At 40.9% G+C, this 72089-nt stretch overlaps 1 protein-coding gene and 1 non-coding gene across 2 annotated transcripts; one reads left to right on the top strand and one right to left on the bottom strand.

Moving 5' to 3' along the window:
- Positions 1–36902: 36902 nt before the first annotated feature.
- Trnaa-ggc (transfer RNA alanine (anticodon GGC)) lies at positions 36903–36975 on the bottom strand. The gene has a single exon. It is a non-coding gene; the product is annotated as a tRNA-Ala (tRNA).
- Positions 36976–50728: 13753 nt separating this feature from the next.
- Alkal1 (ALK and LTK ligand 1) lies at positions 50729–69409 on the top strand. The gene is made up of 5 exons (XM_020188495.2): positions 50729–51012; positions 63552–63605; positions 65413–65493; positions 66541–66621; positions 69089–69409. Exons 1-4 carry the CDS (start codon positions 50829–50831, stop codon positions 66603–66605), a joined length of 384 nt encoding a protein of 127 aa, XP_020044084.1. The 5' UTR covers positions 50729–50828; the 3' UTR covers positions 66606–66621; positions 69089–69409.
- Positions 69410–72089: the final 2680 nt, after the last annotated feature.

Here is a 72089-nt window from a genome sequence, read left to right as displayed (position 1 = left end):
GATGGGGGTCTCTCAAACTATTTGCCTGGACTGACCTCCAACTGTAATCCTCCTGATCTCAGCCTCCCTAGTAGCTAGGATTTACAAGCATGAGATTTTTAAAATTTATTGCCTGCATTTGCATGTGTTTATCTGGCATTATCTTCCTGTCTTCCTGTCAAGTTAGGCATAGAGTTACAGAAAGGCAAGAACAACGATCAGCAGAGATGCTCAAACCAAATTTATTTAACTCTGAAGAAGTTCTTTGTGTCTAGCCTAAATTCGTCCAGACACAGCTACAGACAACAGAGCTTAAAGTCCATGTTGGCTCACAGAACAAGTAAGGTAGAAAAGGGGAATTCAGGGGAAGAACGTGGGGGGAAATCGGGCAGTTTTAAAGGGTGTGTCTCACTGCCATGGTAAGCCATGTCCTCCCCAAAGGATCCTGTGCTCTGAAGAAACCAGCAGCTCTTTTAAAATGTTTCAGTAGCCTCAACTACTCAATGTGCAACTCCTACCTCCCCTTGCCAGGCCTATACGTTTTACTACTCTGCCTCACCTATTGTCTGACGTCTCTATTGGGATGCAAGAACCGAGAGAGCTCTGCTGACCTGCTGATAGCAGTGTCAGTGTTGAGGTGGTGAAACAGTTAGAAGTTATAATTTATTATAACATTTTCATGACTACAGACATCTTAGGATAAGATAGGCAGATAAGAAAATAGCAAACACCATCCCCCCAACCACCATTTATGCAGGTTGACTTAATTCATTAACGTGTGTTGACGGCTGGCAACAGTGAATCTTTGTAATTATTTTTTTCTTCCAGAGCCACTCCAAGCATTCTAATTCCTGATCTGTGCCGCACTCTCTGAAATGGTATTCACATCAATGTTCTCGAAGCCTTCGTATCTTAATCAGACACCTTCTGTTAAGGCAGGGAACTGTTTTTTAAATTTATTTTTTAATTTTAATTTATGTTTTTAAAATTGTTGTTGTACTGGGGTTACATTGTGACATTTACAGAAGTTCTTACAATATGCCTTAGTTTAATTCATCCCCTCAATCGTTCTCCTTTATCCCTCCTTCCCCATTTCTGAAATAGTTTCAGCAGGTCTCATTTTTTCATCTTCCTGTGTGATACATCATATTTCCACTGCATTCACCCTCTACACCCTTTCATATGTTCTCCCCCAACCCCACTGGTACCAACCCTCCAGGTAGGACCTGTTTCGCTTTCCTGTTCTCCGTTTTTGAAAAAAAAAAAAAACCCAACAATGTATGTATTATATCCTGAATTGGTTCATCCCCTCTATTTTTTCTCTTTCTACCTTAGGCCCCTTCTTATGGTGATTTCAACAAGGTTAAAAATTCCATATTCATCCTTGTATAGAAAGTACATCAGCCATATTCACCTTCTTAAATTCCTTGTTTTACCCTGCCTCTCTCCCACATGTGACCTCCCCTTAGTGTGACCTATTTTTCATATTATTTGTGTTTGTATTGGGACTACATTCCACATATGAGAGAAAACATGTGGTCTTTGACTTTCTGAACCTGGCTAACTTCGCTTAAGATGATGTTCCCCAGTTCTGTCCATTTACTTGCGAATGATAAGATTTCATTCTTCTTCATGGCTGAATAAAACTCCATTGTGTATAAATACCACATTTTCTTAATCCATTCATTAGTAGTGGGGCATCTTGGTTATTGTGAATAACGCTGCAATAAACCTGGGAGTACAGGTGTCTTTATGGTAATCTGATTTACATTCCTTCGGTTGTATCCCCAGGAAAGGTATTGCTGGATCATATGGCAAATCTATTTTTAGGTTTTTGAGAAGCCTCCATACTGTTTTCCATAGTGGTTGCACTAGCTTGCATTCCCACCAGCAGTGTATGAGGGTTCCTTTTCCCCCACAATCTCACCATATTTATTGTTGGTGGTGTTCTTGATGATGGCCATTCTAACAGGAGAGAGGTGGAATCTTTTTTTGGTGGTAATGGGGCTTGAACTCAGGACCTACACTTTGAGTCACTCACTCCATTAGCCCTTTTTTGTGATGGGGTTTTTCAAGATAGGGTCTCGAAAACTATTTGCCTGGCTGGCTTCAAAGCTAAGACAAAAATGACATGATTAGCTCTACAGATGCTGAAAAAACCTTTGACAAAATTTAACTTCATGATAAAAGTGGTGATGAGCTGAGAACCAGTGGCTTATGCCTGTCATCCTGGCTAGTCAGGAGTCAAAGATCAGCAGGATCAAGATTCAAAGTCAGGCCCAGCAAATAGTTCCCTAGACCTTATCTGGAAAATATGAACACAAAATAGGGCTGGTGGAATAGCTCAACTGGTACAGCACCTGTCTAGCAAACGTGAGGCCCTGAGTTCAAATCCCAGTACCACAAAAAAACTCTGATGAAACTATGACTAGAAGGAATGTCCCTTAACATAATAAAGACTATATATTACAAGCCTATAGCCAACATCATGCTAATGAGGAAAAACTGAAACCATTTCCTCTAACATCAGAAATGAGACAAGGATGTCCACTCTCTCCACTCTTATTCAATGTAGTACTGGAATTCCAAGCCAGAGCAATAAGACAAGAAAAAGAAATAAAAGAATTCAAATAGGAAAGGAAGAATTCAAAGTATCCCTATTAACAAATGACATGATCATAACCTAAAAGATCCAGAAAACACCACCAAAAAAACTCCCAGACATCATAAATATTTTCAGCAGAGTTGCAGGATACAAAATCGATTTACAAAAATCAGCAGCCTTTCTGTGCACCAGCAATGAACAGACTGAGAGAGAATAGGGGGAAAGGGGAAAGGAAGTGCAGTGGAGGGGGTTACATTGACTTAAGTACAACCCATGCACAGGTATAACACCAAGGCGAAAATCCCACTGAATAAGGAACAGACACCTAAACAAGGAAGGGCAAGAATGAAAAATGGATCACACCATGGGAAGGTCACTAACAGGAGAGGGAGGGAAAAGAAGGAAGTAAAGAAGGTGAATATGGGTGATGTACTCTCTATACAAGATTGAATATAGAATTTTTTGAAATCACCATTAAGAAGGCAGCTAAGGTAGAAAGGAGAAAAATGGCAGGCATGAACCAATTTGAGTTAATATATATATAGTCTCAAGAAATTCTGAGTGTAGCTTTCAAGCAAAAATGTCTCTTTTTCAAAACTAGAGGACAGGAAGGTAAAATAATTCCAGTCTGTGTGTTGGTATCAGTGGGAGGGGAAGGATATAAGGAAAGAGTGTAGGAAAGTGAATATAGTAGAAATATCATGTACTCATGTATGAAAATGGAAAAATAAGACCAGTTGAAAGTATTCCAGGAATAAGGGGAGAACGATAAAGGAGAATGATGGAGGGGGTGAATCTAAAATATAAGCACTATTGTAAATGTCACAATGCACCTCCAGTACAACAGCAGTATGACAATTAAAAAACAAACAGTAAAAATACTTGAGAAAAAAGAAGAAAATAATAAAAATTGAGCCAGGCACTAGTGGTTCATGCCCATAATCCTAGCTACTCAGGGGGCAGAGATCAGGAGGATCTTGGTGTGAAGACAGCCAGGGCAGATCGTTAGAGAGACCCTATCTTGAAAACACCAATCACAACAAAGGAATGATGGAGTGGCTTAAGGTGTAGGAAACCACAGAATTGTTAAAAAACAAACAAACAAACAAACAAAAATCACTTGGGCAGGAGTGGCTCCATCTGTAATCCTAGCTATTTAGGAAGCTGAGATTGGGGAGATCGAGGTTTGACCCTCCTATTTGCCAGCCCTGGCAAACAGTTCTTGGAGACCACTTCCCAAAATAAGTATATCAAAATGGACTGGAGATGTGGCTCAAGTGCCACTTTGCAAGTGTGAAGCCCTGAGTTCAAACTCCAGTCCCACACAAAAAAACAGATTGTAATTTTGTTTTTTGAGACAGCTCTTGCTATGAAGCCCAGTCTGGCATTTTTTGTTTGTTTTGTTTTATTTTGTGGTGGTACTGGGGTTTGAACTCAGGGTTCACATATGCTAAGCAGGCCCCTAGGCTGGTCTCAGACTCCTCGATTCTCAGTATCCAGGCTGCTAGCATTATAGTCACACGCCACAATGAGCACGTTTTTAAACTAATTTAATTAAAAGAATTTCAACCATATTCTGGAGTGGTGATACATTCAACACAACTTCTTATTTTTGTGTTTCTTATTTCAGGTGCAGCAAGGCAGTGTAGACACAGAACGTACATTGGGATTATGGCTGGAGCCAGGCAAAGCACTCAATTGTCCAAGAAGGAGAGTTTATTTTCATTAGTGTACTTAATCAGCTAAAGGGAATAATCATTATTTAACAAACAATTTGTGTTAAAAATTGTTTACCACAGCAATTAAAAATTAGGGGTTTAGAATGTAGGCTCATTTCACCAGAAACTTAAACATTTGTTTCACAAAATATTTTTCATAGTCATCTTGTTACCACAGCTAGACAACATCAACTAATTCCCTCTTCCATGACAAAAATGTTCCAGTGGAACACTCACAAAAAGCCAGGCATGGTGGCTCAAGTCTGTAATCCTAGCTGATGTGGAGGTGGAAAGAGGGAGGATCGCAGTTTGGAGGCTGGCCTCAAACTCTTGACCCTTCTGCCTCAGCCTCCTGAGTGCTGAGATTATAGGCATTCACCACCACACCCAGCATGAGTAGTGGCTTATTTTTTTAACTTGGGTGCTATAATGCACCCAAGGTCACACAGTAAGTGATAGAGTAGGGATTCTGGACCATAGTCTTAACTGGCATGTTCAATTCCCTGTTATGTTAATTTCTGTGTTTAATTCCTAAATTATACATACATATGTGTATGTGTGTACAATCATCCCTCCATATTCTCAGGGGATTGGTTCAAGGCCATCCTGCAGCTACCAAAATCTGCAGATAATCAGGTCTCTTATGTAAATGGCATGTTACTTACACATAACCTATGGGTATGCTCTTGTACACTTTCAAATATTTTTTAAATCTGGGGATGTGGAACCCAAGGATAGGGAGGTGGACGGTGTGTGTGCGTGTGTGTGTATGTATATGTGTGCATGTGTGTGACTATATGTGTGCATAGTAGCTAAATGAGTTCAGAGATCACTCATAAGACATGGATGCTCAAAGGAGTTTTGTCCCCATTGGCTTTTCTGCATTCTGTCACCCAAGGAGAGAATAAGCAAGCACTGATGCCATGATCTTAGACTTTCCAGCCTCCAGAATTATAAGAAATAAATATCTGGTTGTTCTACTGTATACGACACAGACCAAGGTCATCTGGGCTTTCCTTTCAAACTGAATTTGTGTTTATTGTCTGTGATTAGCAGGACAGCCTGTATTCTAGGTCATTTGACTAGAGTGACTGGCAGGTTGTAATCCATTACCACATTCCTCAGCCTAAAGTGGCCTGCATTTCATGACGATCATTTGAAAACAAAATTCTGAGGATGAAGCCTGGCTGCATGGTAGCATACACCTGCAAGTCCAGCACTTGGAAGACTGAGGCACAGGGGTTGTGACTTTCAGGCCAGCCAGAGATCCATAGCAAGACCTTGTCTGGAAATACAAAAATTGAGGATTGAGCCTCAGAGCACAGAATCACAAGGATATTCTCTTTTTCTAGGAGTCTTTTGTGTGTTGATTCACCAATTTTTATTCACTTAAAGCAATGCGTTAGATGTATTTTCCATTGTTTAGGAAGTGAGAAATGGAATGGTAACTTCCATAAAGTCTCATGAGATGATGGAAATCCATGTTCCGCTGATGTGACCATCCAGGGAAGCAGGGTGGTGTCCTGTGAAGGGCCCAGGTACTGGACTGCCTGAATTAAAAGCTAGCCCACCATGTACTAACAGTGGGAAGGTGTCAGCTGCTGGCCTCCTGTACTTCAATTCCTTCAGCTTGAAAATAGGGAAAGCAGTCTTACCTTCTCAGTTTTATGGGGAGCTAATGCACAACTCCTGGCACATATATGTGTTCAGTCACATATATGTGTTCAGCTTTTGTCATTAGCATCTCTGACCCACATTGGGTCAGAGAAGCCTCTGTGGTCACCAGAGAGAGAGAGGAGAACTCTTGAGATCACCTTTTACACCATTCTCTCCATTTCTCTGCAAGAGGAAGGTGATTAGTTACAAAGCAGGTACAAATACCCAGATTTCTCAGCATCCCTCACAGCATCTGCTACACAGTAGGGATCCTGAGAAGTTTGTTGAATGAATGTCAATACCCTGGCTGAAAATTGCTTCTTGTTCCCAAGACATCAATAGCTGGCTGAATAGTTTATACATCTTAATAGCATCAGCCTAGTGTCCTATGAAATGGATTTCTATTAGCAGAGACTATCATTAAATATGCATAATTCTGTTAAAAGAGGTTTCTGATACATCTTCTGGTCTCCATGAAGATTACCATATTAACATACCATATTAAACAGATATGAAGATTCTAAGATCCTCTGTCAGGAAGGGTGTGGGAAACCTAGGGGCATCTCAACAATATGCATCTTTTGAGAAGATTCTCCCTCACAGCTAAGCCAGTCCCTGACAATAAAGTCATGTGTTTTCCATTTTTGTCACAAAGGATGAAACAGCTGTAGAAATGCTTAATATTCTCCTGAACGTTATGTCTGCATGGGATAAATGAGTGTCTGTGATATGTAGCACTCTGTGCCATATAAGGTGATGTCAACCTTGACTTTCAGCTTCTTGCTGCCTTCCTTGATTTGCAAATTCCTCTGTGGGTGTTTCTTTTTCAGGTCCATTTTAACTGTGATATGGAACTGAAATGTTACACAACCTGGAAAATGACTTTGCTTTTTAGTTTTTAGATTTGTTTTGCATTTTCCACCCCCATTTAAGACAATTAACCTGTTTGCGAAGGCAGATGCTTCTCACCTATCCTGCAAGGAGTCAGGAAAGGGACAATAAAGGGACTGTAAAGTAATGCACTGTCCCTTGCTGAATATTGCCAACCACCTCCTGAGACCTGAGGTCCGAGGACCCCTGGTCAGGGGTCTGCAGTGTAGGATGGTCCAAGGCAGTGACCAGAAAGTGCCCTCTTAGGTCCCCCAGGTAACTAGAACTCTGTGAAGGAGCCCATGAACCATTGCCTTGAAAGCTGCACATAAGCGCCCAGGGAGAGCTGCCCCACCCCCACCCTCAGTGGGTGGGTGAGGTTGGGGCAGGGGCTGCACCTGCTCTCATTGTGACGTTGCGCATCCCTCACAAGACTTTCTCCTTCATCTTACTCACCCACCAATGGCATGGGATCATTAAAGTCACACTCACCTTCCACATTTCCTGCTGCCATCATCCCCCTTCATCTGCTTCTTCTGGCTCACACTGCGAGCATTTGAAGTAGGAGGTCATGGTGCTGGGTAGATGTCAAGGAGATGGTGTGGTGAGTGGTGTGATGAGTGTTGGATATTGCAGTGATTGTGGTGTGTGTTAGAGGAAGGTTGTAGTGTGTGTTGGAGGAAGACTGTGGTGTGTGTTAGAGAAAAATTGTGTTGTGTGTTGGAGGAGAATGATCATCATGTTGGAGAAAGACTGTACTGAGTGTTGGAAGAGGAAGATTGTAGCATGTGTTGGACAAAGATCTTGGTGAGTGTTGGAGGTGAAAGAGTCAGTTGATTGCTGGATCATGTGCACCCCCCACCTTCCTCGTCCCAGCCCTGAGATGGGGAAGAAATCAGACTTTAAAAACTGACTGAAGAAAATGCTGAGAGCATTCCAGCATAGGAACAGCCCTGGTATTTCTGCAGGGGCAAAAAACCAGAAAATGATTAAACATGGTGGTAATCCTGAGTCAGCCACCATTACTGATGCTGGACCCAACACCGCAATGCTCCTGCACCAACTGGTTGTGAAGCTGTGTTACCTTCCAGTGTCTCTTCAGCAGACACTGGCATCCATAGTATCAAAAGCCTTAAATATGAGGATTTTCCCTTTATGAACTGGGACGCGATAACATCCAACAGGAAGGATCTGGAGAGAGATGTTCTTAACCTATGCAAGAAGACGGAAGACCTGAAAGAGAAGAACTTGCAGCTGGAGGAGAAGGTTCAAGTCCTTCTGGCTGAGAAAGAAGCCATGCAGCTCAGCATGGAGGAGCTGCAGAGGAAGCTGGAGATAACCGAGGCCCAGATGCTGCAGTCCTCCAGCCAGATGCGGCAGACCTTGGCATGATGCACATCCTCAGAAAGGATAAGGAGCGCAGCGCCCAAGAAGTTCGCCAGCTGAAGACCACCCTGGAGGGGCTGAGAACCAGCTGGAAGAGCTGTCAGCGCCACATCCACATGCTGGGCCAACGGAGGCAGAACAGCGGCTGGAGGAGGCCCAGCAACTGAGGTTGCAGCTGCAGAGCCTGGCAGGACAGCTACAGGCCCAGGTGCTGGAGAACAAGAGGGTGAGTCGCCTCAAAGGGGAGCTGGAGGAGTTCAAACACCAGTCCCACCAAAAAAGAAAAAAAAAAAAAAAAGAATGTATAACAAAGGGGAGCTGGAGGAGCGGCTGCTGGCACTGGGACAGGCAGCCAGAATCCCGGGGAGCAGGCGAAGAATGACAAAGAGGTGAAGAGCACAAAGGACCATACAGTAAGCCAGGAGACCCTGAGGAACCTGACCCAGTGCTCAAGGGGCAGCTGACCCAGCTGCAGGATGACAACATGAAACTGCAGGCAGAGCAGAATGTTAAGTGGCAGCTGGACAACAAGCTGGGCCAGCTGCAGGAAAACCTGGCTGAGCTCAAGACTTTCATGCTGCTGAATAGCCAGGAGGCTCCCGGCCTGCAGGAGGAGGGAGACCAGGCCTGTCCTACCAACAGGAGGCCGCAGGCTCCCAGAGCCAGACAGCAGTGTGTCTGCTGAGAGCTGCTCCCTGGAGGTCATGGCAGAAGATCGGGAGCCTGAAGGAGGCCTACACCTCTACACACAGCTCTCCAGAAGGATGGGCGCCATTGAAGAGTGCATTGCTCTCCATGAATCCCAGATGGCAGTGCTGAAGGAGATTGAAGAGGAGAAGGTGGAGACCATCAGCAGGCTGGCCAGAGACAAGATGGAGGTAATGTGGGATCTTCAGGATCTGAAACTCCATCTTGAGGATCAGTGCAGAAAGTGGCAAGGCAAGTTCCTGGTAGCCACCTACAGCTGTGCTGCTGAGCCCACCTCAGCCCCAGGGCCCCCAGGAGGAACGGTTTCTTGTTTTGAAATGGTATATTATATATATATATATATATATATAAAATTGGTGTGTCCTGGGCACTCATTGTGACATTTACAAAAGTTCTTACAAAAGTTAAATTCACCCCCTCCATCATTATCCTTACCCCCCCACCATTTCCCATTTGTGGAATAGTTTCAACAGGTCTCATTTTTCCATTTTCATGTGAGTACATACTATTTCCACCATATTTACTCTCATACACCCTCCTTATTACCTCCCCCTCCCACTGGTACCAACCCCCCAGACAAGACCTGTTTTACCTTCCTGTTCTCTGTGTTTGAAAAATGACATTTTTGTTTGTTTAAGATATCTATACAGGGAGTTTCATTGTCACATTTCTGTGTATATGTGTATTATAACACAAACTGGTTCATCCCCTCTATTTTTCTCTTTCTACTTTAGTCCCTTTCTTATGGGGACTTCAGCAGGTTTAAAAATTCTATATTCACTCTTGCATAGAAAGTACATTATTCACCTTAACTTCCTTCTTGTAGCCTCCCTCTCCTGCTAGTGACCTTGCTCCTAGGCGTGACCTGTTTTTCATAATATTGCTTGTATTTGTCTTGGGTCTATTTTCCACATATGAGAGAAAACATGAGGCCTTTGGCTTTCTGAACCTGGCTAATTTCACTTACAATAATGTCCTCCAGTTCCCCCAGATGAACGTAAAGATGCTTGTGCTGAATGGAAGTTTGAAGATGTCAGCCTCACTGGTCAAGTGCAGCATGGAACAGGTGGAGCGGCTTCACTGCTCCAAATGCAGCAGAACCTGTACCTGAGTTGTAGCATCCAGAACCAGCAAGATGGTGCAGAATTGACGAAAATGGTGAAGTGACCATCATCTTTGCTTAAAGTGGGGCTGGGACTCTGCCCCACCCCAGTCCCTACCACCACTGTCCCTGCCACTCCTTCCCAGTCACCCTTTTATCTTTAGTAAGATTTGACCCATCTTTTAATAGGGTCGCAAAAACATGCAGAGACTTTGCAGTCTTGGCAAGGGCAGATCAGAAGGTAGAAGAGAGAACCAAATGTAAGAAATAGGAATATTTTATTAAAGCTGAAAACTTGATAAATTCAATGTACTCTTCTTTCCACCAATGTTCCAAAATGCTAGAGCTGACCACCATGGTGATAAAGAGGGTATAAGGAGATGTATATGTGATGTGAATCTACAAGAAAGAACATTTCTGTCTGCAAGACACAAATTAGCCTATATGTAGGATGCCTACACGATTGATCATTTACCAAGCTTATATTTTTACATAAACTGCAAGTATTATTTGAGTAGCCAGTATAAATTGAACTTTTCTTCCTAGCAATATTTAAGAGGACAGCCTAATGTGTAGAAGAGATATTAATAGATTAGAGTTTTAAATACATCTAACTTTTTTTTAATTATAGTTGTATCGGGGTACATTGACATTTACACAACTTCTTACAATATATCATAGTTTGATTCACCCCCTCTATCAATCTCCTCTATCCCTCTTCCTCCATTCCTGGAACAGTTTCAGCACGTCTCATTTTTCCACTTTCTTACACGAGTACACAATATTTCACCATGTTGACTCTCACACACCCTTTCCTTATATTCTTCCTCTCCCACAGATACCAACCCCCCAGACACAACCTGTTTTGCCTTCCTGTTCTTCATTTTTGTAAAAACAAACAGACATTTTTCTTTGTTTAAGATAGCTATGCAGGGTGTTTCATTGTGACATTTTCATGTATGTGTGTATTATAATCTGAATTGGTTCATCCCCTCTTTTTTTCTCTTTCTACCTTTGTCCCCTTCTTATGGCAATTTCAACAGTTTTAAAATTCTATATTCATTCTTGTTATATCTGTTTTTTTCTAAGCATAAAAGATACCTTTGATGTGGAAGACCCTGTGTTCAACCCCAAGCGTCCTAAAATCAAACCAAAGGGAGATAGGCCAGGACTGAGCCCTGCAGCTGGATACTTTCTAGTGTCCCAGGCTGTCTTTGAAAACCCCATGAGGTGCATCTGTCAGTGAATTCTTCCCAGTGCTGCCACACTCACCTCTGTCATCCAACTTGCTGGAAGGCTGAGGGGGCTGCTTCTGAGTTGAAATTCCTAAGCCTGAGTTTATGGAAAGGGCAATTTAAAAGCTAAGAAATGGCTTTCAGGCTGATTGGGAATCAAGTCAGGCTATTCCAATCTTTTTTTCTAGTCTATTGAATCAAAGTGATCTTCTAGACAAATTAAGACTCTGGAAATTGAAAGACGTTTTGAAGATAAAAGGACACATTCTATTTGAAAAACACATTTAAATGTCCTAAGTTTTTCATGTCATACTGTAATGGGCAAATATGAAAAGATCTTGTCCTCAGCAATCAGTAACTAGATATTTAAACATGGCTGAAAATATCAAAGGACTAGATAGACAATCTATTAAACTATTTTATATTTAGGTTGAAGCACTGTCCCCCAGAAGATGGTACATATCCATCTAGACACCCATTATTTTATTCCAAAAGCATTTATTAAGCCTCTTTGCTGTGCCAGATTCCAGGATTTCTCTGGAGGGGAAATGATGATCCAAAGACTGAGAATGGCTCAGGGAGAGCCCAGGGAGAGCCCAGAGAGAAACGTGGAATGTCAGGGGACAGGAGGTAGATGTATGAGTGACAAGACGAAGTGAAGGAACGTTCTTAGTGGAACTGACTAGGCAGATTCCAGTAAGTTCTTGAAACTAGAAGGCATTTTAGAACTAGGGCTGTGGTGTGAAGGCATTGGATTTTGAACAGGCTAGCATTAAGACTGGTTGGTCAAATGGTAGATCGATGTCTAGCTTTTTAAGTAGCCTCCAGATTTTTTTCCAGAGTGGTTGTACTAGTTTACATTCCCACCAACAGTGTAAGAGGGTTCCACTGACGAATGGATTAAGAAAATGTGGTATCTATACACAATGGAATTTTATGCAGTCATGTTGAAGAACGAAATGTTATCATTTGCTGGTAAATGGATGGAATTGGAGAACATCATTCTGAGTGAGGTTAGCCTGGCCCAAAAGACCAAAAATCGTATGTTCTCCCTCATATGTGGACGTTAGATCAAGGGCAAACACAACAATGGGATTGGACTATGAGCACATGATAAAAGCGAGAGCACACAAGGGAGGGGTGAGGATAGGTAAGACACCTAAAAAACTAGCTAGTATTTGTTGCCCTTAATGCAGAGAAACTAAAGCAGATACCTTAAAGGCAACTGAGGCCAATAGGGAAAGGGGAACAGGTACTAGAGAAAAGGTGAGATCAAAAAGAATTAACCTAGAAGGTAACACACACGCACAGGAAATCAATGTGAGTCAATGCCCTGTATAGCTATCCTTATCTCAACCAGCAAAAACCCTTGTTCCTTCCTATTATTGCTTATACTCTCTCTACAACAAAATTAGAAATAAGGGCAAAATAATTTCTGCTGGGTATTGAGGGGGTGGGGGGGAGAGGGAGGGGGTGGAGTGGGTGGTAAGGGAGGGGGTGGGGGCAGGGGGGAGAAATGACCCAAGCCTTGTATGCACATATGAATAATAAAAGAAAAAAAAAGACTGCTTGGTACCTGGATGAATTTAAGATTTTTCTTTATGCATATGCTGAATATTGAACCCTCTGCCTCCCATATGCTATGTGTGCACTGTGCCTCTGAACTACACCCTAGCTCCTTGGAAGAATTTAAGGGGAAGCAGACAGGAGGCAGAAAGTCCATTAGAAACTATTATAATTATTCGGAATATATTTGCTGAGGTTTGAACTATGGTAGTGAAGAAGGAATTGAGAAGAGAGGATAGAATTGAGAAAGAGTACAGTGGTAAAGTCAGCAGCACAGGTAATTGATCAGACCTGATGAGTTGAAAAGATGCTGGAATATGGAGGGAAGAAGGGTACATGTGACCGCAATTCATCGCGATGTCCACAGGATGGCAGTCCACCACTGAGTGACAAAGAGACACTAATGAGGTCCCAGGTGACTTTTCACCTGACTTTACCAAGTGCTCCTCTAATTTTAAATCATTTGGCAATAGTTTCCCTGGAAGATAGGGAGAAGTATTACATTTAGAGATGATCAGCTTTGATTCACAAAAGATGTCAACTTTTCCAAAACTACCCAACTAAGAGCAGAGAGAGGAGAAACAAAGATCCAGAATATCCTTCTAGAGCCATCCCTCCTTCCATACAACAGGCCTAGCTCTTGGTCAGGGAGGAGCTATCTTTGTTCCAGGACACAGACATACACTATTTCCTCCATGGTGATGGTGGTTCCTGGCTCCTTACTCAGACGACTGTCACCAACGTAGGCAGTGCTGATCCTGATTAGGATGCACATTCTTGCTACAGGATGTCATTTGAGGGCTCCACTGAGAAGTGTTAAGCCTTCTTTTGCCTTTTGCCACATAAAGTCCACAAATGAACAGGAATCACCAGCCCCAGGAGCAAATGAACCCCTGTAACTTGCCCAGGATCGGTCACATCATATGCAATGGCAAACATTTTCCGAAGGAAATCTGTAAGGTTTGTTTGTCAGGGTTCCCTGATGAGAAAAATACCTGAGAGTAACAACTTATAAGGAGGAAAGGTTTATTGTGGTTCCTGGTTTCAGAGATTTCAGTCCATGCTTGCTTTGGGCTGTGGTGGAGCAGTCCATTGTGACCGGGGTGCGTGGTGGAGGAGGCAGGTCCACCTCATCATAGAAGGGAAGCAAAGAGAAAGAGGAAGGATTTGGGGTCTCCATAGCCCCCTCAAGAGCATGCTCCCATTGACCTTACTTCCTCCCAATAGGCCTACCTCCTAAATGTTCCACCATCTCTGATAGAACCACAGGTTGGTGATTAAACCTTCAACACAGAGGCCATTGGGATGCTTTCCAGATGCAAAGTATAGCAGCCTGCTAGGGTCACTCTAAATTACCCAATTAATCTATGGCTTCAATGAGAACCTGTAAACCGCTAAGTTCATTGCATTCCTAGGTGACATAGCTAAAGGAATCCTCAAAAAGAGAATGCAGGGGAACAGGGAAGGAGGAAAGAGAAAGTCAGTGTGGGTCTTTGGAAAACAGAAGGGTGGAGCAGGAGTGGAGAAGGAGAGGGCAGCCTTCAGGGGAAGAGAAGATAAAGTCTCCTGGTGTGTAATTTCCACTGAATTCAATCAGATGTCAATAGATGGCATCTATATAACATAGAAACATAATGGTAAAGAAAAATAGCTTTAAATGCTGCCCCACCCTAACATGTGAGGCCAAAGCACATCTCAACTAGTCTAACTTAGTAAGGAAAGCCTGGCATTTCCTCTGAGAAGCTTGATGCCAGCTAGACCTGCTGGTGTCACTGGAGCATTGTGAAAGGTCATGTGACTTTATCTGTGCCTTTACTCAGCAAACTGAAGCAGCAGACAGTAGTAAGGGAACTAAATTTCACTTCTCTTTCAACTTGTTTACACTAACATGCAATTTCAGACTTGCCATTATATATTTCCTCCCATGAACAAAGGGAGAAATAGACTTGGCCCTAGCGAGGGAATATAGGACATTGTTTTCAGTCAGATGTAAAGACTACCTCATGTGAAGAAAGAGGACAGGAAAGCAGAAAGGAAAGATAACCACTTCTAACAGTTGCATTCTTAAAGCAAGCACATTATCCTTGAACATGTGTTTGAAAGCACAGACTTTTTGTTTAGCAGGCTGTCACAGAGCCCCGAAGTTCTTAGAGTGGGAACAACTTATAAAGAATGTTTTCTTCTCCCTATTTGTTAGGGAGCACATTTGCTGAAGCCTGTGCAGCGTGAGCATATGCATGTGCGTACCAGTGATGATGCTTGTGTTTCACAGCAGAGGACACAGGATTTACTTCTTAATTGGGTACAAAGAATAGAGATGGAAATATTTTAAGGTCAGATCTGTGGGTCTGCCATTTTGTAGATCACCAAAACATCTGATGAAAATGAGATGTTTTTACTGAATCCTTCTGAGTCCAAGTCAGTGATGAGGAGAAGATGAGGGAGTAAGAGTATGAGGAAGGGGTGTCTGTCCCTAAGTGAGGATGGTGGGACCCGGAATTGCACAGCTTCTTTGCGTGTAGCCATTCATTTGATGGTCAGGGGACAGGCAGGTTCTCTGACACTTTTGTCCCAGAGCTGATGACATGCAGTGGTGTCCTTTCCATCCTCACCTCCCTTCTTCATGGCATAACTTTTCCTGGGAGCCACTACTTTCAAACACTGGGAGTTCTGCATGCTTCCAAGAATGTTACAGAAGGTTTCACAAAGTTAAGTTATGTGTGTGTGGTGGGGTCACAGACATTCCTTCACAGCACAAATGCAGCTTGCACATTTGAATGAGCCCCTTAACTGGGACAGAACCTGGCTGCAGTGAAAATATTCATAGATAGAGGGAGAGGCTTTGCATCAAGTGTAATATGTATCCCCGGTTTGCACATGGTGGAGAGTTCTGTGGTGTGGCAGAAATGCACGGGGCGAGGGGCTGGGGTGTGGCTCACTGGTAGAGTTCATGCTTAGCATTGTGGCACCCCGGGTTCAATCCTTAGCACTGAAAAATGGAAAGTACACGATGGAAGATTCTTTCTCCATTTTGAGGAGCAGTGACCTGGAGTCAGGCATTTAGCCTTCCTGAATCTGGTTTAGCCCCAAAAGAAATGGAAATACCAAAATCTGCCAGAGGGTTGCCAGGAGACTCAAATTAGTCTTTGCACAGTGTACTTGCTACAAATGGTGTTACTGACACTCAAAGCTCAACTTCCTCAATTTTTTTTGGCAGTACTGGGATTTGAACTCTGGCCTCATGCTTGGTAGGTAGGCACTCTACGACTTGAGTCATTCTGGCAACCCTGTCTTGTGTTTGGTATTTTCAGAATAGGGTCTGTGAACTATTTGAATGGGCTGGTTTCAAACCACAATCCTCCTGATCTCTAGGATTACAGGCATGAGCCACTGGCACCGGAGTAAAATCCATTCTTGATTCCAACCTCGATGAATCCATGGTTCCATGAGGGAGACATTTAAGTGATTGTTCTTATTGCCCAAATCAGACCATTTCTGCTTTTTTTTAAATTACTATAAAAATACCACTATCTACAGTAGGCACTTACAAATACAGGAATTAGACCCTTGTTTTTTTAAATCTTCTATTTTCAATACCTTTCCATAATATTTGTAAATAATAGCCACATCACTTAGAAATCATCATTGCCATTTATCTCTCCACCACAGCACCCGAGCTGTCACTCTGGTGAAATGCTCCACACATAGCCTGCAGAGGTGTCAAGAGATCCACCTCCCGTGCCTCAGAGAGCTGGGCAGGGCTAGGATGCCAGAGTCCCTGCTCATCCCAGTGTGCGGTGTATCATCACTGTTCATTTCTCTGTGTTCCATGACACCCAACATTAGAGAACCATGGGCTAGACTGATCAGTTACCAAATGCTTTCCATTCATGGTGGCTACACATCAGTCACATTGAATAAAATATTTGACTTGTGGATTCAGATGTTTTCCTTTGAAACTGCTCTAGTTTATCAGTGATCACTTTGGATTTTAGTAATTGCTGCAGAATCAGTTTCACAAGTTAAGAATAGTATGTTGGTTGCATAAACATTTAAGTGTAAAAATGCCAATTTGAGGTATGACAGACATATGCGAAGCAAATCATTGTTTAAAATTCTTTTTTTGAGGGGGGTATGTACTGAAGTTTGAACTCAGGGCTCCATGATTGCGAGATAGGCACTCCACCACTTGAAGCACCCAACCAGCCCTAAAATTCCTAAAAAGAACAGAAACCTTGAATTTCAGGAGTTTTAATAAAAAAAAATCCAATTCAAATAAAGGCAGAATTCCTATTTTCAGCTGAAATTAATTCTTATTTGCAAGAGTGAGAAAGGAATTTGCTTTTTTCTTTTTTGGTAGTAGGGATTGAACCCAGGACTTCACACATGCTAGGCAAGCCCTCTACCACTGAGCTACATCCCAGCGTGGGTTTTTTGTTGTTGCTGTTGTTTTTTTGAGACAGGATCTTCCTGTGTAGCCCAGGCTGGCTTCAAACTCACACTCCTCCTGTCTCAGCCTCTCAAGTGCTGACAAGTTTTTCTTATAAATAAACATTCCTGAGCAAGAGTTTTTGTTATGAGTTTTGTTTTTGTTATGTCTTTGAATTCAACATTAAAGCGTTTCATTTAGATAAGAAAATAGACTAGCCTGTCAATATAAATATTTTCTGAAAATATCAAATATTTCAGAACCTTCAGATTGACGGAATTTTCATATCTTTGGATGTGAAACATGAAATGTTACCATTTAACCAAGGACACTGGCCCTATCTCCACCTCCATCCAGATGTTTTGGATTTTTTTGGTAGAGTTTTCCAGGTCTTTTAGGGAACCTAGCTTATTTTTTAACTTTAAAAGAGAATATATCAAAAGTTGAAACAAACATTTTGTTGCTTGATGGTTTATATCACAGACCACTGAAAGATTACTTCAATAACTTAATTTCTTTTGGAGGATGAACCTCAAGCTTTTGCTTGTTTCTGTTTCTGTATTTGGTTTTCTTAGACAGGGTCTTGTAGCCCAAACTGACCTTAACCTTGAGATCCTCCTGCCTCACCCTTCTTAATGCTGGGATTACAGGTGTGAACCACTATGCTCAGAGGACTTAAATTTTCAGGTAGCATTGAAATTGTTATGTCACAGTGTTTAATTATATTTCTCTTGTGATTTTGAAATCTTTGATAATAAATATTTCTTGTGTAGATGTTCAGACTTATCTTTCACCAATTATTATTCTATTTCTTATTTTTCTTTTTGATCTCTGTGTGTCTGCTTTGTACTTACAGAGTTTTTGAAATACCTGGCTTCGGACAGTACAGTTACGTGCCTGGGAAATCTCGGAGCTCCAAACCTTCACTTGGAAAGCGAAAAATAGAATTAGAGGTTGTAATAAATTCAGTAATATTTCTGCCATCTCATGGAACTTGGATTAGTCTGTGCCATACAAATTGTTAAGTCATCGTGGTTGAAGAGTTTGGGGAACTGTGTTAACAAGCACCAAATTCTTCCAAGCTTCCAAGGACTTGCCTTTTCCATCTTTCCATCTACTCCAGTGATTTGCATTCCTGCCTCAGGCTGAGCTCAAGAGCCCCAGTGACACTCTCCAGGCTGCCTCCTTTGCTTTCTATCTTTGGAAATTTCCTCCTCCACCCCTCCTTCCAGCTTGTCTCATTGAATTCGCATTCTAAACTCACTGCCACTTTCAAGAAGGAAAGATCTGGAACTCAGAAGTGGTCTGCTGTCCATAACTGCCAAGACCAAGGAAAGCATCTCAGGATTTGGCTCCTGAGAGGCCCGTGCTCGTTCCTCCTGTGTGGCTGAAGAGGGTTGCATGGGAAGTTGCCAATAGTGAATGTATCCAACGAATGTTCGTTTCATACGTGTCCTATGTAGTTCATGAACAATTATAAAATTTACATATTGAAGACAAAACTTTTAAATTGCTTTAAATTAAGAAATCACTCTGTAAAGAAATGTTACCTCGTAATCCTCTCGAGGTTGTAGGTACACACCTAATGGAAGCTACTCGCTACGCCATCCAGTGTCCAGCGTGGTTACGGATGCCAACCTGCCTGGTGACTACGTGGCTTAGAGTAGAAGGGGCTGGAAGTGCCCGCTGGCCCAGGGGAGCAGACACAATGACCAAGGGACGTCCTGCTGCAGGAGTGCTGTCGCACAGTGCTGCTTCTTAGATGTTCACTGGCCGTTTGCAATGCTCACCCTTTTGTGTTCTTTGCCTCCTAACATAACTGCTTGCTGAAAAGTAGGAGTTGTTTATTATCTTAGCAGTTATGTGAAAATGCTTGCAGCCAAGCCAACAAACTAATTGCTAATTTTATAGAGATGCAAATGAACTGTCTGCAGACAAGGAAAGCCAAATTAATAAAAATCTCTCAAGTATCATCCTACAGAAGGTCAAAAAAAAAAAAAAAAACCCCAACAAAAACCCGCTACTGGACAGGCAATACTGGTGAAGTTTGATTTGGTGTAGATCATGATATTCAGTGAACGACTAAAAGGAGAGTGAGGAAACCGACAGGCTAGCTGCCGTTAGTTAAGATTGCCAAGTGGAGATGCAGACACAAATCCCAGCCCCTGCCATGGACCAGCTCTAACCTTGAGTTGGCGACCCATTCTATGATTGCATTTTTTCGTCTGTGGAATGAAAATAGCAATAACGTTATAGTGACACCATGAAGGGCAGCTGGGAGGGTGAGTGTAGGTAGCATATGCAGAGCCTAGCATGGTGCTGGCACGGTCTGTGTTTGCTGGCAAGCTGCTATCACCATTGAGCCCTGCATGTGCCTCCTTCATGTAAGCATGACAGACATTTCAGCATGTGTTCATTGCCCCTGCAGCTAGCATGCCACCCTCAAACTCACAGACCTACAAAAGAAGGATTAAATGATAGTGTTGAGTGTGATTATTCTGCATACACACGTAGCATCTGTGATAATCCTCAGTGATTTATTTTAAAAACGTATCGGTAACTTTAAAGTATATTAAGAGCATAATCTATTAGAAATGTCATTCAGAGCTCATAGAAAATAGAGTTAGAGCTGGGGGCATAGCCCAAGGGGTAGAGAGCTTGCCTAGTATGCACAAAACCTGGGTTCAATCCACAGTACTGCAAAAAGTAAAAGAAAAGAAAAAAAAAGTCACAATGAAAATAGAATTACTCTCAGTTTTTTTAATCAAACTTAATATTGACAGCAGTTTGTATTAAAAATGACCTGACAATAGCCATTTACTTATTGAAATTATACACTTGATGTTCCTAAAAAATTTTAAAACTAGTCACAAGCCAGTGGTTCTGAAGCCAGTGTCCACAGACACATTCTAATGGTGTTATTGCCATTTTCTTTTAATTTAGAGATGATGGTTAAAATTATTGCGTCAGTAATAAAGACAAAATATGTTCTTTATATGGATATAATCAGAACTGGAGGCTACTTTCGCACAATATGTCCTTAGTAGGATGGTTTCATTCTAATTCCCACTAACTTAAAAAAGGCCTTAGACATACATTCCAAACTATGTTGACAGAGAAGCAGAACAAAGGCATCAACCCCAGTTACCAACACTGTCAGAAAAGACAGGTGAGATTTCAGCCTGTGAACCAGTGCCCTGTGAGTGAGAGATGCCTGGAATGGAGGGAATCTGTAGATACTTCAATATTTAAGTCATCACAACTCCTCAAATAGGGCATTTAGATGCCGGGTGACACACTTAGGAGACACACGCTATTATGGCCCATCTGCTCCTCTCAGATGTGCCTGGACCTGTTTCCTAGTGCCAGAAGGTGAGTCCAGGCAAAACCTCACAATCGTCAGCCAATGGTCCCGCTGAAGACAACAATAATTATCTTTGTAAAGTAAGTGTGGTGTGTTTCCATTATTGGTAATGGAGTTTATGATGTTCTGTTTTCTCTTTCAATCTGACATGTATGAATTCTGGTTAGAAAAGCGACAATTGCTTTAATAATTAAGGCACCAAAAGAGCACATGAAATTAAGCTTGTTACCTTGAAGTTGGCTAATATTCAGATGCAGAGTGCAGCAAGCCTCTTTGTCATACATCTACCTTAAATTTGTCTTTAAACTAAGGAATAATGCAGGAAAATGGAATTTGAAAGGTCTGAGAGTGTTGCTCACTGGTAGAGTGCCTGCTTTGCATGCTTGAGTTCAACCCTAGCATGGTGCGCACGCGCACACACACACACATGCACAATATAATATGAACATGCTATTTTTCAACTATCCAGATTTTATTCATACAATAAATATTTGATGGATTCTTCTTGCAATTGCCAACTTGAAATGAGTGGACAACTTATCAGGAAAACCAGAATTTAATAGGTGATTTCTTTGAATGGTATTTGATCTTTCAGCTGTGACTTTGACATAAAGCATAATTCAAACATTTGCCTTAGTCCCAGAATGTGAAAATTCAAACCTACTGTAAATCATAAAATATTAGAGACCATCATAACCCAAACCCTAAACAATCCTTTTACCTCATCTGAAGTATATCTGAATTTCTCAGTGATACCCAGCGTATGCTTGAATTGTTTTAGAGATGGAAAAAGCTAACCACCCAGGACAACTCATCTTTGTATAATCTCTATTCTTAAAATATTTTCCCTGTCACTCCAACCCATTGGTTTTGTTTTTTGTTGTTTCTGTTTTTGGTATTGGAGTTTGAATTCAGAGCTCTGCACTTGTTAGGAGGCACTTGAGCCACTCTGCCAGTCCCAGTATCAACTTTTTATATTTCTTCCCTTCTAAAGTTTAAAAAGTTCCAATTTGTTTAGAGAATTTTTTTTGGCATCTTTTAAAACAATTTGACCAACTTATCTAATGATCTTAGCAATTATCGTGCTTGTTTGTATGTATTTTTAATTGTACAAAGTAGTAAGATTGTGTCATATTTGTAGAGATAATATTTCTTTGTGTGCCATTTTGCTTTTGTTACTGCATTCTCTGAAAAATAGTTTTCATTGGCATGTGGACAAATCTCTGTTTTTAACAGGTTTTAATTCTATGACTGTTCCTTTTTAAATGTTGTCTACAATTTCTATTTTCAATTCATTTGGATATTATTTTGGGGAAGGATGGGCAAGCTAAATTGTTTCCCTTTTTTTGCTTTAGTTATTTTTGGGATAGGGTCTTACTTTACCAAGACTGGCCTGGACTGCAATACACCTATTTATGTCCTATTTATGCCTCCTGTGTCGCTAAGATGGCAGGGGTGTGCCCCTATGCCCAGCTATTGGTTGAGATGGGGTTTCAAGAACTTTTTGCCTGTGCTGGCCTCAAACTTCAATCCTTCTGATTTCCACCTCCAAGTAGCTAGGATTACAGGTGTGAGCCACGACTTCTGGCCCACAGAACAATTCTGGTGCATATCCTAGAGAAAGCTTTCAAATATGATCAATAGCTAACATACACTGTAGAGTTCCACCATTACTTTGATGAATAATTTAACTTCTGGGAGATTTAATTTCCTAGACTGGAGAAAATACAAGAAAATATATATTTAGCATTCTGAAGACCTTATGATTCAAAAATTATTTATTGGAAGCAGTTACTTTTAAAAGTAATTTCTGAGTACTTCTTTATTAAGTTCATAAGCTGGCTGGGCTTTGAATGAATCTTATATTAATTATATCTGAAGATGAAACAATTAATAACTTCACCATTAGGGTTGTTTTTAAATTTATAAACAAGTTTGGTGTAACATGAAAAAGATTAGAACCACTAATGAAGTATCTAATTCTTCAATGTTAAGAAATTATTAAAATAAAATCAGAATAAATAGTCCCTGGCCCCACAAAATACTTCATTTTATGAACATGATAGGAAAAGCCTTTTTCAATGTATACGTTTTTGAAAATGAACAGTACAGAGAGCAGACATGTAATTTCTTACTACCACAGTCTTCACTACCAAGAAATGAAGCCAACCTTTAGAAAGATACAATGTAAGTAAAGACTCAAGTTAAAGATATTCCTTTGCTTAAAAATCATCCCTTTAGGCCTAGTGCCTGTGGCACAATGTGTAGTCCTAGCTACTCAGGAGGCAGAGATCAGGAGGATCTTAGTTTGAAGTCAGCCTGGGCAAATAGTTCGAGAGACCCTATCTCAAAAAAAACCCAATACAAAACAGGGCTGGTGGAGTGACTCAAATGGTAGAGTACCTGTCTAATAAGCGTGAGGCTCTGAGTTCAAACTCCAGTACTGCCAAAACAAAAAATCCCAAAAGATCCTTTTATACTTTTGATTTTAATCTAGAGTCATAGCACATTTGCCAGCCAAGGCATTCTTCTAATGTCATTATGCTTGAAGTATTACAATGTGTTTTTCAGCCCAGTATTTGTGGAAGTCACTGGGTTGCAGCAACAAGTGTAAGTCTAGGAGAGGAAGGCATTGTAACATTTGCTCTTTTGGCAATTCTCTTTCTTAAAGATTTTTATTTTAGAACCCTTCGACACATGTACTTTTCTTCAGATAAGTTGTTTTTTTTTTTTTTTTTTTTTACAGGAACTGGTATTTTGTAGTAGACATCCAAGAGTAATCTTATGTCAGTTGAGTTTCTTGCTTGGCAAAGTAAGAAGTAGAAATAAAAACTTGCCACCCTGTTCTTGTCCGTTAGTCACTAACATCTCTTAGCACAGGATGGTAAGTTTATGTTCTGTTATCTGAGCTGTCCTAGTGCCGCATCTTCCACACCTCCAAATTTCTTCATATGGTCAAAAGATTCTGTAACTCTTCAGGGTTGACAACTGTAGTTTCTGCTAGTTGACCCAGTACTTTAAAACAACTAAGTCAGTGATACAAAGAGGCCTCAAAACCAAGCCTTCTCCAGGATGTGTTGAGAAATGGCTGGAGAAAATGTAGCTGTGCTGGGCACTGGTGGCTCATGCCTTATTTTAATCCTAGCTACTCAGGAGGCAGAGATCAGGAGGATCTTGATTTGAAGCCAACTCCGAGCAAATAGTTCACAAGACCCTATCTTGAAAAAAACCCATCACCAAAAAAGGGCCGGTGGAGTGCTCATGGTATAGGCCCTGAGTTCACATCCCAGCACTGCAAATAAATAAATAAATAAATAAAAACAAAAAATAAAGCAAAAATAAAAACAATAAACCATAGTTTTCTCACTGCAGTCCACTTCTTTGAGCAGGCTGGGGTCCAACATGACTTCCACTACGTTTTGTCTTTCCAGTGAGTTCCATGGAGGCCCAGTAGTCTGCATCACCTCCAGCTGCTGCACAGCACCTGATCCAGATCGGACTTCTTTCCTACCAGAAAATACAGCTGCCAGTCTCAAACATGATGAAGGACAAACAAACAGCCAGGTGGAGAGCAGTCAGACCAGCTACGAGCTGTACAAAAGCTACTAGTGCAGTTTTTACGTTTGCTTTTTGCCTCATATTTCTCAGACTGGGTGCCAGAGAAGTTGGGTACAAAGTTTGCTTGATTTAGTGAGAGGAGCAGGAAAGAGGAGGCCTAGGAAGACTGCCAATAACCACTCCACTAACTCAAATGTAATAGGAACAGTGTGCCCTGGTCAGCAGCAGTGAAGTGGTGAGCGCACATTTCCACTCTTGCCGGGATGGCGTGAGTGTTCTCCCCCTGGGCTGATACAACGCCAGAGATGGAGGAAGGAGCCAGGATGTCTATTCTCACACAGCAAGAAGGAGGTCCCCCCAGCAGTGTGAGGGGACATCACAGGATGACAGTAATGAGCATCCCTCCTCCTGGTAGCCAGGGGAGTACTTATTCTACTCTAATATTTATATGGTCAGATAAAAAGAGTAAATATAATTTTGAAACAGCATAAAGTGGCAGGCATTTATCTTCTCAGTGTAAGACTTCTTATCTAAATGTATTATTCAAGACCGTGCTGTACAGGCTGCAGGTGAGCTTCATACATTAATGGAACAAAGCAGAGACCCTCAAAGGAACCTCTTACAAGTAAAGCCAGCTGATTTTGGTGAAAGGTGCAAAATCAGCTCCATGAGAAAGCGTAGTCTGATAAACAGACAGTGCTGGAGTAATTGGATATCTACAGACTAAAAGAAAAAAAAATTTGACCCAAACTCCACAGTCTATACAAAAATTAACTCACAAATAGAACATACATTTAAATATCAATATGATTATAGAAAACTTTAGGAAGAAAATTTATGGACCTAAGTCTTGGTAAAGAATTCTCAGTCATAAGGACCTAACAAGGCACGATCCATAAGGAAGAAAAAAAAAGCCAAATTGTAGTTCATCAAAAGTAAAAACTGTTTTGTGAAAACCTGTGTTAGGAGGTTGAAAAGACAAGCTACAAGTTAGGAGAAAAATAGGTCCAAAAAACTCTCAAAACTCAGCAGTAGCCCCACAAACAGTCCAATGAGAAAATGGGGTGACAGCTTAAAGGGACATTTCATCAGAGAGGATGTGCAGATTGCAAAGAGACACACAGGAAATGCTATGAAGACTATGATGAGGTATTGTTACACCCTACCAAAATGGTGGAAAACGTAAAATAACGACGAATCCAAATGTTGACAAACTGGAGCACTTAAACAGTGCAAATAGATGTGTAAAATGGCACTCTGGAAATACTTTGACAGCTTCTTATAAATCAAAACCTTTTTAGCCATATTCCCCAGAAATCACACTCCTGAGCATTTATCCCAGAGAAATAAAAACTTAGGTTCAAACAAAAACCTGAACATGACTGCTCATGGAAGCTTATTTGTGATAACCCACAACTACAAACAGCAACGTCTTTTTTTTTAAATTTTTTTTCTTTTATTATTCATATGTGCATACAAGGCTTGGTTCATTTCTCCCCCCTGCCCCCACCCCCTCCCTTACCACCCACTCCGCCCCTTCCCTCTCCCCCCCACCCCCTCAATACCCAGCAGAAACTATTTTACCCTTATTTCTAATTTTGTTGTAGAGAGTATAAGCAATAATAGGAAGGAACAAGGGTTTTTGCTGGTTGAGATAAGGATAGCTATACAGGGCATTGAATCACATTGATTTCCTGTGCGTGTGTGTTACCTTCTAGGTTAATTCTTTTTGATCTAACCTTTTCTCTAGTTCCTGGTCCCCTTTTCCTATTGGCCTCAGTTGCTTTTAAGGTATCTGCTTTAGTTTCTCTGCGTTAAGGGCAACAAATGCTAGCTAATTTTTTAGGTGTCTTACCTATCCTCACCCCTCCCTTGTGTGCTCTCGCTTTTATCATGTGCTCAAAGTCCAATCCCATTGTTGTGTTTGCCCTTGATCTAACGTCCACATATGAGGGAGAACATACAATTTTTGGTCTTTTGGGCCAGGCTAACCTCACTCAGAATGATGTTCTCCAATTCCATCCATTTACCAGCGAATGATAACATTTTGTTCTTCTTCATGGCTGCATAAAATTCCATTGTGTATAGATACCATATTTTCTTAATCCATTTGTTGGTGGTGGGGCATATTGGCTGTTTCCATAACTTGGCTATTGTGAATAGTGCTGCAATAAACATGGGTGTACAGGTGCCTCTGGAGTAACCTGTGTCACAGTCTTTTGGGTATATCCCCAAGAGTGGTATTGCTGGATCAAATGGTAGATCAATGTCTAGCTTTTTAAGTAGCCTCCAAATTTTTTTCCAGAGTGGTTGTACTAGTTTACATTCCCACCAGCAGTGTAAGAGGGTTCTTTTTTCCCCGCATCCTCGCCAACACCTGTTGGTGGTGGTGTTGCTGATGATGGCTATTCTAACAGGGGTGAGGTGGAATCTTAGTGTGGTTTTAATTTGCATTTCCTTTATTGCTAGAGATGGTGAGCATTTTTTCATGTGTTTTTTGGCCATTCGAATTTCTTCTTTTGAGAAAGTTCTGTTTAGTTCACTTGCCCATTTCTTTATTGGTTCATTAGTTTTGGGAGAATTTAGTTTTTTAAGTTCCCTATATATTCTGGTTATCAGTCCTTTGTCTGATGTATAGTTGGCAAATATTTTCTCCCACTCTGTGGGTGTTCTCTTCAGTTTAGAGACCATTTCTTTTGAGGAACAGAAGCTTTTTAGTTTTATGAGGTCCCATTTATCTATGCTATATCTTAGTTGCTGTGCTGCTGGTGTTTCGTTGAGAAAGTTCTTACCTATACCTACTAACTCCAGAGTGTTTCCTACTCTTTCCTGTATCAACTTTAGAGTTTGTGATCTGATATTAAGATCCTTGATCCATTTTGAGTTAATCTTGGTATAGGGTGATATACATGGATCTAGTTTCAGTTTTTTGCAGACTGCTAACCAGTTTTCCCAGCAGTTTTTGTTGAAGAGGCTGCTATTTCTCCATTGTATATTTTTAGTTCCTTTGTCAAAGACAAGTTGGCTATAGTTGTTTGGCTTCATATCTGGGTCCTCTATTCTGTTCCACTGGTCTTCATGTCTGTTTTTGTGCCAGTACCATGCTGTTTTTATTGTTATTGCTTTGTAATATAGTTTGAAGTCAGGTATTGTGATACCTCCTGCATTGTTCTTTTGACTGAGTATTGCCTTAGCTATTCGTGGCTTCCTGTGTTTCCATATAAATTTCACGGTAGATTTTTCAATCTCTTTAATGAATGTCATTGGAATTTTGATGGGAATTGCATTAAACATGTAGATTACTTTTGGGAGTATCAACATTTTTACTATGTTGATTCTACCAATCCATGAGCATGGGAGATCCCTCCACTTTCTATAGTCTTCCTCTATCTCTTTCTTCAGAAGTGTATAGTTTTCCTTGTAGAGGTCTTTCACATCTTTCGTTAGGTTTACACCTAGGTATTTGATTTTTTTTGAGGCTATTGTAAATGGAATTGTTTTCATGCATTCTTTTTCAGTTTGCTCATTGTTAGTGTATAGAAATGCTAATGATTTTTCTATGTTGATTTTATATCCTGCTACCTTGCTATAGCTATTGATGATGTCTAGAAGCTTCTGAGTAGACTTTTTTGGGTCTTTAAGGTATAGGATCATGTCTTCTGCAAATAGGGATATTTTGACAGTTTCTTTACCTATTTGTATTCCTTTTATTCCTTCTTCTTGCCTAATTGCTCTGGCTAGGAATTCCAGTACTATGTTGAATAGGAGTGGAGATAGTGGGCATCCTTGTCTGGTTCCTGATTTTAGAGGGAATGGTTTCAGTTTTTCTCCGTTAAGTATAATGCTGGCTGTAGGTTTGTCATATATAGCTTTTATAATGTTTAGGTACTTTCCTCTATTCCTAGTTTTCTTAGAGCTTTTATCATGAAATGGTGTTGGATCTATCAAAGGCTTTTTCTGTCTCTATTGAGATGATCAAGTGGTTTTTGTCTTTGCTTCTGTTAATGTGGTTTATTACATTTATTGATTTTCGTATGTTGAACCACCCCTGCATCCCTGGGATGAAGCCTACTTGGTTGTGGTGAATAATCTTTTATGTGTTGTTGAATTCGGTTTGCCATTATTTTGTTGAGGATTTTTGCATTAATGTTCATTAAGGAGATTGGCCTATAGTTCTCCTTTTTGGAGGTGTCTTTGCCTGGTTTTGGGATAAGTGTAATACTGGCTTCATAAAATATGTTTGGCAGTTTTCCTTCCCTTTCTATTTCGTGGAACAGTTTAAGGAGGGTTGGTATCAGTTCTTCTTTAAAGGCCTGATAGAATTCAGCAGAGAATCCATCAGGTCCTGGATTTTTCTTTTTGGGGAGACTCTTGATTGCTGCTTCAATTTCATTTTGTGTTATAGGTCTATTCAGGTGATTAATTTCCTCTTGGTTCAGTTTTGGATATTCATATGTATCTAGAAATCTGTCCATTTCTTTTAAGATTTTCAAATTTATTTGAATATAGGTTCTCAAAGTAGTCTCTGATTATTTCCTGGACTTCCATGGTATTTGTTGTTATCTCCCCCTTTGCATTCCTGATTCTACTAATTTGGGTTTTTTTCTCTCCTCATTTTAGTCAGGTTTGCCAGGGTCTATCGATCTTGTTTATTTTTTCAAAGAACAAACTTTTTGTTTCATTAATTCTTTGTATGGTTTTTTTTGGTTTCTATTTCATTGATTTCAGCTCTTATTTTTTATTATTTCTCTCCTTCTGTTTGTTTTGGGATTTGCTTGTTCTTGTTTTTCTAGGAGTTTGACATGTATCATTAGGTCATTGATTTGGGATCTTTTTAATATATGCACTTATGGCTATAAACTTTCCTCTCAGGACTGCCTTAGCTGTGTCCCATATGTTCTGGAAGGTTATGTTTTCATTTTCATTGACTTCCAGGAACTTTTTAATTTTCTCTTTTATTTCATTGACGATCCATTGTTTATTAAGTAATGAACTATTTAGTTTCCAGCTGTTTACATGTTTTTTGTCTTTACTTTTGTTGTTGAGTTCTACTTTTACTGCATTGTGATCAGATAGTATGCACGGTATTATTTCTATTTTCTTATATTTGCTGAGACTTGCTTTGTAGGATATGATCTATTTTGGAGAAGGTTCCATGGGCTGCTGAGAAGAATATATACTGTGTAGAGGTTGGATGAAATGTTCTGTAGACATCAACTAGGTCCATTTGATCTATTGCATATTTTAGATCTTGGATTTCTTTATTGATTTTTTGTTTGGATGACCTATCTATTGATGATAATGGGTTGTTAAAGTCTCCCACAGCCACTGTGTTGGCGTTTATATATACTTTTAGGTCCTTCATGGTATGTTTGATGAAATTGGGTGTGTTGACATTGGGTGCATACAGGTTGATAATTATTATTTCCTTTTGGTTTATTTCCCCTTTTATTAGTATGGAATGTCCTTCTTTATCTCGTTTGATCAATGTAGGTTTGAAGTCTACTTTGTCAGAGATAAGTATTGCTACTCCTGCCTGTTTTCGGGGGCCATTGGCTTGGTAAATCTTCTTCCAGCCTTTCATCCTAAGCCTATGCTTATTTCTGTTGGTGAGATGAGTCTCCTGTAGGCAACAAATTGTTGGATCTTCCTTTTTAATCCATTTCATCAAGCGGTGCCTTTTGATGGGTGAATTAAGTCCGTTAACATTAAGTGTTAGTACTGATAGGTATGTGGTGATTCTTGTCATTCTGTTGTCTTAGTTGTTTGAAGGTTTGATTGTGTGTACCTAAGTTGAGGTTACTCTCTACTGTCTTGTTTTTTTCTTTTCCTGTGGTTTGGTGCTGCCTGTCTCTTCATGGTTAAGTTGGGTTTCACTTTTTGTGTGCAGAATTCCTTGAAGAATCTTTTGTAGTGGTGGCTTTGTGGTCACATATTGTTTTAGTTTCTGCTCATCATGGAAGACTTTTATTGCTCCATCTATTTTTTGAATGATAGTTTTGCTAGGTAGAGTATCCTGGGGTTGAAGTTATTTTCATTCAGTGCCCAGAAGATCTCACCCCACACTCTTCTTGCTTTTAATGTTTCTGTTGAGAAGTCTGCTGTGATTTTGATGGGTTTACCTTTGTATGTTACTTGTTTTTTCTCTCTTAGAGCCTTCAATATTCTTTCCTTAGTTTCTGAACTAGTTGTTTTAATGATGATATGTCATGGGGTAGTTCTATTTTGATGTGGTCTGTTTGGTGTCCTAGAGGCCTCTTGCATCTTTATGGGAATATCTTTCTCTAGATTTGGGAAGTGTTCCGTTATTATTTTGTTGAATATTATGCATTCCCTTCGCTTGCACCTCTTCTCCTTCTTCGATGCCCATTATTCTCAAGTTTGGTCTTTTGATGCAGTCGGTGAGTTCTTGCATTTTCTTTTCACAGGTCTTGAGTTGTTTAATTAATAGTTCTTTGGTTTTTCCTTTAATTACCATTTCATCTTCGAGTTCTGAGATTCTGTCTTCTGTTTGTTCTATTCTGATGGATTGGCCTTCCATTTTGTTTTGCAGTTCTGTTTCGTTCTTTTTTCTGAGGCTTTCCATATCCTGGGTGGTTTCCTCTTTAATGTTGTCTATTTTTGTCCTGAGTTCATTTATCCATTTATTCATCGTGTTCTCTGTTTCACTTTGGTGTTTATACAGTGCTTCTATGGTTTCCTTTATTTCTTCTTTTACTTTTTCAAATTCTCTATTTTTGTTTTCTTGGAATTTCTTGAGTGTCTCCTGTACATTTTGGTTGACCCTATCCAGTATCATCTCTATAAAATTCTCATTGAGTACCTGTAGTGTGTCTTCTTTTAAATTATTCTTGTGGGCTTCATTGGGTCCTTTGGCATAGTTTATCTTCATTTTGTTGGAGTCTGGATCTGAGTTTCTGTTTTCTTCATTCCCCTCTGGTTCCTGTACTAATTTTTTGCTGTGGGGAAACTAGTTTCCCTGTTTTTTTCTGTCTTCCCATCATTGTCTTTGGTGTTGTTACTGTCCCTGTCCTGTGTGCAATTAAGTATTTTCTGGCTTGTAATAATAACAATGGTAATATTTAGAATGGAAGGGTGAGAGCCAATACACTTGTGAAAACTTAACTTACACATACCCAACGTGTGTGCAAGCTGAAGTGTATGCAGCCTTTTTGTAGCTACTGAAAATGATGACACTCCTGTATACTGATTGCGGCCCACAGCTTGTCCAGAACAAGGTCGTTTTTGGTTTCACAGCACTAAAAGTACATGGGATCCTCACCAACAAGGCTGAGGCGTGGAAGTAGAACTCCAGAGGTAGTTTCTCAGACTACTGCAGTTGGGACCACACTGAATTAGCAGCTGGGACTCAGAAAACACCCACAATGTCTTTAATAGGAGAATGGTACCTATTAATAGGAGGTACTGGTACCTCAATATCATGGACTATTAGAATTATCAGTCAGCAATAAAAAAGAACAAATGAGGTGGAGTAGATCAAGCCTGTAATCCTAGTTACTCAGGAGGCAGAGATGGGGAGGATCGAGGTTTAAGGCCAGCCTGGGCAAAAAGTTCAAGAGACCCCATCTCATCCAGTAAAAGCTGGGTGTGATGATACATGCCTGTCATCCTAGCTATGCATGAAGCATATGTAGCAGAATTGTTGTCCAGGTCAACTGAGCATAAACTAGAATCTAACGACCTGGGCTAGCTTGTCCTAGAAACCTAACTGGGAGTGATGGGAGATGCAGAAAGGACAAAAGACAGAAAACAAAGATGCAGAAAGCTGGGGTCAGGTGGACTGGTTGCTCACATGGAGACACACAACAGCCTCGTCAAAAAACTGCATTAGCATACTTCTTTTCTCTATTGTCTTATTTCTTCTATTATACTTGTACTTCTTCTCTTTTACAGCTTTTTTAAAGCCTATATAGAGAGTTCTCGGTGCATAAAGCTGGGGTCAGATGGGCTGGGTGCTCTGGTGGAGACACACAACAGCCAGCAGCAGCAGTAGCCTTGTCCACCTCCAGCAAGTTTATTATACACAGAGGCAAACAAGGAGGTGGAGCAACAGTTCTGGGGGCTGGGTAGTCCTTGGGAACAGGAGGAACCTGCTATCACTACTCTCTGGACGTAAACATCTTAGGAAAAGCAGCTGTAGCTGGGGCTGTGCCAACTCAGCCTGCAGATTACTAGCTGCAGCTGTGCTTAAGTCAAGTTCCCATAGGCATCTCATACTCTGCTCTCCACACTAGAAACCCTATCTTAAAAAATAGCCAAAGCAAAAAGGGCTGGAGGTGTGGCCCAAACTGTAGAGGGCCTGCTTGGCAAGTGTGAAGCTCTGGGTTCCCTCCACTCCCAAAATGATCACATGTTGTATGATTCCATTTATGAAACTTTTCTGAAATAAAAACAACAAAACAAAAAACTATAGAGGTAGATACCACATGAGTGGCTTCAGAAGTTCAGATGGTGGTGTGGAGGGGCTGGGAGTGGTGATAAGGGGATAGCATGCAAAGACCTTTGCAGTGGCCAACGTTCTGGTCTCCATGGTGTTGAGTTAGTGAGCCTAAACATGTGACAAATGCCATGGAGACATGCCTGCACATTGCACTCTGTTGTTTTCTGGTTTTGACAGCCTATGGTAGCTAGGTAAATTTATGTGCAAGATTGTAAGAGTAGTTGTGTGAACTGTGCTGAACCTCTCTGAACCACCTGTCTTTTTAGACATTCTGGCAGGGGTTGGAACTTGAGAACCACCATGAAAACCACTGTTCTGCCTCACCTCCTCTGGGAAATGACAGGCCCCTTGCTTTTCTAAAGGAAGGCTGCTGATACATGGGCACTATGAATGAAAAATAAAGTGAACGAAGCTGAAGAAATGGGGACAGGTCAGAGTTCAGACTGGTGTAAACCCTTTTGGTAAAATAACATCTAAGCAGACAGAGAAGCAGAGGTCTCCAACTAAAACCTGGTGTCCAGAAAGGTCCTGGAGGACTGGGAAGCACTAAACATCTGCTCAGTATGATAACAAGGATGTCCTTCTAGCTAAGGAGACAGAAAACATCCTCTTAATCTCTGTATGCATGGTGTCTTTGATTTTTTTTTTTTAGCAGTACTAGGGTTAGAACTCAGGGTTTCACACTTGCTACATAGTTTCTCTATGGCTTGAGTCACTCTGCCAGCCCTTTTTGCTCTGGTTTTTTTTCAGGCAGGGTCCAGGCCTACCTGGACCTTGATCCTTCTATTTTAAGCAAATGTGATGACAGGCTTGTCACCATGCCCACCTCCCCGCCTCCTCATCTTCCCCTGCCATGAGGACTCAGGAGGCTCCTGATCTCAGCCTCCTGTAGCTTGGGATGTCAAGTGCACCACCAAGCCTAGCTATTGGTTGAAATGGGGATATTATGCTGGCCTTAGCTAGGATTTACAGGTCTGAGCCACTGGCACTGGGCTTGGTTTGATTTTTAGAGACAGGATCTCACTGTGTAGCCCAGGCTGGCCTGAACTCACTATCTTCCTGAATTAGCCTCCAGAGTGCTGGGATTATAGACATGTACCACGATGACTGGCTATTTTAATTCCTTCAAAGAGACATGGCCGGCAGGAGGGGAAGGTAGAAGAAGGTCTTCTCTCTGAATTTCTCATTGCATTGTCCACAAGTCAAGCTGAGGTCTGGAGCAGGTCTGTAGGAAATGCTTCTGGCTCTGCCTGTTCTAGGTATGCTGAGGACACTGGGAGAAGCCCTGATTAGCACTCAACAGCTGAGAGGAAAAAGACTGGCCATAAAATAGAAAATAACTAATTCCCTCATTAAACTGTCAGCACACCCCTCTGGATGGTTGGGTTTAAGTAATCACATTAATCACCCTTGGAAGATTTACAAGGAGATTAGCCAGGACCTAAGGTAACTTTTTTCCCTTAAAGGGTGTGAATTGGTTTTATTTTTAAGACTGTTTAAGAAAACAGAAGAGAGAAATTTAAACAAACTTTATTAACATACTGTGCACACAGGAGGGCTGGAAAATTTCCCTCTGACGATTTTTCTCAGCTGTACCATTGATCTCACTCAGAAAAAATTCATTAATTTAACTGGTGCCACAAGAGTCCATTCATAAGGAATAAACCATCCCATGAATGGTTTATTTAAAGCAATAAATAATATTTCTATTTACATAGTTCAAATTATATTTCTCAAAGTTTATTATAAATGGACATTGTTTTGTTGCTGAATAAAGTAGGAAGCAGAGCAGCAAGTAAATTGATAGCCCATTGACATGGGGAAAACCTATTTCTACCAGTATTTAAATCATACTTAAATATCTTTACAATCTCTTCAGAGAACCTCAAGGAATGAGGATTTATTCCTTTTGTTTCTAAGAATGGCAATCAAATTCATTTATGGCTCATAATAGCAAAGAATATTTACCTAGCTATTGTAGTTGACACAATGACTGATTTTCTGAATCACCACCCCACTGGAACCTCCTCCACTCCTTGTGAAGTTAGCAGCCAGGAATTATGGTTCTCATTTAGCCCATAAGGAAGCTAATGGAGCTCTTTTGTGATTTCCCCAAAATCAGGTGCTAGCAGGTGGAGAGGTTGCTTCTAAATCCTGATTTCAGATGATGCAAACTGCAAATGGTCTTTCCTTTTTCCTTGGTGCTTCAGGTTCTCCTTAGGAATGCAGTCAAAGTGACTCACACATTCATGATATAGTTTAGATGTGGGCTATCTCCCAGGGGCCCATGTGTTAAAGGCTTGGTCCTCAGCTTGGCCCTATAGGAGATGGTGGAGCCTTTAGGAGGTGGAGCCCTGGGGGAGGCAGTTAGGTCATTGGGGCATGCCCTTGAAGGGAATATTGGGATTGGACCTCTCTCTCTCTCTCTCTCTCTCTCTCTCTCTCTCTCTCTGCTTCCTGGTTACCATGCAGTAAAGAGGCCTCCCCCGCTACACACCACCACCATGTTCTGTGACAGCATAGGCCCAAAGCCACTATGGACCAAAGCCCCCAGAACTGTGAGCCAAAGTAAGCTTTTCCTACTTACAAATTAATTGTCTCAGGTGTTCTGTCACAGCGACAGAAAGATAATACAATAAAACCACTATTCAGATATTTAAACATAGCCATATTTTATAACATATGAATTACCATGATGTGGTTTATTGGTTTTTCTATGATAGTCTTCAGGAACCTTATACTAAGGTGTCAAGTCATGCAGAGTCCTCAAAAGATGAAGATTAAACAAAACCGACCCCTTCCAATACTGCTAACAACTCAATCATGCAATACTCAGTCATGCAGCTTGAATGATCAGAAAACTAGGGTTTTTTTTTTTTATTAATCCTCCATAAATATTTTCCACCATTGGTCAGAGAAACTGATGGGCCCTAGGGACAGATTATGGCTTTAAATTAAAGAATTGTTCAACTGCTTTAGAAATGAAGTCACTCTTTTAAATAAGCAAAGACACATCTTGTCATTATAAGTGTGTTGGTGTACACTCATCTCTTGCTTTGATGTCCTGAGAGTCTTCCCCTTCACATTGAAGAAAGATGGCCTTTCAACCGGATCTTTATGGAAGCCAATAACTTTCAATGCTCTCCTGGGGGAGCCAGAATGACAGCTCCTACTGACAACCGCCAGCAGTGAGACAATGGTCTGCAATGTTTGTGTACCCAGATTTATCAAAATAGTGTCTCCATTAGGCATAGGCAAAAGGCAAATATACCGTACTTCCTCATCACGCTTTGTAAATAAGAACAAGGGAGTTAGACATACTTTCTCCTTGGGCTTTGAAGACAGACTGTATACTTGTTAAACTTTATTGTTGGCTATCTTCCTGGATCTACTCTTCCTTCTTGCTAAGAACTGAACCTCAATGTCGGGCTCCCAGCACACTGGCTATCCACAGCCAAATCCCAGTCCATGATGAGTGGATGGAGAAGTAGATGTCATGGGTGCCACCTGTGCATTCCTTCACATGCTTCCTGTTTGCTGAGTCCTTTTTGAGTCATGACCTCATTAAAACTTGAGGCTTCCTGGTCAACCCCAGAAGTCCCATGATCAATTCAATCTGATAAAGCAGGTTTAGGGAGAATAACTTATGTTAATCAAATTCACCTGAGTCTGATTAATAGCATAGGATGTTCTCAAGAGTTAGGACTTTGCTTGAAGCAAAGTGTAATTAATTAATCATAGAAGTTTGAGAAGTGTTGGTTGAGTACACAGTAGATCAGAGCTTTTCAAATATCGATAAGGAATTGAGTAAATATAATGAAGTAAATAAATAAATGAGGGAGAGGGGATGGTCTGCCTCATGGTGGACTTCCCATTAATAAATGTAAAAGTATTGATAATAATGGAGAGGTCACCATTTAGCAATGGACAGTAATAATTGTTAAAATCATCAATTATTTATGGATATTAATGCTAGCAGTTTAAAGTGTGGTGGGAAACAATATATTTGGTCAAGAAGTTTCCCCACAAAATACTATGAGTGACAAAGAGAAAAAACTAGTCAATTGTGGAGCTATTTGTTACACACCACTTGAACCAAGTGACCAAATATAATAGTAAGGTGACACAGTGACATCACATGCTTCCCTATGAGAGGCCCTGAGATGGATACTCCTTCACTTTTATGGTATTCTTGCTAAAACTGTTGAGCAAAATAGGATCACAGGGAGAAATCAGGAAACCCAAGCTGAGGCCATTTTGCTTTTTGGTGGAACTGGGGTTTGAACTCAGGGACTCATGCTTGCCAGGCAGGTGCTCGACCACTTGAGCCACTCCACCACATTTTGCAAAATAATTGGCTAGTGCTCTTGAAAAGTGTCCAGGTCATCAAAAGGGCATGTCCAGTGGACATGTTCCGGACTGGAGCAGACTCGAGTCCTGAATGCAATGGGGATCTTGGATTATACCTGGACTGTGACAGCAGGACAACTGAAAGATCCCAGGAATGGAGAAAAGGAAATAGTCCTAAAAATATTTAACTCTTTCCCTCTAAGGCTCCCGTTTATCAAGAAAGTTCTGGATCTAAATTGCCTGTCGTATGCTTCACTGGCCAGGGAGGAGCTCCTTGGCCAGTGTGTCCTACCCCTGTGATCCTGCTGGAAATATTTCTGTGGTCTAGATTTCACTTCTAAAACAAGTTTTGAAACAAAAGGTGGTGTACAGTGAACCTTAGATCAATCATGTGATGAAATTAACCAGGAATCTTTTTCTGAAATAGTCAAACACATAATTTATTCATTGTAAAGTAAAGTCTACTTTCATTTTTTTTTGTCGATGCTATTAATTTGGAAAGTGACTTCAGAAGTTTTCTTAATTAAAACTTAACAGTGCAAATTAAGAAAAAAAAAGAGGAACATACATGGCTCAGTTGTCATTTCTGATTGCAACTCAGAGAGAAAGAATAGGTTCCAGAATGGAAGAATTAATTATGAAGGATCATGACCAGCAAAATTACATCTTCCTTTAGAAGACAGTTAACTTTAAATCAATGCAGCACTGTCTTGTGACAATAAACCTGCATGTTGTTGGTAGTGAGCAGGAGGAAGGAGGTAATTTATGTAAACAATTAGCAAGAACTCCTCTTGCACTGAGAGACCATAAGAGGAGGGGTCTATGTGTTAGGTCTAGGTCTTCATTTCAGGTGTTTCTCCAAATTAAGAAATAGAGATTCATTTGCATCCATACATAAAAAAGAAAAACAGAACATTGTTCTAAGGTTGGCTTCTGACCATAAATCTGGAGGTGGCCCCAAATGTCTGTTTTTCAAGTTACCTGTTTGCAACATTGAGGTGATGGTTGAAGCTACTTCATAGGACTTAACTGAAGAAAAATGACAAAGGGTGAAGGAGGGTGAATATGGTGGATGTATTTTGTATTCATGCATGAAAATAGAGAATGAAACCTGTTGAAATTGTTCTAAGAAGCGGGGAGGAGGGATGAGGGAGAATGATGGAGGGGATGAATCTAATTAATATATATTGTAAGCACATATATAAACATCACGATGAATCACCCTGTACAATTAGCATATGCTAATAAAAGAGAAAGATGATAATAACTTTAGAAAGAACAATCCTAACATATAAAAAGCACTTTTTCACCAAGCCAGGATGGGGAAAATATGAAATGTAAAATTCATGTCTGTGATAGGGTTATGTACCTGGAAAATGTGACTAGTACTTAATTCCACCTCAAGTGTTTGTCAGCAGAGTGACTACTGGTATTTGGACCAGGAAAATGATTGACTAATTTGCATGAGTTTTGATATTCTTACATCCATTAAATTCCAGTAATAACTCCCATGTCAATCAACTCACTCTCGCCTATTTCCAGTAGCCCTCTGGAGACACAGTAGGACCCTCATTTGAGAACTATTGAAAGTCTATCAAAATGCAGTAGCAGACAGCATTGATATTCATTGTGAGAACGGCAAGTTCAGCAGTTTCTGGAAAAAGTTATGAAGTCGAGAATAATGCTTTCGATTCTTCTCATTTATTGGATGGAAAGTATATCCCCTATGTAAATCATTAGAATTACATATAACCCACACCTTCTTTGAAATCAGCTTTTTATTTTAGAAAAATTACAAATTTGCAAAAAACACCTGCAACCAGTTTCTCATATTATTAACATCCCACATTAGCAGTTGTGATAAATCAACCAATACTGAAAAATTCACTGAAGTTCATACTTTATTCAAATTTCCTTGGCTTTTACCCAATGTTCCTTTTCTGCTTCATTCCATCCAGGAATGCAGATTTTGTCGCCATATCTCTTTAGACACCTCTTGGCAAGTTTCTCAGACTTGCCTTGTTTTTGGTGACTGGGCGATTCACTCAGGTATTCTGTAGCATGTCTTTTGATCGGGATACACTAATGTTTTTCTCACAATAAGATTGTAGGGGGTAAGGTGTCTCCACTGTGAAGTTAATTCCTCTTATTTTTATTTTTGGCCACACTGGGGTTTGAACTCAGAGCCTCACACTTGCTAGGCAGGAGCTCTACCTCTTGAGCCATATCCTCCTTTTTGGCTTCAGTTATTTTTTTCAGTTGGGTAAATTGATCTGGAATGTGGTTGCTGGATTGCATGTTAAGACTTTTTAGCTTTGTAAGAAACTACCAAACTGTCTTCCAAAGTGACTGGGCCATTTTGTATTTCAACCAGCAACGAATGAAGATTCCTGTTGCTCCAGCAATTGGGATGCCTGCCTTTTGGATTTTGACTATTTGAATGGACTTGTATTTGTGTCTCATTATTGTTTTAATGTGCAATTCCTTTATTACAGGTGATATTGAGTACCTTTTCATAGGCTTATTTGCCACCTGTTTATTTTATTTGGTGAGATATGTTCCAATCTTTTATCTAATTGGGTTCTTTCTCTTTTCTTTTTGTGGGTATTGTGGTTTGTGCTTGGTAGACAAACAAACACTCTACCACTTGAGCTATGTCCCAACCCTTTTGGCTTTAGTTATTTTTCAGACAGGGTCTCATGCTTTTTGCTGGGGCCAGCCTGAGACCATGATCCTCTTGATGTCTCCCTCCTGAATATCTGGGACTACAGGAGTGAGTCACCACACCTGGCAGGTTGTCAATTTTTTAATTTGTTTTGTTTGGGATTAAACACATAATATCATTCATGGTAGGCAAGCACTGTATCACTGAGCCACATCCCAGACCTCTATTTTGGATACAAGTTTTTTTTAATTAGATATATGTTTTACAAATGATTTCTCCTTGTGTGAAATATTTTACTCTTTTTTTTTTTTTGGTGGTACTAGGGTTTGAACTCAGGGCTTCATGCTTGCTAGGTTGGTGCACTGCTGCTCAAATCATGCATGCAACCCTTTCTGCTCTGGTTATTTTGGAGATCGGGTCTGGCATTTTGTCCTGGCTGGCTTGGGTCATGATCCTCCCATTTGCACTTTCTGCAATAGCTGCGATCAGGCATGAGCCACTGCACCTGGCTCTATGTTCTTCTAAAGGTTACAGTTTTACATTTAATATTTACTTCCATGGTCCATTTTAAGTTAGTGTATGTAAAAGCTCTCTAGCAGTCTATGTTCTTGGCAAGCATTTTATAATCAAGACACAAAGACAATTTGTAAACTTTTCAATGAATCTTTTGTATGTTCTCTCTCTCTCTTTCAGATATTCCCCTCGTTCTGGAAGTTCATGGTATTTTGAAGAGAGTGCATGCCCCTCATCTGATCTTAAGAACACTGTTAGTGAGACAGAAAGTCGTACAGGAGCCAGGTGCTTTGGGAACAGGGAAAGGCGAGAGCAATTCCATCTGAGCAGAGTGCAGGGGGTGGCAGGAATATAAAGGATGGAGACATAGGTTCATAATGTGTATATACTCATATGTGTCTACCCTATATGCACATCACGCTCACACACCTCACCTGCGGTATGCTGGATATGTGCATATACAGCTGTCCCTTAGCCTCCTTGAGGATAGGTTCCACGACTCCCTCAACTACCAAATTCAAGGATGCACAAGTCCCTTATGTAAAATGCATGCACTAGTATACTTGAAATCATCTTTAGGTTACTATGGAACCTGAAGTACGTCGTACTTAGATGGTACATAGTTACTATCCCTATGTAACTGATATGTAAACAGTTGCTATATTGTACTGTTTAGGGAATGACAAGGGGAGAAGTTCATACATGTTCAGTACACATGCAATTTTAAAAAGTATTTTCCATCTGAAGTTGATTGAATCCATAGTGGTAGATCCTTACGTAAGGAGGGTCTACTTACATATAAATGTATTTATTTCTATGGATGTGAATAGTATTTGTTCTAAGTATGTATCAAACTAAAAATGATGGGATGTCCTTGCTTGGGAAAACATTTGAAAAGACCAGTGTGGCCACACAATAAAGTAAGAGTAAAGGTACAAATTCCAAATAATGTTATTGTTGAAAACTAACTTGGTTGGCTGGACTTAGCACCGAAGCCTGCGGAATGCACTTGAAGTCTGAGAAGGGGACCGACACCACGGATCAGGTTTTTTGAATGTGATTTGGCAGCAAGACCAGGTGTGGTTCAGAAGGGAGGTGAGACCAGGGGTCTAGTTAAGGAAGTTACTACAAGTGTTCAGGCAGCAGTTACACAGGGCAATGGCAGACAGAACTAAGAGGAATGGCAAGGTCAAGGGAAGTTGGAATAAAATGTTGCAGCAGTACAAAATGAAATAAGTAAATTTTTTCAGCAATTTACTGCTTTCCTAGTGCAATAATCCATCCAGAAATTGAATCACCACTGCCACCTATTGGTGAATAGGTTTTGCAGCCTAATACTCCCCACACAGGAAGAGAAACATTTTGTAGCACAGTAGGCCCCCTCATCTGTGGGGGATGAAGGTCAGATCCCCAGTGGATATCTGAAGCCCCATATAATACTGTTTTTCCTATATGTGCATACCTATGATAAAGCTTAATTTATAAATTAGGCGTAGTAAGAGAATAACAATAACCAGTAATATAATAGAAGAATTATAATGATATACTGTAATGAACATTATGTAAATGTGGACTCTCTTTCTCAAAATACCTTATTGTGTGTACTCAGCCTTCTTTTTTCTGGTGATGGAGCTGAGACAAGGCCTGAGAGATGAAGAGAAGTGAGGAATAGCGTGTTGCCTTCGATTAGAACACATTTTCTGTTCACGTCTTTCACTCACAAATTTAGTAATGCATTTTCTATATTCTTCTTTTGAAACAGGCCCTCACTATGTAGCCCAGGATGGCCTCAAACTCACAAACCTCCTGCCTCAGCCTCCAGGCTGGGATTACACATATGTGCCACGTTGCCTGGCTTTGCATTTTCCATCTTAACTAAGCACTTACCATACACTGTGGTTGTAACTTTTGCACTTTGAAATAGAACAGCAAAACTATCATGAATTTCTTTTTCCTTCCTCATGATATCACACATAGAGGATTTGTCCTCACTATAGATCTTAGCAGTCCCAAGCACACCATTTTTCCTCTTATGTCAAGAATTTTCACTTTTTCACCTAAAGGAAGCACTTTAGGACTTGGCAAATTCGAATTGCCAGGATCACTGCTTTGGCACTTTGAGGCCTTATTCAGTAAGTTAGATAAGAGTTACTTGAACACAAACACTGTGACATTGCAATGGCCATTTGATAACTGAGATGGCTACCAAGTGACCGATATTCAGTGGATATGGTTGACAAGGGGATGACTCACATCCCAGGCAGGACAAGCAGGATGGCTGGAGATTCATCACACTACTATAATGGCACTTAATTTAAATCACACATTGCTTATTTCTGGAATTTTCCATTTAATATTTCTAGACTGCAGTTGACCCAGGCTAACTGAAACCAAGGAAAATAGAACCATACACAAGGGGAGACTATTGTGTATCAGCAGAAGTGATACTGATTAATCTTACTGATCCTGTCCCAAAATATTTCTTGAGACTCCTTCAATGGACTAAGAGGGAGATGAAAAGAAAATGGCCTCAGGCTAGAAGGACTCAGGATGTGCTTTGGAAATGGCATATGCAAAGCAGCTAGCTGCTAGTCTGCCTAAATGTAGTGTGAGGCTCCCAGACAGGAATCTGATGGGACTAATTTTACTTGTCACTGGCTGAAGAGGTGGTGAGGTGTGGTCCATCTAGAAAGAACCCAGGAAAGGCAAGATTTGGATGTGTCTAAAAAGGAAGTCCACAGGCCTATCGTAGATAAGACTCTGGTGGTGTGCCCAGCAAACTGGTTTCAGAAGTTAATCAAGCCAAGCACTTTTCTGAGATGTATGAAACAGGAACGTCTCCCCTCTTGAAAGCAAATAATTGTTGGTGAAAATTCTCTTTGGCTGCTCCCTCAAAATTAGAGGATCTAGATTTATCTAAAGAAATTAAGATGTCATCCTTACAGTAGCCATGAACTGCCAGCCCTGAGTGGAGACCAGGCTTGCTAAAGTGCAATAGCAGACCAAATGGCAACGGGGCTATGACTGTCCTGAAATTTCTGCTTGGGTCTTGAAAGAAGGCTAAAATAAGGTCTGACTTAAACATGACAGTGGCCTGGGTCTGGGGGCGGAGGAGGTTGTTATTTCCATTTTACAAGGAGGAAACAGGGTTGGAGGGAGTTAAAGACTGCCTTCAGATGACACAGCCAGTGGTAGAGCTGGGACTTGAGTTCAGGTGACTCCTTTTGGGGCCTATTTTCTGAACTGCTATTTTCAGCTGCTTCCTGTGTTCTACCATAACTGGATTAACAGCAGCTGAACAACACAGCACTAGTAGGTCATGGTACAATGCAGTGAGACTAATTCTTATTATTGTAGGCTCAGTCTAACAATTGGTAAAATAGTCAAGAGCCTTGTCAAGTGTACATTTAAGGTAATCGCAAATATTAAAACAATAAATATTATTTTGTTTATTACTTTTGTCATGTATTTACCCCAAATCTCTGTCCCTTGAATACATGACTTTCTTTTCTAGCATCTCTTAAGTTTCTGTTGTCATTGTGCCACTTTTTTTTGGCATTTCTACATAGGCTATCTCATTTTTCCCTTCAAGATCAAGGTGGTGCCTTGTCATATAACTTTGTTCTGAACACCATTTACATACAAAAGTTTATGACGTCTTTAAAATTCAATTCCAACCTTTTACTTTTTTTTGAATTATATTCAGTCACTTGGAAGGTTTATGTGTACACAACACAGGAAAATCTTTTTAAAGTTTGTGATGATTCAAGTATTTACCTAAGGCCATAACTGCTTGTGGCTTTTTTTAGTCTTTCTTTCTTGAGTATCTCAGCTCAAAAATATGGGTAGAATGCACGGTGATGTGCTTGCTGCAGTTATGAATAGCATCTTCTCCTCCCTCTTCAAGTATGCCCGTTAGCCTTCTCAGAATCAAAATAGTGATGTAAAGGCATCTGACACCGAACATGTAAGAGAGGAAGTGCACAAACACATATTAATTAAGCTTTTTATACTTCTGACATAATCTCATAGGCTCTTTAAAAATCCCCTTATGTATTCAGACTGACCACGTTTACAGCACTATCATTATCTCTGCTTGGCTGTAACTCTTGTTAATCAGCTTCTTGTCTCTACAATGAAATACCTGAAACAGGCTACTTAGGAGGTAAACAGATGCTTATTTTAGCTCACAGTTTTGGAGGATCAAGTCCAAGTTTAGACGGCCTCATAGTTTGAGTCTCTGGTGAGGGAAGCTCATTATGGTGGGAACACATGTTGGAAAGGTGTCACGTATACAGCCAGGAAGGAGATATATATATATATATATATATATATATATATATATGTATGTATATGTATATGTATGTATATATATATATCTTATGCTTATCTATCTATATCTTATGCTTTATCTATCTATATCTTATGCTTTATCTATGTATCTATATCTTATGCTTATCTATCTATCTAACTATATCTTATGCTTTATCTATCTATATCTTATGCTTATCTATCTATCTATCTATCATCTATATCTTATGCTCTATCTATCTATCTATCTATCTATCTATCTATCTATCTATCTATCAGCAGGGTCCCACAATCCCTTTCCAGGACTCACCTCCAATGCCCCTAAGGACCACTCACCACTTACAAATTCACAGCACTTCCCAATACTGCCCCCTGGAGATCACGGGGACCCATTTATACATGGACCTTTGGGGATCACAAACCCAAGCCATGGCAGCTTTTCTGTTAAGTCTCATTTGTTGCCTCCCTTGGCAGAGGTGAGCATGGCTGACCTAAGGAAAGCAGGCAGCATTAACATACTGTAGAATCTCTTCTTACCTGGCCTTAATTCATAGGAGAATATGAATAAGGAGTATTCAGAATATGTGTGTGAGTCATTTTGGACTTTAACATATTTTCTTTATTTAGATACTATACTGCAAAATGTTTTCTTTCTCCTAAGATGATTAAAAATAGAGAATAATTACCACTCAGCAAACTAAACAAAAAGGCTCATGTTGCCCGTGAAAACTATAATAGAACTAACTGGTTACAGGAAATAATTGAATTCCTAAATACGCTTATTCATTTAAGTTATAAATTACTTACTCATTTCCCCCCTTTTCTTTATTCCACCATATAAATGTTTACATGTGTGTGTCACACACACACACACACACACACACAATGAAAACTCAAAGGAGCTGATAGCTAAAAAACAGAAAATTGAAGTTATATTTGAAAAAATAACCTTAAGGAAGTGTTTAGAAACCTTAAAGTAAAACTGGAAACACCACAAGAACTCACTGCTTTTGCTTTTAACTTAGATATTTGCTATCCTGCCATGTTTTTTTCATGTGGAACAATCTGACATTCATCTCCACTAAAATCTCGTAGAAAATAGTCAGGTTAATCAAGATTGCCTGGACGTCTTTGCTGGTGTAGGGAGGGAAGGCTGTTTTCATAGATGTTGTGGATGGTCAAAGAGAAAGAGGACAGTTTGTGGGACTCCAGCTCACCAAATTGGATCTGACCATTGTATCAATTGTCAGCTTTCTGTTACTGTGACAAAATATCTGGATTAATCAGATTAAAAAGAGGAAATGTTTATTTTAGCTCACAAGTTTGGAGGGACACAAAATGGAATCTAAATGAAATTCAATTCTATGAGTTGACTGGCCCATTCCTTTTAGGCAAGGCAGCACATCATGGTGGGAGTATATGGCACCTCATGGCATCCAGGATAGGAAAGGGAGAATGAGGAGGGGCCAGGGTCCCATAATCCCCTTCATGGTCATGCTCTTAGTGACTTAACTTCCTTCCCCAGGGTCTACCTCCTAACGTTTCTACCATCTCCAAATAATAATTCTAAACCTTCAACATATGGGCCTTGGGGGAGGGAGGCATTCAAGATCCAACTATAGCAAACATGAAAATGAAATAAATAATTTATATTAATTCTTAATGTTACTCAAAAAGGGGGAACTAGGACTGGGGATGTAATTCAGTGGTACTGCACTTGCTTAGCATGTGAGAGGCCCTTGGTTCAAGTCCCAGCATGGCAGAAAAGGAGGGAAATATATGGTATAATACATACATTATTTTAGAAATCATGTTTATAAAAAATTTCATATATTGATCAGTTCACCCTATTTGTGTATTAAGTTTACGCCAAATCAGTCAGTAACAATCTTTGCAACCTGGTGTGTGTGTGTGTGTGTGTGTGTGTGTGTGTGTGTGTGTGTGTAAAATTCCATAAAAACTGGCGTTAAAAAGTTGTGAAATAAATTATTTTAAAAGATGTGTAAGGGGCCTAGTATTGTGGCTGAAGCTTGTAATCTCACCTTCTTGGGAGGCAGAAATTGAGTGGATTGCAGCCAGAGCAAAAAGTTAGAGGGACCTCGTCTTAACCAATAAGTTGGTGTGATGGTATTCCCCTGTCATCCCAGCTATGAGAGAGTTATAAATAGGAGGATCGTGTCTAGGTCAGCTTAGGCAAAATTTCAAGATCCTATTAAAAAAACAAGTAAAGCAAAAAGGGCTGGGAGTGTGACTCAGGTGGTAGAGAGCCTGCTTAGCAAACTCAAAGCCCTGAGATCAAATCCCAATACCACAAAAAAAAAATCAGAAAAGAAAAACTGTGTAAAATATTGCAATTAAAAAGAAAAGCTGCATGTAATGTAATGCACTAAGTTCCAGGAGAGACAAGGATGTGAAGGTTTTGTTACTATAAACCTTCACAATGTGGTTCTATCACCATAGAAGCCCTCCCAGGTTTTTAGTTGCTGTCCAAATTCATCATTGAGTCAAGGACTAGAATTTCCAGCAGATAACCCCAGATCAGTAACATAAGCTGACCTGAAGCAGGACTTCCATTCATCCTGTTCAAATAATTAATCGTGTTGTCTAAGAACGTACAGAGATGATGTGTTTTTAAAAAACTAGGTTAATACTATCAATTAATTTTGGTTGGAACCAAGGATACAGAGCAATGGTAGGGCATTTGTCTAGCATATGGGAAGCCTTGGGTTTGATCCCCAGCACAGTAAAAAACAACACAAAAAAACTGGGGAAGCTATGATGTAGCAATGAATTTTTTAATGTTTATACCTTTTAAAATTCTGCTTTGGGAAATGTTTGAGAAAATCAACAGTATTAAATTTGTGATTACAGGTTGAAATGTTTACTAGAGTTTGTCTGTGTTATACATTCTTTGGGTTGTTACATAACTGGACCCATCTACTGTAAGCCAGGGTTGTTTCCCCTAGTGGGACTTCTATTGGTTTTGCACTTTCTTCAGTCTTCTGACCCAGACCCGAACACGCTGACGAAATGGTGTCACAGATCCAAGCACCACCAGCCATTATTTTCATGCAGGAGCCACAGGGCGAGACCCTGATGCCTGACTCTAATGTGGGCACAGCACAGGAAAAGGCAAAGTGAATGCTTCAACTAGTCGTTGGCGCACAGGTATGAGCTTTAAGTTTAAATACAGGAAGAACTGTATCGGGGGTGAGAGGCAGGCACAGTTAAGCAGTTCTTGTCATAGTGGGGTATGACCTGGTTCGTTATTATTTCAGGTTTCGGGAAGGATTCTGGGAAACTGTTATGCCTGTATCACTTGTGGGAAGCAATCTGGTCAGGATAAGCAAGTCATTGTTGCCTGGCATGGGTCCTGTGCACATTCCACTGCTCCTTTTCTTAGAGGCAATAGTCTCTGTCCCTCATAAATGCATTATCCTTCAGTCCTGTCCTTCATGGATTCCAAGGAGGCTGCAAGATGAGTGGCTCAGAGCAAGGACAGACACAAAATGGAGACAGAGATGCCACCCTTTCTTCTGCTTCTAGTGAATTCTTGGACCTAAGTAAAGAGTCAGTGCTTCTCAGCAAAAGCAGTTTCAGTACCTCTTACAGGGACAGTAAGAAGAATGATGCACAACAAACAAAACAAAGACTCACGTGGCTATATGCAGCTTGTTTCTTCATGCTACAATTATTGTGCTGGACAGCGGAGTCTGTCTTCACAAAGACAAGGATTTTGTCACCCCATTGGTGCAACTCCACTGTCTTCCGATGTGTCTGGCCTTGTAATTTGCTTTCAAGTAATTTGTGTTGAATGAATAAAAGTGGTTTTCAAAGACCACTTACCTCAGAACTACCCAGAGTTCCCTACATTCAAATTCATGGGTCTTCCTTGTGGAACTGGTTCACTAGGAACATGGAAATCTACTTTTTTAAAATCTCTTTTGAGATGGCGTCTCACTGTGTTGCCCAGACTGTCCTGTAATTCAAGTGATCCTTCTGCCTCAGCCTCTGGGGTGGTTGGAACTACAGGCGTGCACCACCATGCAGGACTCTGGAATCTGCATTCTTCCACCACCCTGCCCTGCCTACAACACAGTGTCACTGAAGTTCATTATCTTCACTTTGCAAGAGAGAATATTGAGGCTACGTGGCTTGCTTGGGCTCAAATCACCAGCACCTGAGCACAAAGCAGAGCCCAAACCATCAAGTTCTGAAAAGTTCATTTGTTTACTCTCTCCGCTTTCATCATATAGAAATCAAGACAGTAATCCAGTTTCCAGGCTTTATTTTTCCCTGATAGCTGATTTGGGGCCTGTTTCTGTAGTTTCCCTATCACCTCTCTGTGGCATTATTTACATCTACTCCGTTGGTTTTCAGAGTAGCTCCAATTTATATTTCTAATAAAAATTAAAATTTGAAATTCTTATTAATATCTGTGAACTTCTAATGTGCCCTAATTTTACCTGAGTAGAGCTGTGAGAAAAAGTTTATTCCATCTAACTAGAAGCTTTGGAGACTTTGAATATTTTTTTCTCTGAGGCTTTTCCTTGTGTGCACATGGAAACCACTCTTATGTTGCCATGGTGTTTTATGTGACTGTCATAGTAAAGCGACCCTAAGTGAAAGTCTTCAACTGTGTAACTACAGGCATGCACTACCATGCAGGACTCTGGAACCTGCATGGTGGAACTTCCTTAGGAGTTTCATTCAGAGGCATGACTGGATAGGACTCCTAGAGGCTTATTCCACTCCCTCAATTTCCTGGGCAGGTTAAAAATGCCAGATGTAGCACAACTCTTTGAAGGAGTTGGGATCATGTTTCAGTTTGTGGCAGACAAGATCTGTTTGAGAAGAAATTTGACATTGGTCAGCCTCTAATAAGCAATGGGGCCTCCCTTGCCCTTGTTATTCCTTCTTCCTTTCTTTCACATATTTGTCACTTTGCATGAGATTATCACTAGGAATCAGTTGATAGCTAATTTTAACACTTCTCAATATATTTAATATACAGCAATAAATCAGGAGGATGAAATTACTAAAACCACAACCATAGCACAGGTTCATCAGAAATGATCACTTTATTTTAATGAGAACGAGTGGACTTCATCTTTTTTTTTTTTATTAGTATTACCAAAACTTTTGGATAAGAGTTCCATAACTTCCAGGTCAGGCCTGGGCTAGGCCTGCAGGCTTTGCTCATCCAGTTTGGTTCCACCCTGCACCTGGCCACGCTAGAGCTTTTAGACCTGCCTGACTCCAGGTGCACTTTTGAAGTTAGAGCCATACTTCTTGGACTGGGAGGGCAATGAGCACAGCAGAACCTACCAGGAATTGGTGTTCACATAGGGTGCCAGGCTTTTGCCCCTCTGAAATAGCTGGGACCACAGGCCTGTGATCTTGGCCACCACCTCTAGCTAGGATTTCACTTTTATAAATATAATATTTCAAATTTATTTGGTAAATTCTTTCAAGTGGGTTAAACATAAAAAGAAGTTCAGTGACTAAAAAACCTATCAGTATATCAGAATAAAAAACAAAAACAACCATCTGCGTTTTGGGAGTACTGGTGCATCTTGGCTGTGTCACCTTTAGAAGCGCCCAAACTGAAGACTCCCAGTGGCACCCCAGCCAGGCGGGGGGCTCAGAGCTCAGCCTCTGCGGTCCACTGTGCAGAGCCCGCGACCTCCTGAGTCCTCGGCTCCGTCCCCACCGCGGGTCGGTCCCGACCCAGGGGCAGATTGGGCTTCGTGGGCTGGAACAGGGCGGTGGATGCGCCCCGATGGCCATGCTTGGGGACGAAGCGAAGCTCTTGGCAAACTCCGCACCTTTCCGCCAGCCCCAGGCCGAAACCCCGCGTCGCTTCTGTCTGTTCGTCTGTCCAGACCTGGAAGTCGCGGCTTCTAGTGACCCAGCCTGCCTCAGGAGGCCGTGACCGCGACCCACAGACTGTGGCAGGGAGACCGAGCTCCGGAACACGGGCTGGGAGACGCGGCGAGGAACCAATGCCTAGTCCCCCACCCCCCTCCACACGCACACACACCAGGGACAGCGACAAAGGCAGTGACCGGACCTTGGGGCGTTAGTAGTTTGCTGAGACACGCCCGATCCCCGGGACGACCCCGCGGTCCCCAGGCGCCGCCCCGCCTCCCGTCCCGCCCCGCGCCCCGAGGCGCATAGACCTTGGCACGCGCCCGGACAAGTCCCACTGCCGCTCCAGCGCGACGCCCTGGGGACGCCGACGAGGCAGGCGGGCTGTGCGGACTCCGGGTCCCCCTTTCGTGAGCTGCGGATCCTGCGGCCCCGCCTCAGCACCCCCTGTGCCTGTTGCTCTTCTCCAGGCTCAAAGGACATGCGGCCAGCCAAGCCAGGCGCCCCGCTGCCCGCCATCCTCCTGCTGGTGCTGGCTCTGTCCCCGCAGGGGACCCAGGCCAGGCCCCGGGGGCGCCGAGCAGCCCGCGTCCCAGAGCCCAAGCCGCTGCTTTTCCTCCCCGCGGCGGGGGCCCGCCCGGCTCCCAGCCCCGCTCGCAGCGCAGGTAAGTCGTCGCCAGCCCCGCGCATCCTTCGCCTGAGCCCGGGTCTTCGCGGGTTGCACATGGAGTTGGGCAACACGCTGGCTTTGGGAAGCCAGAACTAAGCAGGGCAGAGAACAGGCCATCTCAGCAGATTTCTGGGAACCTCCCTGGGGAGAGGGAATGGGCTTTTTAGGTTTACCATGCTTGAGAGTTAAACAACAAAGTCCAGCTGGCAAAGAAACCAACTTTTATATGCTCCTTCTAGGCGTGGAAAGCCTGTTTGGAAATAAACCGATAGAAGAACAGAAAGACCAGGCTTTCCATCCCACAGGCCAAGGACAGTGAACACTTAAGGCACCTGTCAGTGCCTCACTTCGGCATCTTCTGGGGTTTTGAGAATTAAGTAATATGGCTGCCCTCAGACACCTGAACACAGGCAGGAGGGCCCCTTTCCTTCCTCATTCAAGTTGGCCCCAGGGAATTCGGGACTAACACCCTAATTTCAGCAGGCTGCTGTGGCCCATGTTAGCTTGAATCTTTCCTGGGTCAGTTTAGAAGGTCCACAAACGCCATTGCTTGTGCAGTCAGCTCTGGACACCCAGGTTCCTGTTACTCAGAAGTCTAAGAGATGGGAGGAGTAAGGAGGGAGAAAAAGTTACACTATCGAGGATCATGAGTCACCCAAAGGCAGAGAAGTCCCATGAATGAGGAGGAAAAAGGCAAAGGCCAGAGAAAAAAGCAGGTCAGAGAAGCCGCTGGGCTAGAAGGGGTGGAGGGTGCTGGCAGGAAGCAAGATGAAGAGGAAAGAGGAGAGAAGCTGCTGGACGCCTCTCTGTTCAGACCTGCAAAAACAGAGCAAGATGGAGCTGCTGGCAGAGGATGAGAGCAGTCATTCACCTTCAGGGCCACAGCTTGGTGAGAGGACCAAGCCCTCAGGAAGCCCTGTTGCTTCTACTTGGCTGTGGTGCCATAGCTGCTAAGGTCTCTTCTGCCTCATGTTCAGTTGTAGGAAAGCAAAGAGGATTTGTTGGTATCATTTTTTTCTTACTAGTTATGGCATAATTAGTGGTGGAGTTATTCACGCCACCACTTTCCACTGATGACCTGTTACTACTGACCAGACATCATGCAGAGTACAAGGCTACCCAAAAAAACAGGGCAGTCAGGTGTTTGCTCTTCCCAGCACATTCAGGGGTGTGTGGGGGAGGCTAGTGCTAATGCACACTGAGTGAGCAAGAGGTGCTGCTCTGCAGGTGGGGAGGAAAGCAAGAAGGAGTGATGGGGAAAGCATGGGAGTCCCGGCTGGGTGCTGAGCTTGGTGTGTGAACGATCTGGGTGGAGCCTTTCACTCTTATCCACAGGTGAGGAGCCATCAGGAAGGGTGGGTGGAGTGGGGATGGTGACCACAGCAGGGGGGGATGCCGTGAAGGCATCTTCTGATCATATAAATTATAGTTAACCCAAATATTTACCTCAGAGGATGCAATGTCACTTTGGAATGTAGAAGCAGTGGGAGAAAGTCTCAAAGTACAGAAACATTTATGGTAACACATTAATTCAGACCTGTTTCATTTAAGTTGAACAGATCTTTTCTCTGGTTAAAGACAGTGAAGACTTAACTGAAGTGAACTACAAGGGAGAAAACAATATTTTAGTCAAAGTTCAAGTCAAAGTGGTTTACAACTTCTAAAATGTGAAATTTTAGAAAATAGTATAGCCTAACAGAAAGTGGTTGTGGGTCACCTCCAAGTCCACTGCTTTCCATCGCTGCTCTTGGTGGCTTCACCTTCTGATTACCATACTTCACCTTCTGATTTATGCACTTGGGAGGAAAGAGTGGTTCATCATATCTGAAACTCAGTCTGTGAGTGGAGCACTTGACATGGATCAGGGACAAACAAGGACATGACCTGAGAAGATGCGACCCTTTGTTCTCATGGCGTATGCTCAGGAGTGGCAAGGGTCATAGTTTATTCAGAAGGAAACATCTCCCAGGTCCTAGAGGCCAAGGAATCTCATTCCTGGCAGATGTGCTTGAAATTCTGCAACACAAAATGAGCACCATCTCCCAGGCCTATGTTCTGGGTTCTGAAATCCCTGTAAGTAGAAAAACCAAAACCAAACCCAGACTTTGTTTCTCCTACTGTACTCTCACAATACCAGTCCCTTCTATATCAGATGTGTGGGAGTTTCTCCCACATCAAGCAGGCCATTCATTCTGCAACAGATACCAGTTGGAAGTCCTGTAATTCAGTTCTATCTACAGGTAGACAGTGTCAGATCCACAGGTTGAGAGCTCTATCCCCAAACCCTCCTCTTTCAGATGCCACTGGAAGCCCCAGGTTGTTTTACTGTGCTTCTGACTGACCAGCTATAAAGCAGGGTTCCCTGAAACCCTGTCTATAAAGGATGCAGAGGATGAGGAATGTGGGATGGGTGTAGCGCTTCCGCACCCTTTCTGGACTGAGCTGCCTCCATGAACCTCTATGTGTTCAGCTATTTGGAAGTTCTTTGAACCTTGTTCTGTTGGGTTTTTATGGAGACTTCATTTCATAGGCATGGTTGGTTAAATCATTGGCATTAGCTATCAATTGAGCCTCCTGCCCCTCTTCCCTCTCTGGAGGTTGAGAGGGGGGTTATGGAACTGAAAACATTGACCCTAGACTCCTGACTTGGTCTTTCTGGTGACCAGCCCCAACCTGAAGCTACCCTAGGGCTGCCAGCCCTCAGACAACTCACTAACATGCAAACACAAAGGATCGCTTCAGAGATTTCAAGGATCTTAGGATTTGGATGCCAGGAAGGCCTAATATATATATTTCACAATACCATGCCATGCAGTTGAGCATTCTCGCTTTTCAGTGTTTAAGCAACTTCCTCAAGTACAGATGTGAGATGGAGGTGGGAGGGCCATTCCCACACAGATGGAGCCTCAAACATGAAAGCCAGAGGCAGGAGGGGGTAGCCAGGATGCTCCCTCATTAGGGTTGTGTGTAGTAGGGGTGAGGGGAGAGTATCAGGTAATCAGCGATACTTAACAATTCACCATCCTTGACCTTTCTTCCTCCCCATGACACGTCTGTTGTTGTAGTCATCCATTCATTTACCCATTCAACATTTGACATCACTTTGGTGGGCTTGGGATTATCAGTTAACCAGTGTTGTGACTGTCATTTTTAAGGAGTTCAACTCAGCTAATAAACCATACCTCCCACATCTAGAGTCAGCTTCTTCTTTTTATTGTTTATATGACCTGGTTCAGCCCTCATGACAGTGTTTCAATGGCCTTCTAGATCATCTTTTTTTGGCAATGTAGGAGTTTGAACTCAGAGCCTCTCATTTGCTAGTCAGGTGCTCTACCACTTGATCACTCTGTCAGCCCTGTTTTGTGTCGGGTCTTTTTGAAATAGGGTCTTGATTTTTCCAACAGTCCTAATCTCCTTTCTATGGCTCTCATGGGGCTACCTCAAAGGCCTCAATGGCTGTTAGGCTCATATGGATCATGTCACTCTGACTGTTTCCACTCCTCTGTAGTTTTCCCGGGTTCTGGGATCTGCTTCTCTCACCTTTGCCTGCTGGAATTCCATATGTCCATTAGGCCGTTATAGGAAAGAAAACTGTTTTTCCTCTGTTCTTACATCCTACCAATCAACACAGAAGACTTCTGGAACCTTGAAAAGTGTGAGGGTTTCTCCCCATCAGCAAGCAAGCCATCAGTTCTGCAGCAGCCACCAGCTGGGTGTCCTTCAGTTCAAGTCAGTTTGGAGATAGGGGCTCATCCTGAAGGTTGAGTGCTCTCCCCAACACTGTTCCCACTTCAAGTGGCAAGTCAGGCCCCTGAAACTTCTGACTGTCCAATGAAGAAAAGTCAAGTTCATAAAAGCAAAAAAAAAAAAAAATACATTTATTTTGGACTAATTAAGATTGCAATGTGAGAAAATACACATCCAAGCAATCTTGAATGTGTGCTGCAAGGTTTTACAAAATGGTAGCTATATGTATAGATGTAGGCCCAGGGGAGGTTGGAAATTGCACCACTTGGCCGTCACCAGCAGATATTAAGCTGCCTTGGAAGAAAGGGATTGGTTGCTATCTCAGTCTCTGGGTAATTTGGGGAAGGGGCCCTTGTAGGAAAGGCAGAGGAGGTTAACAGTGTTTCAGGAAATTGTGCTCTGGCCCCGTCCAAAGGTCAGCTTGGGGTGTGTGTGTATTGGGAGGAACTGTCTGCCGCTCATGTAAAGGTTCAGCTGTGGACCTGTCTGTGGTCTGACTAATCATGGCCTCCTGACTCCATTCTAAGTGCTCTCAACCAGTGCGTCTCCATTTTCATTTTCTTCCTTAATGACTAGCTACAAATTGGGATGTGTTTAATTTGCTAGAAAATCTCACAGAACTCATCTATCTTACATTTATCTGCTTATCACAAAGAATGCTAAGAAAGGATACAGATGAAGAGATGCAGAAGAGGAGGGATGGAGACGGGCGTGGGCCTCCCATGACTTCTTAGGGTCAAGCTACTCTTCCTGATCCTCTAGGAGGAAGCCATCTCCAAGCCCTCAGAGCCCTGTGCTCTTGGGTTTTCGTGGAGGCCTCATTTTATAGTCATGATTGATCAACTGAACCTTCGCCCCTCCTCCCTTCCTGGGCTGAAAGTCGCAGCCCTATAACCCGGCCTTGGTGTTTCTGGCAACCAGCTCCTAGCCTGAATCTACCTAAGGGCTGCCAGTCCTCAGTTAACTCATTAATATGCAAAAAACAGGATCATTTTGGAGATAGCAAGGAGCTTAGGAATTGTATGCCAGCATAGAAGTATGAATAAATATCTATTTCTCAGTACCACAGTTCTCTCCCTTTGTGATGTCTCTGAAATTATTTCCGTGCTCAAAAATATCTATGCCTTAATGTCAGTTTGCAAATATCCTACAGGCTTAATTTAAAAAATCTCAAAAAATCCCAGATATTCTTGGATACTTTGAGAGTTGCATAATAATGATATTGTATTTGTGCAACCCAAATTCCCTCTATTGCAAGTTTATGACAATTCTCTCTGCCCATTTAGAGGGTCACACCTGGTGAAAAAAAATTCTTCCACATGAATACTCAAAAAAACTTTTTTGCTACTTTATCACAAAGGAGGGGGTATAGATTGTTTTTTGTTTTAGTCAGTTTGTTTGTTTTTGAGACATATTCTTGATATGTAGCTCAGGCTGGCCTCCAACTCAAGATCCTCCTGCCTCAGCCTCCCAAAGTGCTGGGATTACATGTGTGCACCACCATGACCACTAGGTGGTGTGTGTGCTTGTGTGTGGTGTGTGTGTGTGGTGTGTGTGTGTGTGTGGTGTGTGTGGTGTGTGTGTGTGTGTGGTGTGTGTGTGTGTGTGTGTGTGGTGTGTGTGTGTGGTGTGTGGTGTGTGTGGTGTGTGTGGTGTGTGGTGTGTGGTGTGTGTGGTGTGTGTGTGTGTGGTGTGTGTGGTGTGTGTGTGTGTGTGTGTGTGTGTGGTGTGTGTGCTTGTGTGTGGTGTGTGTGTGTGGTGTGTGTGTGTGTGTGTGTGTGGTGTGTGTGTGTGTGTGTGTGTGTGTGGTGTGTGTGTGTGTGTTTGTGTGTGTGTGTGGTGTGTGTGTGTGGTGTGTGGTGTGTGTGTGTGTGGTGTGTGTGGTGTGTGTGTGTTGTGTGTGTGTGTGTGTGTGTGTGTGTGTGCGCTACTGGGGATCAATCCACATCCTCACACATGCTAGGCAAGCACTCTACCATTGAGCCAAATTCCAAGCCTGGTGGGTTCTTTTTTCTAATTTTTATTTTTAATTGTACATATTTAAGGTTTGCAACTTTATGTTTTATTGTACATCTAAATAGGGAAATGGTTGCTACAGTCTAACATGTCCATCACCTTTAATCTTAATATTTTCAATTCTTTCGTTTGCAGAGTTGCTTGAGCTATCTGCAAGGTCAAGTTGGAAAGGTTATAGACGGTTTTTCAACACATGCATTTGGCAGGTGCTAGGACCAGATGTCCATCCGCTGGCCTGGTAGCTAGCTGCTGCGATCAGAAACACTCATTGTGAGTAGTCAGAGCTCGTTCATGTGGATGCACTTCTGCTCGTTCAGTGTCTCTGGCAGTAATTGTTGCCTGCTTGCAAGAGCCCATTTGTCTAGCTGCAAAGTAGAGAAATCCTGTGCAGAAAGCTGACACAAGTGCCCAGTGCAGCTTCTCCCTTCCTGTAATGGTGTAGTCCCAAGGCACTACGTTCCGATTATATCCCCTAGAAAAACAGGATTTTAAAAATTTCTTTTTTAATGTACGTGATTTTATTTTTTCTCTTTGGCCATTAGTTTTATTGCTGGAAATAAACTCTGAAGTGTTTAGGAGCAGATTGCTGGGATCTTTGCTGCTGTGTGAGAGAGGGATAGACAAATATTCCCCCTTGTACATGTGACAATCAGAAATACCAAGGTAGTTGAAGGTACAGTAGCCCTACCTTTATCCTGCAAGGTTGAGGTCTAAAAACGCTAAATGGAAAACTCCAGAAATACTTCATAGGTTTAGATTGTGTGGCTTTCTGGGTAACATGTTGAAATCTCCTGCTGCCCTGTTCTGTCTTGCCCAGGCTGTCACTCATCCCTTTATTCAGCGTTTTTATGCTTTGTATGCTACCTGCCAGTTAATCACTTAGTAGCCATCTGGGATACTTCACTGTGAGTGCTAGTGTTGGGGTAGTCCCGGTTTACCTAATAATCAGCCCAGATCACAAGGGAGTGATGCTGGCAATTTGGATATGCCAAAGAGAGCTGTGCAGTTCTTCCTTAAAATGAAAAAGTGAAAGTACAGTAAGATATTTTGAAGGAAATTACAATTGCTTTGTTATTGCTATAGTTGGTGTTCTATTACAGATTTTCTATGTTATTATTAGTTATTGTTGTTAATCTCTTACTGCATCTAAGTTAAAAAAATTAAACTTTATCTTGGGTATGTATGATAGGAAAAAGACATAGTATACATGGAGTTTGGTACTATGTATGTTTCAAGCATACCCTGGAAGTTGTGGAATGTATCTCCCTTGGATAAGAAGAAACTACTTAGTGTGTTTTGCAGATTGGACATTTGTTACAACTCTAATTCTAAATCTATCAGTAGAAACTCTAAGAAAGTAGTAGCTGTAATATTTGCCATGTTTGTCAATGTGTAGTCTTTTGCATATTAGTAAAAGTAGGGTTTCATTAAAATGTAACTTTCTTGGAGTTAGTCCATCTGATTAGATGTCTCGCAATGACATTTTTCTCCCTTGAACACAGGTAGCATTTTTTTTTTACAGAGTCTCATATTATAACTCATATTATTTTGATATTATATTATTATATTGGTTTAGATGTAAGTACTTTTAAAGTAGGGGCCTGTGCCCCTACTTAAATTTTAATACCTTATGTCCGATCAAAGTCACTGTATAAAGTTAACATTTACGAAGGAATTTTTTTTATAAGAATTGAATTTTGAAAAGAAACTGCTTCTTTAAAACAAATACTTAACTTTGAAAGTTAGAGTTTGAATTTTTATTTGCCCCAAAGACAAAAGAGACTTTCCACCTTGTACCATTTAATTTGTATCATTATGAGCACAAAGAAGTATAAAGTAATTTCTTAGCATTTGGTTATGTTTATACAATACAGTGGTTGCTGTTCTTAGTATTTTCTAGAGCAGTGAGGCTCTAGAAATGGGACCAAATGCAAGCTTTATATCTAATACTTGGACTTGACTCCATTGCAGCTCCTGGGTCTGCATTCCAACTGATCTTTGAGAATTCTCATGCACCTTGAACTTTTTGAACTATCTGATTTTAAATTAGGGAACATGGGGAAGAGAAAGTTGGCATATCAGAATCTTCTGGAAAGTTTCCTCCAGACACAGACAACTGCTGACCACTCTCCCCAATTCCAACAGTGCTTCTAGTTCGGTAGCATACCCATCCCTGAACACACCCCTCCCCATATCAATGTACTCCAGTGTGTTTTGAAAGATAGTCTGTGAAATAAACTTCCTTGCCCTATGGCTTCAGAAACATGACCAGCAAGTCACTATACACACACTAGGCAGTCTTTGCAGAAGGGAATTTGGAAACCAGTATTATCTGAGAATTTTTTTTTAATTTGACATTTATTCAAATAATATATTACTAAGTTTTGTAGGGACCCACAGGGAAAGCATCATTTCAGCCCCTGTAGACTGGCCACCCTCTCTCCACAGATAGGAGACATGGGACAGACAAGACCCAACTGGAACTGGTGTGAAGGAGGAGGAGGAAAGGTGAACAGGAGGCCATGGAGGAGGGGGGCAAGGCGGTTGCAAGGAAGTCACCATAGGCCAGTGACATACCAGCTGCTAGGTGAAAGGCACACTGTCATTTAGTGAGAAAGTAAATATCATGGCTGGGGATGCAACTCAGTGGCAGAATGTTTGCCCAGAATGCACCAGGCCCTGGGTCAGATGCCCTGTACCACCAACAACCAAAAAAAAAGTAAATACCTAAAAGTAAGTTTGGCAAGTGACTTATCTAAAATTTAAATCTTCTTCTTGAAGAGTGCACCCATTGTAAGCATTTTGTACTTCTATTAATATGTTTTAAATTTAATATATATGAGATTCATCTTTGCTTGAATTCTTAGTACCCATAATTCCTGTTCGCTTTAATTGCTCTGCATGTTTACTTTGCTTGTGGTAGACTGTTTTCTCCTTGGACATATGACAAAAACATGTCAGGTAGCTTAAAGAAAACGTATTGTCAACTTTATGAAGTAGTAGTTACTTGTGTTTTTGAAGAAAGCAAAAACAATAAAAATTTAAACCTGAAAGATGGTCATTTCCAGGTGATGGTTTGGTAAAATCATTTATCAGTAATATCAAACTGGCTCTTGATCATTTTCAGAATATAGTTATCCAACAGAGAGAAAATGGGGGTTCCGTGGGGTATGGTGGTGCATACTTGTGACCCCTGTACTCTGGAGGCTGAGGCAAGAGGATTGCAGGGCCAGGCTGTGTTACCTATGGAGACCTTGTCTAAAAAGAAAAACAGAGAAGCGAGAGAGAGAGAGAGAGAGAGAGAGAGAAAGAGAGAGAGAGAGAGAGATGAAAAAAGAAAAAACATGCGTTCTAGGCTTGCTGCAGCTAAGGACCCATAACCCCCCAAAGGGGGCATCTCTGAGTCATGGAGCTGAGCCATGGAGTCTCCTGTACACCTGAGCTGAGCCCATCAGGAGGTGTGGGAACACAGGGCTCCCGTCTTGAGGAAACTCAGGCTGACGGCTTCTCACCCTCTCCAAGTCCTGCTTTGGCATCCAAGCCATGGTGAATCTGAAGAGATGAATGTCATCGTGGTTGCTTCAAAGCCTGGTTATATTTATTTATAGGAGATTTTCTGTTTCTAGAACATATGCCTGTTGCTAAGAAAACACAACTTGCTTGTTGGGTTTGGAATATTACCCATTAGTGTAACTCTTTCTTATGGCTGTCTCCTGTGTTGCTTCCCAGGTTTGAAAACAAAGTCTTGTTTAAATTGGGCAAAGGTTATGGTTTGAATTTTAAACCTGAAGAATAGAAATTAGTTGCTACATCAGATAATTACTCATTATTACTTTATTTATGATGAAGTGGTGAAGTAGGGAGTCCTTGAAAAAAAATCTTCATAGATAGAATGGCAAAAAAAGTAGTATAGAAGAAAGAAAAGAAACCGAACACTGGACTAGGTTACGTGGACAATGAGCAGTAATGAGCTAGCCTACATGTTGACAAATACTTTTTGATTCAGTTTTATTACTGTATTATTAGTGTTTGTGATTTATCTATCCAATCATCTAAACCCACATATATTCCATCCTTAGGAAAAAATATTTCCTGTGGTTGCTTATTCTATTTTCCTATCTAATTGTGTATTTTAAATAACTCTGGTAAAAATTTTAAAATATGGCAATCAGACCGTATTAGTTAACTCTTTATTAATATAAGTGCCTGAGATAATCAGTTTATAAAGAGGTTTATTTTGGCCCACAGCTGTGGAGGTTTCAGTCCACTGATCAGCCTAGCCGTGACAAGCAGCACATCCAGCAGGGTGGGAGCAAACTCTTCACCTCATGCATAGGATGCAAAACAGGAGAAAGAGGGTCTGTCTCTCCCTATCCCCTTTAAGGGCATGCCCCCGGTGACGGGAAGACCTCCCACTAGGCACTATCTCCTAAAGGTTCTACCACCTCTTAGTATCCCCACGGGCTTCCAGAACGAAGCCTTTAACACAAGGCCTGTGGGGGACACGCATCCAAACCATAGCACAGGTAGGATTAAATCACGCATTTCAAGGATGGTCACAGTAAAGTATGTTGAAATATACTGGAAAACTCTTGCAGATTACAGAAGTCCACTCACCTGGCAAGCAACATATTTCACAAGAGCTCATTTAAAATCTTTATAGAGGATCATAAGGACCGATAAGATTTCTCATAGCCATGTTTATATAGCTCTCAGACAATGTAAAACAAATACAACTATGTTGCCATTCCTCCCGGTATCTATCACCATCTCTGTTAGATGAGATTTGTTTTATTCAGGTATGATGGGACACAGAGATGAGGCAGTGGTTGTCATGGTGGAAGAAGTTTCTCTTCATGAGTCTCTAGAAACAGGAGGCATGACACAGCATGAAGTGGCACATGGGGAGTCACAGGGAATGGAGGAAAGTGTGGGCCTGAGCTTTATTGGGTTTCCAACAGGCAGGGTGAGCAGCCATAGGACGGGCTGGTTTGAATAATTTCAGTGAACTGTGGACCTTAGGGCCCCCCCTAGTTGTCTCATAACTGGCTCTCGGACAGGGGACAGTGGCCCGGAGTCTGAGAGCCTGGCAGAGGCAGTGGGGGAGAGGTTGGCTTGGTAGGTTGGCATGTGAAAGGCAAATTTGCAGGTGAGCCTTGCTTCTTAGAGACTGGCTGATACTGAGAGAGGCAGTTCTTCCAGGGCCAGCAGGCCCCAAGATGTCAGAGCATCAGAAGATAGAGAAAAGAAAGTCATGATTAATACAACCCACGGGACAAAATCAATCTCCTTCACCAGCTTCACCTGTCCTCTCGCACCCCCATGCTTCTACGCCTGCCCTTTTCCTGGCCTGGATGTTGCCCCCTGACGGTGGGCAGTCTTTGTCTTACTTGGCCTCAGGGAAGCTTTGCTGCTGGTCATTCCTCCCTGGCTTCTTAAGTTACTTTCACTTCATTCCCCTCCCCCCACCAGTCCTCTTCTTCAGTCACCCTGAGAAGCTGCCATTCCAGGGAGGGTTCCTCATACCTCTACTTGGCAGCCAGAATGTAAAGGACTCTTAAAACTCCTACAAGGGTTGGGCACCCATGGTTCACACCTGTAATCCTAGCTACTTGGGAGGCTGAGATTGGGAGGATCATGGTTGGAGGTCAGCCCAGATGAATAGTTAATGGGACCTTATCTCCAAAATAACCAGAGCAAAATGGACTGGAGATGTGGCTCAAGTGTTAGAGCACCTGCTTTGTAAACATGAAGCCCTGAGTTCAAAATCCCAGTCCTACTGAAAAAAACAGAACAAAAAACTTTGTCACCACTGCTTGGTCTCCACGAAGTTACACTCGTGTATGTGGTGGCTCAGAAAGGTGACAAATGCTGATGGCTCTTCTGTTTTCATATTGTGTTTGACACATGCAGGAGTCAATCTGTAATGAAAACATTGTAGGTTTAAATGCACAACTGCCAGCAAACCTTGAAGCTCAAGAATTTTATTGAAGTTTAAGTTTTCTCATATTCTCTATAAGTTGCATAACCTCCTGATTGTTTTCTATAAAGTGAAGACCAGTTGAGGTAGCCTAATTTTAAATTTTATTTTAAGCTCAAAGCCTTTTAAGTGGGAGAGTCTCATGACCTGAAGTACATTGCGATTCATTTGCTCTGGCTGCCTTGGGGGAAAAAGGATTATAAGGAGGAGAAGACTGGTTAGGAGGCTGCTGCCAAAGTGCAGTCACAGAAGTATGACAGCTTGGAGCAGCCAGGGTGAGCGGAAGGAGACAAAAGTGCATGGTCTGGGACAAATGTTGGGAAATGAAATATGCAAAACTATTTCCTAGATTGGATGGAGTGGTAAGGAAAAGGGGAATACAGGCATAGTTTCATATTTTTATTTTTTTGGCAGTACTGGGGTTTGAACTCAGGGACTCACACTTACTAGGCAGCTGTTCCTTCAACCCAAGCATAGCTTCTTTATTTGGAGTCTAAGCAAGCAGTAAAGACTAATGCTGTTTAGTGAGGCTGGAGAACATGGGGGCACAGGTGTGGGGGCAGCCAGGAGGTCAGACACTGCATTGTGACTGTGCACTGCTGAGAGGTCTATAGTGCCCTGGTAGAGCCAGACAGCAAGTAGTGAGCTCTCCTGGAGCTACAGAATCTCAGGAAATGGTTAGGCTGGACACAGGCCTGAGATCAGCCACTTATAACTATAGCACATTAAGGATACATTTCAATAGCAGAAATGCATCTTAAAAAATATAAAATCTTTGTTTTGCTTTTCAGAAATATTCCCGAGAGATTTGAACTTAAAAGACAAATTCATCAAGCATTTTACAGGTAAGTGTACGATATTTTCGTGATTCTGTGAAATAAAAAGCTTGCATGCAAAATACTAAAGGCACTGGGACATGGAAACAAATGTCTAGAAGAAATGTCTAGAAGAGGCTGACCGTCCAGCTGGGGAATCAGTCAGTGCTACTGCCTTGTATGAGTTGTAATGTAAGCCAGATCTTTCTAAGTCACCGAAGTATAAATAAAGTTTTAGGGCTATGCAGGGAGTGATTTGGTCAAGAGCTGCCAGGGAAGGGTTGCGGGGCACATGATAATCAAGTTGGGCTTTCGGGGTGAATGAGGTTTCCCAGGATGAGGGAAGCATTTGGTGAGAAGGACTCTACTGAGCTGGCATGAAGGCTCAGGGTAGGTTTGAGAAAGGACAGGCAGATGCTGTGGATGCACTGTGGTGAATTTGGGAAAGGATGCATTATGGTTGGAAAGGTAGGTTGGAATCCTATTTTGAGAAATCATTTTTCTTTTTGGCGGTACTGGGATTTGAACACAGGAGTAAGCAGCTACTTTACCACTTAAGCCATGCCTCCAGTCCTTTTTTGCTCTGGTTATTTTACAGATATGGTCTCGTTTTTTTCCCCAGACCAGCCTGGCCTGAGGTCCTTCTATTTTAGGCTCTCACTGGGATGTCAGGCTTATGCCACCATGCCCAGCTTTTTTTTCAACTGAGATGGGGTTTTGCAAACATTTTTGCCTGGGCTGATCTGGAACCGAGATCCTCCCAATCTCAGCCTCCCAGGCAAAAGTCACCAGTGCCCAGCTATTATAAACAATCTAAATGAGGAATTTAGACTGTGTTCCCAGCCACTGGGGACAACAGAAGTTACCTGAGCAGTGAAGAGACAGACTTTCATAGGACACATCTTCTGCACAGGCCAGATACTCTCGTGATACTGTCTTGTTCTCATATCAACGCTGTGAATCATTTTCAAATCTTCCTATGCCCCAATCATGTGCAAATCATCCTACCCTAGAAAATCACCAAATCATTATAAATAGTCTAACCCCCCACCTATATTTATTGTTGTCTTGTTTCTCTGTTCTTAATAATCTTGGCTACCTTTATTGTTTTGCATCTCAGGCCTATACTATGGGAAAGATAGATTTCTCCCATATGGCTTTACTACTTAATCAAATCTGAGGGCCATATTTGTTAATCAGTGACAGTCATGAGGATCAAGTGGCGATGCCTGCAGCAGGGGGAAGTGTAAGGCCGTTATCTGAGCGTGAGTGCCTGACCATAGGCTCTACTTCTCCTATTTCCATACAAAGCAGACTCCAGACGGATGGAGGAAAGTTTTGACTGAGTCTACTTGGACTTACTGGGAGAGAGAAGGGAAGTGTCAAGGTCTTGCTCACTTTACAATAGTCCTTGGCACTGAGACATGCATCACTTTAAGAAGAGGGACAAATGTCTTTGCATACCAGCATTACTTCCTATCAAATAAAAATGGGGGAAGGGAAAGCAGAGACCAAGGATCTTTTTTATCCTTATGTCTGAAGTTTTTTTCTCCTCTCTGGAGTGTGTCCCTTCCAATTATTCTAAAGCGCTCTTCTGGAAGTGAAGGTTCCATGATGTGAGATGTTGAGAATGCCGAAGGAATTTAGGTCATTTCTCACAGATCACAACTTGCTGCCTCTCACCGAATCTGGGTGAGGGGAAGAACTCTCAGGCAAGTTCTTTTAAGGGCAGGAAGGATGTAAACTACAGTTATATTATCTCCATCCATGAAGTGCTAGCAACTTGTTTGGAAAACACGCCTATGTTTATAATAAGCATTCTTTTCCTTTCCTCTAGGGCCAGTCACATTTTCAGCTGAATGTAGCAAACATTTCCATCGACTCTACCACAATACCAGGGATTGCTCAACGCCAGCTTGTAAGTCACTCAGGCAGATTTTAGAAAAATCCTTATCTGATAATAAATGCATGTAATTTTAAGCTTCCACTGTCTTTGGGCAGGACATAGTAGACTAAACATTGCATGAGACGCTGTTTATAACACCGACAGTACTTAAGGGTTGTGTGTGCTGCTGAAACCAAAAGGAACGAGACCATGTTCTACTTGGGAATATATCCAAATCTGAAAAGAGCTAGGTTTCCTTAAAGACCAAAATGTTTGTCAGGACTGAAACCTTTTATCATTATTCAAATTCCTTGGCATAAATAAAGTGCTCTTTCTCATATAAGTGAAAAATAAAATAAGATGCCTATGAAGTGTAATTCAAAATTTCCTCCTAAGTTATTTTTAAAGTAAATATTTTTATATCATGTCATTTGTACAGTGGGTGCAGGTTTTTCTGAATAATGACAGCATATATTATAAGGATTGCTCTACTGACATTTTTTGGATACTTAAGTTGCTGAAGTTCATAGTAATTCTAAACAGAACACTGAAGTGCTATCATTTAAAATGCCCAAAGTATGATTAAGTGTGGTAACTTGGTTGGCTGTTTTTAAATTCTTTTCTAAGCCTAAACTTTCCTTTTAAAGAAAATGAATTTTAAATATTTTGTTTCTTATTAACTCTATTGTTCATCTTGAGGAATATTTTATTCAGCATGTCAAGTCAGATTTATTGTAATGTTTTAAAAAACATTACAGCTAGAGAAAACAAAGCATATTGGGTTTCAGGCAAAATCACTAAATGATAGCCCAGTGTGGAGGAGAAAATACAGACTTTGGGGCCAAACTGTAGCTATGAAAGAAGTGATGTTTTGAGGCTGTTTTCTGGTCTCTAAAGTGGAGTTAACAATCACATCTTCCTAGCTGTGTTATTAGGGGAATTAATGAGAAAATCAATGTTAAGCACTTAATATGTTAGGTGCTTATTAAAATATAGTTATATGAATTACTAACAGTAATTAACATTATTTCTTCTACATTTATTTTAACTGCATACATAATTTACCTTTGTTTTCCCTAGATTATAAAAGATGTGCTAGATTGCTAACAAGATTGGCAGTGAGTCCACTGTGCTCACAGACCTAGAGAGCCTACCCTGTGAGTATGTACTTATTTATTTTTCTTCCCTTGTTTAATAAATTGACTTTCTTTTCTTTTTCCTTTCACTTCTTTTGTTTTTCCTATTTTTGGTGGTGCTGGGGATTGAACTCATGACCTTCACATACTAGGCAAGTGCTATGCTGCACCACTGTAGTCTGTCTTAAGAAAATTTTCATCCAGGAGCTGGTAACTCACACCTACAGTCCTCATTACTCATGAGGCAGAAATCGAGAGGATCACAGTTCAAGGCCAGCCAGGGCAAAAAGTTTGTGACACCCTATCTCAACAGAAAAATCTGGGTGTGGTGGTGTATGCCTGTCATCCTAGCTTTGCAGGAAGCATAAATAGGAGGATCACAGTCAAGTGAGACTCTATCTCAAAAATAACCAGAGCAAAATGGTAGAGCACCTGTCTCATAAGTGAGAAGCCCTGAGTTCAAACACCAATATTGCCAAAAAAGAACATTTTGAATAATGTAAGAAGTCAGGAATCTGGTCTCAGCAATATCTCCAGAACTTAATCTGTGGAGTTTTCATTCTACATTCACATTTGCTCTAAATGTGCTGACTGCTTCATTGAATTACTTTAAAATGTCCTCAATAGTGACTACACCAAGTGAGGTAAATAGCTTTTTGGCAGCTTTACCAGCCCTGAGGGATTTTAAAAAGTTGTTCAACAGACTTTTGGTCTTATTTTGTTGTTGTGCAGAACCATGATGCAGAAAAACACTAGATGAATAAAACTACTTCTAGGTCTATCTTTTCCAAACTTTTTAAGAGATAGAATAAAAATAAAAGTCTATTCAAATTTTGATGTATACAGTATAAGTAAGAAGGAGTATAAAATATTGGAAAAGTAGAAGAAAAAGAAAACAATTGAAAAAGTAATGAACTTGTACTCTTCATCTGCTCTAGCCTAGTACATGACAAAGTAAAGTATAAGTCAAAATTCTCAGTCTGACTTGATTATCCTAGAACCCAAGAGGAAAAAAATTGTTCAGTTGCAAAAAATTTAGTATGAACTGTAACATTTATGTACAAATGTGGAATCTATACAAAACACTGAACGATACTAATTTCCTTGTAAATATTTTTTTTCTGGTCAGCAGTTCTTTCCCAGTGTGGTAAAACGGCAACATCTTTTGGTCAGAATTTCAGTACCACGGACAAGGCCTTTAAGAAAACTGGGGAGAGGAAGTCATGCAGTACCCATAGTCTAGAAAGATCCATGAACACCTTGTATTGGCCAGCGTAACTCAGTTTACCCTAAATAATTGCACAGGGATTTGCTTACTCCACCTTGCTGGTTTGTTGTGACAATTCCTGAGACAATCCTGACCTCACTTTCTGAATAAGTTAGTATGTGTTGTAAAGATTGCGCTAATGAATTCTTTTGAATGCTTAATGCAGTGAAGCTAATAGTAATGCTAAACACAATAATTAAATGTTATCATTTAAAATGTTCAAACTATGATTCTGTGTGGTAACTTGGCTCTTTATTGGTTGCCATTTTTCTTATTATAAAAGCTACAATTATCAATTAGTAATTCTTAGTACTGTGAATTCTGAATACTTACAACTACTAAATTAAAATTTCCCCCTTGTTAGACTAAGAAAATGAGCTACATCATTTCAGTGTTCAGTGGCAGGACACGATACCTGAGCCAGTTGTTTTCAAATCATCTCAAGGCTTTTGAGTACCGTGCAACATGAAGAAATCAAGAAAATTCATTTGGCAATTGAAATAACCTAAATCAAGCCATATTTATCTTTTGTGGTTATTAGTACATTTTAAGTAGATGATCAAATATATTTAAATTCCTTAAATCAACATAATAACTGGAAAAGATCCCCCCAAACACTGTCTTGTAATTGAAAATTTGGGGATGGGAATGCAGCTTGGTGGTAGAGCACTTAGTGTCATGAATGTGTACCTCGGTTCAATTCCTGGCACCACTCCCCAAAGATAAAAAAAATAAATAAACAAAACATATACAAAGCTATATTCTCCTGGGATGAGAGCTATAGAAGACAGGTGATAAATATAACTCTTTCATGCTGTACAGTTTAGAGATTTGGTGATTTCTTCTATAGTTTTCTGATAGTATACTTTTGGTCATTTATTTAACATGACTTATAGTCAAAATATTACAGATTAATAAATTTTAGAAACCCTTTTGAGTTATTTCGATGATATCAAGTTCACTTTTGTGGTATATTTAGCTATCATAAAACTTTAATAGAGAAATCATAATTTTATGTCTCTGAAAGGTCCCCCTCTGTTTCCACAGACATGAATTTTTAAGATTGGATGGTAAATTAAGAGCCCACAAAATTTTCAAGCAAGATAATATGAAATATTATTGAAATATAGTTATTAAATATAATAAAGTTATTAAAATAGTAACTTTTTGGTATTAAAAACCAGGTCGCTAACATTTTTGTTCTTTTTCTCCCCTTTTTCTTAAGGATGCAAATATAAATTGAAGAAAAAGAGCCTGGAACTATACCAAATGTACAAAGAAATGAAACTTCTAGTTAACGGGCATGCACTTGAGTGAAAGAAGAGACTTCTCAGAAGTAACAGATTTGCTGTGTCTTAGAATGGAGTCTTTCTTGGTTTATCTTTCTGTATAGAGTAATTTATAGATTTTAATACAAACTTTACATCACGTGTTACAAATAGAGTATTTTAAATTATGCTATTCTACTTTATTTTTGCTAGGAAGATTATTTTCTTATATGATTAACATTCCATATTAAACATTTAATTATGTAAATTATGTGTGAGTACCAGTGAGAAATTACTTTTTTGTATTTGATTTCAGTAATATGTTTGTCAAATATTCATGTACAGTGCCCACTTTTATAATTCTTATTTAATATTATTTAAATATAATTATTAATAATTTGTTATTTTTATTTACATTAATTTGAAATGTGAATTTATTAAAACTGAAATATGAAAGTTTGTGGGTTTTTGTATGAAAGATATTTGTGGCAGAGGTTATACTATTGAAATATGATTACTACATATAAAGATGCATTTTTGACTGATAACTAGGACCCTGAAATAATTTTTCCTTTGGAAAAGTTTTGGGAATACTGAGACCCCCTGTTTGCTAGGCAGGTACTCTGTCATTTGAGCCACGCCTCCAGCTCTTTTTTGCTTACTTATTTTTAGGATAGGACCTCATACTTCTTGCCTGGAGCAGACCTGGATCACAATCCTCCTGATCTCTGACTCTTAAGTAGCTGGGATTACAGGTGCACACAACCAGGCCTGGCCCCAGTTTTGCTGTCTTAAATGGAAAACAATCCAGTTGTCCTTGGACTGGGGAGATGTATGTCAGGGAGTAGAAAGAATGCATATACTGCCTGGATGCTCTGTTTAGAATGTAACAAAATACCCTGATAGCTTTATTGGTTTCATTTAAGCACAACAATGAAAACATTAGAGAACTACAACAAAACAATAGAAATGCTGAAACATACATTTCATAGCAATACATAAACTGGAAAAAACATTGACTTTTTATAATTTTTCAACTGTTTGTGTTGGTGTCATGAAGACAGGTGTATGTCTACACCAAATTAAGGGCCTTGCTTCCCCTTTCCAGCGCCTATGATCTCTTCCAGCACCAAGTGTATGATGTGCATTTGTATGTAAACATGCATACTCCTTTGTCCATCAGAAAAGCACTCAAAAATGCCCTTTGGCTTCAGGAAAATTATGAAGCTACATTCTTAATTTTCACTTTTATTTTATTTGGCCTATGGGCAAAGACTTACAAATAATTATGTTTAAACCTGGGGTGGGGAATGAAATCCTGAAATAATGCTATGTAATAAAGTCTGAAAAACACTGTTTTCAATTAGTTGCATTTACCATAGTAATTATAATATTTACTACATTTGGAAAAAATGAAGTCATTTTTGCATGTAGCTATTTAGGAAGCAGAGAGCTGTTTTTATTAAAGTAAAGAGCTGTTGAATAATGACGAGGAAGAACTCATCGGTGAGATGTATTTGGCAGAGGCAGAAAATGGCTGAAAAGGGCTTCATGATTACTATGGTTTCAATAAGGTAAATTATTTCAGATGCAACTCTATAAAATTAGATTTTAAACATTCTCAGAGACGACTAATATGCTTCAAAAATTTATTCTATGCTATAGATATTTTTAAAAACGCTCTCAGATTGATTAAAATGTCCCCAGTTAAAATGTTTACTAAATGACATTTATTTTCTTATTGTATTGATGTCAACATAGAAAGGTTGAGAGAGTCATGGAGATTGTCACAGGGACACTTTTGTCTCCATAGAAGAAATTTGCTCACTTGGGGAAATGAGTATTGAAAGGTGAGTGACTAGGGGAACATTTCATTGTTAGTGAAATAACATCCACACACCAGAGAAGTGTTCTCATTGTCTAAGCAGCAAGGTGGGAGGTTGACAGTGTTTTCTCTGGAGTATTTAGAGGTAGATTAACTAAGTGGGCTGTTCTTAACTAGCCCCCTAGAGATTTAGGCAGTAACTCAGTTAAACTCTGAGGGGTCTCTAATTATCTAACCTCCACTTTGCTTTCTATTTTACATCTTTTGCTTGGAGAGGCAAAGTGCAGTTATTATAGCGAGTCCTTTGCTGCTCATAGAGGACAAGAAATGTGCTTTAACTGATGATCGTTTTCTACATTTTCAAAGGTGACTTGATGGGAAAACTTAAATCAATCTAAAATAGCCTCTCCCTACTTTCTTTGCATTTGCCTCATATCATTTATCAGTATGTGCAGTAATGACACTTGTTTGGTCCTTATCTATTCTCTCACAATAAGAAAGATCTTCAAAAGAAGAGACTCCCTTCTAAACAATTTCTAGGGCCTAGAACAGTGCCTGGTTCATAGTAGGCTCTTCGTGCAGTAAAAGAATAAACCATCTCATACTCCAATGAATGAAATTAAAGAATATATTGCGACTCATCATGAAAAGCAGGTGACTTAGGAAATACTATTGAGCAATTATTGAGTTACTTATCAAAACTCTTTTCAGTTTTAGATAAGGACATTTTAACTAGTTGGATAAAACTGTTTCATTTCTACCCTTTTAACTGCTTTAATATACAACTCATATCATAGACATGAACATGGTATTAAACCGTGAGGGCCATTTAACCTTGGAGGTGGAAACTCAACTGTTTTCAGGTCAGGTGATGAAGAAAATGCTGTGAAAGGGGCCAAGGGCAGAGGTCCCGTCTGTAGGTGGGAGCAGCTTTCTAGCTTCAGCCTACACTGCCATGTTAGAATTCAGGCTTTCCTTTGGATTTTTCTATGAAAGCTTGAATCTGGATTTTTATAAGAATTATCTCAACTTTTATATGTCAGCATTGTATTAGAAAACTTTAAATATAATATGTCAGTTAAATCAAAACTTAGGGGCCCCTTTGGTTTACAAATTGCTATTACTTGATATAT

The sequence above is a fragment of the Castor canadensis genome, chromosome 3 (genome assembly GCF_047511655.1).
Source record: "Castor canadensis chromosome 3, mCasCan1.hap1v2, whole genome shotgun sequence".
NCBI classification, from domain to species: Eukaryota; Metazoa; Chordata; class Mammalia; order Rodentia; family Castoridae; genus Castor; species Castor canadensis.
The sequence above is the reverse complement of the archived record's forward strand: the minus strand, read 5'-3'. Positions and strand labels throughout refer to the sequence as shown.

Excerpts from the sequence above, each read along its gene's own strand:
- Alkal1 (XM_020188495.2), top strand. The coding sequence starts at position 50,829 with ATGCGGCCAGCCAAGCCAGGCGCCCCGCTGCCCGCCATCCTCCTGCTG. Across the intron at positions 51,013-63,551 it reads CAGCCCCGCTCGCAGCGCAG|AAATATTCCCGAGAGATTTG; the intron begins GTAAGTCGTCGC and ends TTTGCTTTTCAG. Across the intron at positions 65,494-66,540 it reads GGATTGCTCAACGCCAGCTT|ATTATAAAAGATGTGCTAGA; the intron begins GTAAGTCACTCA and ends TGTTTTCCCTAG.